The sequence below is a fragment of the Podarcis liolepis genome (genome assembly GCF_965112155.1).
Source record: "Podarcis liolepis genome assembly, chromosome: 4".
Classification (NCBI taxonomy): Eukaryota; Metazoa; Chordata; class Lepidosauria; order Squamata; family Lacertidae; genus Podarcis; species Podarcis liolepis.
Genome location: NC_139558.1, coordinates 91422993 through 91494930, shown reverse-complemented (window position 1 = coordinate 91494930; position 71938 = coordinate 91422993). Strand labels below are relative to the sequence as shown.

The window sequence follows — 71938 nt, the reverse complement described above, 5'->3', positions numbered from 1 at the left end:
TAGTAACCTTCTCTGAAGCCTATAGAAGATGGCTCTGATTTCAAATCAGCCTATAGTTTCAGATCCCTGGGTGGTTTCGTGAGATTATTTTGCAGGTCAGGCTGAACTGCAGGAAATGAGAACTTGCCAGAAAAAGGCTAGTGGTAGCTAAAACCCTGGTTGCATATACAGTGGTACCTCGGGTTACAGACGCTTCAGGTTACAGACTCTGCTAACCCAGAAATAGTACCTCAGGTTAAGAACTTTGCTTCAGGATGAGAACAGAAATCGTGCTCTGGTGGTGCGGCAGCAGCGGGAGGCCCCATTAGCTAAAGTGGTACCTCAGCTTAAGAACAGTTTCAGGTTAAGAACGGATCTCCAAAACGAATTAAGTATTTAACCCGAGGTACCACTGTACAGTCGTACCTTGTTTTGCGAGCAGCAAACCCTGAAGTAACCCGTTCCGGTACTTCCGGGTTTGCTGCGGACGTTCGACGAAATGGATGCTCAACAAGGTGGACTCAAAATGAGGTACCACTGTGTGTGTGTACACACACACACACACATACACACGGCACAACTCTTTAAAACAATGGTTTGCTAATGTCTGGAAGATGGCTTGCTCTCTCTGCAGGGATGTCAGGGCTGCCAATGTGTGCTCCGTTCAGTTGGGTGGGTCTCTGTCCTTCTGTAAATGTAGCACTAATAATAATAATAATAATAATAATAATAATAATAATAATAATAATAATTTATTTCTACTCTGCCCATCTGGCTAGGTTTCCCCAGCCCCTCTGGGCGGCTTTCAACAGAACATTAAAAACAGAATAAAACTTCAGACATTAAAAACCTCCCTAAACAGGGCTGCCTTCAGATGTCTTCTAAAAGTCGAGTAGTTGTTTATTTCCTTGACATCTGATGGGAGGGCATTCCACAGGGTGGGTGCCACTACTGAGAAGGCCCTCTGCCTGGTTCCCTGTAGCCTCACTTCTTGCAGGGAGGGAGCCACCAGAAGGCCCTGTTCAGTTGCTGTAGCCTCTTGTTGTGCCCCTTTCCGCAGTTGCCCACAGTCCTCCACAGCCTCCATCAAGGCTCTCCACTGTGCTGGAAGGTTGGAAGGTAGAGCCAGCATCCATAGCAGGTGAAGTGAAGACACCATGGAGAAATCTCCTGCCTCCAACCTCAGTTCCCACTGTTCAGCCCCCACCCACACCCCGTGTTTCTGTTTCTTCTTCTTCTTCTTCTTCTTCTTCCTCCTCCTCCTCCTCCCCCTCCCCCTCCCCCTCCTCCTCCTCCTCCTGTCAGGGTCTGCCATTCCAAACCCAATTCCAACCATGTGTCAAAACTCAGAAGTTGGGAATGAACAGCGTGTCCAGGTTTACTACAGAAAGAAAATAGAGGGAAGGGGCACCCACTTCATTTGCCAGGTGTGTGTGTCGGAGCCAGAAATCTGGACTCCTTTCCATGGAAAATAAAATAAAACCTGAACATTTGAGTACAAGTTGCATTTTATTTGCTCATTAACTCAATTTATAGGACCACTCCATAACATACATTTCCGGGGCAGCTCGCAAAACAAAGCACATGCAACAATTAAAATTTAACCCAGCCTTTATCTATATTGGATTTGAAATTGCTTTTGCGTCAGAAATGGGTTCTTTGGAATGTTATCATTTTCAATATATGAAATTGTGCAATTGTTTTTATGGCTTGTTTTTTTATAGTGAAATGGCTTCGGGATATTTCATGGGGAGCAATTCATAAATGGAAATAAATATATAATTGTTATAAAATTATTTTAAAAAGCAAACCAAACACAGATTTTTGAACTAAGAGGTGTAGCTCACTGCTGATACTGGTTATTTCAAAGGCCTGAGTGTACAAGCAGCTCTTCAACTGATGTAAAAAAAAAGAAAGGCTGCAAAGACTTCATTGGGAAGGCTGTTCCATAACTGGGGTGCCACCACTGAAAAGGTCCAGTGAGGACCTCCTGGGAAAGGCATGCTCAACAGGGCCTCTGAAGAAGATTGAGCTGTGTCACTCATAATGCTCAACAAGGCATCAAATAGTAAGCTCTGTCTACTTTTGAAGGTTACTCGAAACCAACAATTACTGGTAATCGACAATGCGGAAGGTGGACTGGTGACTGGCAGTGGCCGCCGAGACCACATAACACTGGTCCTGAAATATCTACATTGGCTCCCAGTACATTTCCGAGCACAATTCAAAGAGTTGGTGCTGATCTTGAAAGCCCTAAATGGCCTTGGTCCAGTATACCTGAAGGAGCGTCTCCACCCTCTTTGTTCAGCCTGGACATTTAGGTCCAGTTCTGAGGGCCTTCTGACAGTTCTCTCACTGAGAAAAGTGAGGTTACAGGGAACCAGGCAGGGGGCCTTCTTGGTAGTGGCACCTGCCCTGTGGAAACAACTATCTGACTTTTAGAGGAATGCAGGTGGCACTGTGGTCTAAATCACTGAGCCTAGGGTTTGCCGATTGGAGGGTTAGCAGTTCAAATCCCTGGGACAGGGTGAGCTCCCATTGTTCAGTCCCTGCTCCTGCCAACCTAGTAGTTCAAAAGCATGTCAAAGTGCAAGTAGATAAATAGGTACCACTCCAGCGGGAAAGTAAACGGTGTTTCCGTGTGCTGCTCTGCTTTCACCAGAAGTGGCTTAGTCATGCCACACATGACCCAGAAAAACTGTTGTGGACAAACACCGGCTCCCTCGGCCAGTAAAGCGAGATGAGCGCCGAACCCCAGAGACGTTCGCGACTGGACTTAACTGTCAGGGGTCCTTTACCTTTACCTTTACCTGACTTTTAGAAGACATCTGAAGGTAGCCCTGTTTAGGGAAGTTTTTAATGTTTGATGTTTTATCATGTTTTTAATTTTATTGTGTTAATATTCTGTTGGGAGCTGCCCAAAGTGGCTGGGGAAACCCAGCCAGATGGGCAGGGTATAAATAAATTATCATCATCATTTCTTCTAAGAAGCAACCTCAGCTCTGCTAAAAGACTAGCACCATCTGGAGCGAACTCCTACCCCTCCATCCCTCCACCCCCCAAAAAAACCCCTGGGTATGCTCAGTAGGCATGGCTTGCTAACTGAATTAATGGGGTCTGGAGATTGTATGGAATGGAGCACATAAAACTGCTAGCCCATTTGCAAAGCTAAGCAGGGTCCGGTGTGGTTTCCAATTGGATGGGAGACCATTTGTTGAGATTCCTACATTGCAGGGGGTTGGAATAGACAGGAGTTGGACGAGATGGCCATCGGGGTCCCTTCCAACTCTACAGTTCCATGATTCTGTAACTCTTAAGATTTACATCGTTGACCTTCAAAGTGTGTTTTGCGAGATGATGCAGAGTGGTCTGCCTGCGTGGCTGGAACACTGCTGCCCCCTGGCTGTGAGTCTGCAACTTTACAGCTATCAGCTCCTGCCGCCCCCGACCAAGTATATCACGACTGAGGTGATATATGTAGAGACTTCCCATTTCGGGATGTGAGTGCGTCAAAGTGTGCAAACAGTTCAATTGCCCAAAGGCAAATAGACCTAATATTGTGTTGTGGGAATTATTCCTCTTCCAGCAAATAATTACCTCTTAGAAACATGACAGAACATTATTATTTTTTTGTACTTTTAATACCAGTGCGTCGGTAAGGCCTGAGGCCTACCTTAAATGTAGACCTTTCTCTATTGCTGTTTGTTTATAGTGCTGGCTGCCACCCGAATCAATGGATTTCTTAGCACATTATTTCCTTGCGTCCTGGCTCCAGGTCTCTCTCATGTTGAAATAGGGAATAAATTTGACAGTCATACCCCTTGCCTCCTTCCCTCCCTTATAGTACCCCATAACCTAAGGAATTCTCATGCTAAGTGTTTCATACCCCTTCCCCTCCCCCAGATTTAACAAACTCTGCTTCCAGAAAAGAACAGAGATGAGTTAAAAGGGAGTCTATTTGTATGTAAGTGTTACATACTGAGTTGAATAGGATCCAAAATGCAGCAGTCTGATTGGTCCTAGAACAATAGGATTCAGAACGCAGCAGTCTGATTGGTCTTAGAACAATAGGATTCAGAATGCAGCAGTCTGATTGGTCCTAGAATAATGCAGCAGTCTGATTGGTCTGCAGGAGCCACCCAGTCCAGCTCCAGGTGGAAGTGAATCCACAACCTGATTGGCCTACAGGAGAATTCCGGAATTAGCCAATCACGTGGGGCCCATTGTGTAAATAATGTATATAAAGCAGACATTTCAGGGGAATTTTCATTCCTCCTCACCACTATGAGCTGAATAAAGAGCATGAAATCCACTCTCGACTCCGAGTATATTTCAGTAAGGTAGGGTACATCTGGGGAAAGAAATGAAAAAGCTCAAACAACTTTGCCAAAAAATAAAAAGTTCAACAACCAACAAAATGAACAAGGGGATGGAGCAATTCCCCTGTGAAGAAAAGTTGTTGGGACTTTTTAGTTTTGAGGAAAAGGTGATATGACAGAAGTTTATAGAATTATTTCACGGTATGGAGAAAGAGGGTCCAGACAAGCTTTTCTCTCTCTGTCGTAAGACCAGAACTCATGGATATTCAATGAAGCTGAATGCTGGAAGATCCAGGGCATATAAAAGAAAGCACCTCTTCATGCCATACATAGTTAAACTGTGGAACTCCCTCCCACATGAAGCAATGATGGCCACCAGCTTGGACGGTTTTAAAAGAGGACTAGACAAATTCACGGAGCTGAGGGCTGTCGATGGCTACCAGGTGTGCTTCACAGTCAGAGGCAGTCCTGCTTCTGAAAACTCAGGAGGGGCGAGTGTTCTTGTACTGAGGTCCCGCTTGCAGGTTTTCCACAGGCATCTGGTTGGCCACCATGAAAACAGGCCGGGCCATTGGTCTGATCCTGCAGGCTGGTCTTACATCCTTGTTCCTTGTGTTTCCACAAGGACATTTGCAAGGCTGCGTGTTATGGATGCAGCCTGCAGCCCATGGCCCTGCAGGTTAGCCAACCCCTCAATGGCTTAAACGGCAAAAAACAGATCTAGCCAGCTTAGTCTTCCAACCAGACATGGATGTGGTAGCTTCATGTGACCTGAGCTTACATCCTTTACTCAGGGCTTTTTTTCAGCTGGAACTCACAGGAACTCAGTCCTGGCATGGACAGAGGTCAGAGATGATGGGGCTCCAAGTCCAGCAACACCTGGAGGGCTATATACAAAAGCCCCGGATTTCTGAAAGGGAGTCTCCAATCCCTGCTGACCTTAGTGGGTATTAAGATCTGCAGCGGGGTGTGTGTGGAATGCTCTCTCCATAGTTCTTCCACCTTCAGAAGAGTAAATAATGGTGGCCTGGGAGAGGGATTTCTCCCCATAATTGCTGAGAAGGCCCTGCTCACAGTCTGGCTAAGTTGCCTCAGTAAAGACAGTGCTGTTTTTCTAGAGAAAGAGGTGCCAGGACTCACCATGAACACCTCATTCGTTCTTTCAGAATGGGGTCTTTGCATATGGAAAATAACCTTTTACAGTGGTACCTCAGGTTAAGAACTTAATTCGTTCTGGAGGTCTGTTCTTAACCTGAAACTGTTCTTAACCTGAGGTACCAGTTTAGCTAATGGGGCCTCCCGCTGCCACTGCGCCACTGCTGCATGATTTCTGTTTCCATTCTGAAGCAAAGTTCTTAACCTGAGGTAATATTTCTGTGTTAGCGGAGTCTGTAACCTGAAGCATCTGTAACCCGAAGTCTGTAACCCGAGGTACCACTGTATATGGTTTTCAGTCTTCTTTGTATGAAATGGTTTCCAGGCTTCTTTAAAAGATTCTAAATTTGTATCTTTTATCAGTGCCGTCCATTTTGCCATCTCTGCATCTTCTAAGATTCCTGTCAGCCATTCTCCCTTGGAGGGTGATCTCTTCTCCTTCCATTTCTGAGCATTGAGAATCCTTGCCGCTAGAGTCACACACATAAATACCATGGAGGCTTTCTTTGGATTTTGCTGTCTGGTATCCCAGAAGGAAGGATTCTGGCCTCTTGGGAAAAGTCACTTTAATTCTTTTTTTCTTAATTTCATTATATATCATGTCCCAAAAGGCCTTTGAAAAGAACCTTAGAGAAAGGGGCAGAAGTGCTAGCATTATATTTGGGGAAACTAACGCAATAATTCCAATGTCCAAATGCACCCTAAGAAAAATGGTCCTTTCTGTTTTGCTTATCATCGCGGTTAATCTCTCTACTCTGTATGTCTTCCACCACTTCCTTCTCTTCCAACAGAGCCCTATCAGGGTTTGCCGTTATTCTGTTTGAAAGGCAGCCGATGACGGATGGCTGATGTTTTTCCCAGCACCAGATGTTCTCTCCAACTGCTGCTGGATAAATGAGGACCCTCTGCAAATATGTCACCGGGTAATCATCCTGAGCTGGCAACATCTGGCCCATTTGCCGATGCCCCACGTCGCCCTAATGCTATCATCTTCAACGTCAACGATCTGCCATGAGTGACTAAAATAATGGATGTTACTGCCAGGCAACAATCCTTAAAGAGCGGGGAGGGAAGCAGGTGGAGGCTGAAGGAATCAGGGCAAACACCGAAAACTCCATCATACTAGCACTATGACCAGGAGTTATAGAAATGGGGGGGAAACTCCGCACGAGAGGGGCATTGCAGGGTGCAGCAAGCAAACTCTGCCCCGCTGTCCCCATTGCCCACTGCAAGATGAGGGGTGACTGTCTAAAGTGGGGAGCCTGCTTCTATTCGACACCCCAAACTATGGAGTCCCCACCACATACAGGTTCCTCACTTCAGACAGTCACTTTCCGGAAGCTTCTAGCAGTTGTTGGAAGGGGACTTTCTTGGGTCCTACAGGAATCTCATTGGCCAATGTGAAAACAGGATATTGGACTAGGTGGGCCACTGGCCTGATCCAGCAGATTCTTCTTATGTTAACCTCAGACAGGACACTCATGTGTGAACACTGTGGGCTGCATTTAATGTTGTTGGCATCTGTGTGTCTCAAGAGACAATGGAGTGCACCAGGGCCGGATTTAGGGTGGATGAGGCCCTAAGCTACTGCAGGTAATGGGGCTCTTTATATATCCTTTGTCAACAACAAATTGTCGCTGTTTTTTGTGTTGAATATATGCTATATGGTAATTTATGGACCTAATAGGGATCTAAAGCCATTTGCACATGTAGAATATAGGCACCTTATATATATAAATGATCAAACCAGTGATATTTTAGGGAGCAGGCCAGCAGGCGGGGCCCATTACTTACATCATAGGAGCCTGCACAGCACAAAACACTGCTGCTGTATCTAGTTTTTATTTTATTTGTTTTTTTAATCTTATATTTTGGAAATGTACATACATCCAGGTTTGTTTTTTACTTACAAATTTTTGAGGGCCCCCAAGAGAGTGGGGCCCTAAGTTATAGCTTTTTTAGCTTATACAGTGGTACCTTGGGTTACATACACTTCAGGTTACATACGCTTCAGGTTACAGACTCCGCTAACCCAGAAATAGTACCTCGGGTTAAGAACTTTGCTTCAGGATGAGAATAGAAATTGCATAGCGGCGGTGCGGCGGCAGCAGGAGGCCCCATTAGCTAAAGTGGTGCTTCAGGTTCAGAACAGTTTCAGGTTAAGAACGGTTATCCGGAACGAATTAAGTACTTAACCCGAGGTACCACAGTATATTTGTTCCTCCAGCAAAATATTTTGTGACAACAGAATTTCGTCGTGCAAGAGAATGTCTAAGCAGGTTGCTGGTAATGTTGTTGCACAATTGTTGTGCAACAACGTCCCACTAGTAGAGCTGTTGCACTGGATCCCTCCACTGCACAACATTAGAAGTCACCCCTCGTCTAGCGCATGAGACTTTGTGGTAGTGGACAGAGAACATTCCTGCTTCCTGATCTTTTCATGCATCTAATTACAAAGCCCAGTGGTGTCGCTGTTTTCATCTGCTCACCTGGAGCAACCCATACAAATTGAAGCACAACAAAGCTTTTGATGGTGATCGTTGGCTACAGACCAGCGTACTCATCGGTGCGCAGTGCAGTCCCATTGTTAGCTTTGAAAGTAGAGCTGTATGTCAGCAAAGTATTCTGCCTCCGAGAGTGGGACATCCCCAGCTGTAAGCGTTGTGCTCTGTCCCTGGCCCCTGGCCATGCATTTGAAATTAAAAGCAAGAAACAAAAGAAAGTATTCTGTTTGTCAAAGTGCTATATCAATAGATCTTTAAAAAGCATGCCACTGAAACTGTGTTTCTTCCCCCCCCCCCACAGCACTAATTTAAATTACCTAGTTTTTCAGTTAACTTTGCTTTAAAAGACACAGTTCCTTTTTGTTGACACAACCACTTCCCCCCTACTCCTTTTCCTATTCATTTTGATTTGGCTCATTTGATTTGGCTCGTTGTACAGATCACCCCGGGGACGTGGGTGGTGCTTTGGCTTAAACCACAGAGCCTAGGACTTGCCGATCAGATGATCAGCAGTTCGAATCCCGGCAATGGGGTGAGCTCCCATTGCTTGGTCCCTGCTCCTGCCAACCTAGCAGTTTGAAAGCACATCAAAGTGCAAGTAGATAAATAGGTACCGTTCCGGCGGGAAGGTAAACTATGTTTCCGTGCGCTGCTCTGGTTCGCCAGAAGCGGCTTAGTCATGCTGGCCACATGACCTGGAAGCTGTACACCAGCTCCCGCGGCCAATAAAACGAGATGAGCGCCGCAACCCCAGAGTTGGCCATGACTGGACCTAATGTTCAGGGGTCCCTTTACCTTTACCTTACAGATCACCCCACTTAAACGGATGTCTTAAGCGACGGGTGCCAAGTGACTGTGCTTTAACCCGGTTTTGATTTTTAAAGATTTGCTTATGTGTGGCAATGGTTGCAGAGGTTCAAGAGCAATTGTGCCCTTCTGAATTTAAGTTAGATCAGGCCTCCTCCCACAAAAAAAAGATCCCAGGTCACATCAAGGCATGTTGGGGGTCAAGGAGCAATGTCTACTGTCTCTTTGAAAACACAAAAAATGACAGTGATCCTGATCTGCCTCTCTTACTTTTCAGCATGCCAAGAGAACTTCCAAAGCACAGAGCAGCAGTAAAGAAAAATGTGACATAATAGCAAACCTGGGGAGATCTTTGAAGGCTGTGATCCAAGGGTTGAAGAACATGTCTCAGCCTGAAGGACACATCCCATTCTGGACAACTTTCCAGAGGCCACAATTGAGTGGTGGGTGGAGCCATGGGCAACTGTGGGTGGAGCTACCAATATAAATGTTAGCTTTGTAAAGGAGATAAGATGTTGCTGTTGCTGTTGTTTAGTCGTTTAGTCGTGTCCGACTCTTCATGACCCCATGGACCAGAGCACACCAGGCACTCCTGTCTTCCACTGCCTCCCACAGTTTGGTCAAACTCATGCTGGTAGCTTCAAGAACACTGTCCAACCATCTCGTCCTCTGTCGTCCCCTTCTCCTTGTATCCTCCATCTTTCCCAACATCAGGGTCTTTTCCAGGGAGTCTTCTCTTCTCATGAGGTGGCCAAAGTATTGGAGCCTCAGCTTCACGATCTATCCTTCCAGTGAGCACCCAGGGCTGATTTCCTTAAGGATGGATAGGTTTGATCTTCTTGCAGTCCATGGGACTCTCAAGAGTCTTCTCCAGCACCATAATTCAAAAGCATCAATTCTTCCGCGATCAGCCTTCTTTATGGTCCAGCTCTCACTTCCATACATCACTACTGGGAAAACCATAGCTTTAACTATACAGACCTTTGTTGGCAAGGTGATGTCTCTGCTTTTTAAGATGCTGTTTAGGTTTGTCATTGCTTTTCTCCCAAGAAGCAGGCATCTCAAGAAGCAGGAGATAAGATAGCCCTCTGCAAATAGCTAAAGGGTTGTCCAATGGAAGATGGAGCAAGCCTGTTTTCTCCTGCTCCAGAGGAGAGGACCTGAACAAATGGCTTCCATGACTCACAGCCAAGTAGGTAGCCATCATGTTAGCATAATGGAAATGGCAGTGATGTCAAATTGACAAGTTGTTCAATTGTCAATACTTCGGGATTCTCCTACTTCCACTCTTAAATCGTTGCCCGATATTATAAAACCAGATTTCAATATCTATTTGCTTTGCAGGATCTGAAGGTTGTTACGGCAGAAAATATTGCCATGGTGGTTATTGGAAATACGAAGGGCAAAACTGCCTGTAGACTTTCTTCACTCAGGTCCTGTTGAAATGAATGGGAGCCGTGTGGGAGCTCCTAATCATTTCAGGGGTGCTTTCCAGAATAACATCTCCATGGACCATGTCCTGAAGCAGGGGCAGGTAGGAGAACTGTCAGGATCTACTAGATGTGATTTGATCTCCATTCTGACTCCCATTTGCTTAGCCTCCGCAAAAGGACTTTTTCTTCTTTTGTCAATTATGTTGTTCAAATGAAGAAAGCTTGAGGTGGTGGCAGAAACCAAGAATGGATTTTTATGCAAAAGGATTGTGAGCTTAGGAAGTGGAAGGGGGCAAGCAGAATATAAAATGGAAGAATGGTATAAAGAGGTGTGGAATATAGCTATTAAAGATAGATTAACATGTACCATTAAGGTAAGATGGGGAATGTGCAGGAGAAATGATTTTGAGGAGAGAGGAGGCGTTTGTAGAATTTGTACTGTTGAAACCGAAAGGGGTCAAACCATCGCAAGTGGTGTTGAAATTTTGGGAGGTTGGATAGTTACAATGGAATGGTCTCGGTGGTGCAGTGCACATTTTTATTCCTATTTATTTATGATTATAGTCAAAATAATTTTCAAAAAAGAACTGAGGGAAAAAAGGATTGTGAGCCTAACTCTTTTTAAAATCATATTTTATTGAATTTTCAAAATAATAATAATAATAACATATACACTCTAATACATTGTGAATTTTCCTTTTGTTTATTGACCTCCCACCCCGTTTTCCACAGGATTTTTTATTGCTGCACCTTTGCTGAACCTTATCTTCTGCCCCTTATACCACAACACAGCGTTCTCCAATTCCTTCCATTGCTCACAGTTCAAATCCTGCTGGCGAGTTCGGCACACTAAAATATTTCTTTTAAGTAATCCGAAAAAGGCTTCCATTCTTGCATAAAACAATCAGCATCAGCTCTTGTCCTGAAAAGAGATTCCTGGGGAGAGAATGCGGGCCTTAATTCTAAGAGCAATTTGCCCTCCCATTATTTTGCTTCTGGTTCTTATTGGTGGATCTTGGGGTTCTTCTTAAAAACAACAACACCACAAACCCCCAAAAGTGGATCCCACATGCCAGAAGTCTTCCTTCCCCTGCCCTAGAGGATCCTTTGAAATTCAGCAGTGTAGTGTATTGCAAAAGAGGTGGGAAGCCTGGTGGGAGCTACTAGATCAATAAACATAAGAAGGAGTGTAGCGCAAGCTAATGAGATTATTGTTGCAGAGAAAGGAAGTTGCGCAGTGAGAGAGAGAGAGAGCATGTTCCTGCCAGCACCATAAATCTCAAGCAGATGCTAGGCATTTAATTTTTACTACAGGGTGCCTGCGCCGGATAGTTGAGAAACGACTATAAATATCTGCTTTTTTATTATGTCTCTGTGAAGGCAAGAAAACCCCACAAAGGGAAGGAAAGCTCACAGTGTGTCGTTTGACGGAGAGCCACCAGCTTTAGGAAGCACGAATCCACAATTTTATGAGCTGGACCCCCAGGCTAAGCTAAAAGGAAATGGCTCCCCAAGACAATTTAGACTCCTGTACATCCGATTCTCAGGTACCGGTCATTCCATAGGTTCGAGACAACTCTCTTTGTATGCTCTGTGCTCCATGACAGCAATGGTGGCTTCATTATTCAGCATCCTAAGGACCATGTTCTTAATGTGATAGATATTTGCCTTATGACACAAATGTGACAAGGTCAGTGTATGATTTAAAGAATACATTGTAATTTGGCGCGGGGGACGGGGGACGACTAAAGAAGCAAAACGAAGTTACCAGGGCCAGATCTAGGTTTGATGAGGCCCTAAGCTACTGAAGGTAATGGGGCCCTTTAGATGTCCAGCTGTCCTGTGTCAACAAATTTTCGCTGTTTTTTGTGTTGAATATATGCTATATGGTAATTCATGGACCTGATAGGCATCTAAAGCCATTTGCACATAACAATATATATATATTATCAAAGTAATTGTTGAACTGAAATACAACTGGAAATGTACATCCAGGATTTTTCGCTTATTTTTTTTTGGGTGGGCCCCAACAGAGTGGGGCCCTAAGTTATAGCTTTTTTAGCTTATACGTAAATCTGGCATTGGAAGTTACAGGGAACCAGGAAGAGGGCCTTCTTGGTAGTGGTGCCCACCCTGTGGAACGCCCTCACATCAGATGTCAAAGAAATAAACAACTATCTGACGTTTAAAAGACATCTGTTGGCAGCCCTGTTTAGGGAAGATTTAAATGAATGGTGTTTTAATGTATTTTTAATCTTTTGTTGGAAGCTGCCCAGAGTGGCTAGGAAAACTCAGCCAGATGGGGGGGGGGGTTAAATATTATTATTATTATTATTATTATTATTATTATTATTATTATGAATTTGTGGGGGAACTCATCACCCTGGCTGGTCTCCTCAGGCTGGAGCATGTGCTCACCCAGAGTTTTGCAAACCAATCTGATCTTTTGATGTTATTGCAGCTCTATAAACCAACAGACAAATAAAATTCAATTGGACAGTAAAAGGTTTTCATTGTCTAATCTATTTAAATGATAGCTATCTGCGTGCAACTGAATTAGCAGACAAAATATAAAGCTGTGCTTTGCTTTAAAACTGGCAAGGGCATTATTATTGTTGTTGTTATTAATTTATATACCACCTATACCCACAGGTCTCAGGGTGGTTCACAGGATAAAATCATAATATAGAAACACAAGATACACAATCAAAATATAAACAAGAACAACCCAGTAATACCCCTCTCAACTAATTAGAGAGGGAAAACAGAATTTAAAGCACACATTCACAATATTTCTAATAAAGCGCATAAATATAAGCATCCATCAGGCATTGTCAAGGAGTAGATTAAAAGATCGATTCAAATTAAGTATAGATTAGCAAAAGACAAAAAGTTAGGATTTGAAAAAGAAATATCAAAATTTGATAAATATTTAATACAAGAAAAATCAAAAAATATATCTAAATTGTATAATCTGATTTTAGAGTGGGAAACAAAGGATGAATTGGTTAAAGCATCAATGATTAAATGGGCGCAAGATATTGGGAAAAATATTATGTTTGAACAATGGGAAAAATTGTGGAAAGAAGATATGAAATTCACCATGTGTTATATACTGAAAGAAAATTGCCTTAAAATGCAACATAGATGGTATTTAACACCTGAAAGAATAGCAAAAATGAATAAAAACTGTAGCGATATCTGCTGGCGATGCAACACGGGAAAAGGTACTATGATACATATATGGTGGAATTGTTTAAACATCAAACAATTTTGGGAAATAATATATAATGAAATGAAAAAAATGTTTAGATACTCATTTAGGAAAACACCAGAAGGTTTTCTATTGGGAATAGTACCAGGAAGCCTAAAGGAAGAAGATAAGACCTTATATTTATACGCAACAGTAGCAGCAAGGCTATTGATTGCGAAAAACTGGAAAAGTGGTATAATACCGACAAAAACAGAGTGGCTTGCCAAATTATTGGAGTATTACAATATATCCAAAACAATGGAAGAAATTGGAAGGATTTCAAAAGAAAAGATAGATAGGGACTGGAAGGTGTTTAAAAGATACTTGCAAAATCATATCGAAAAATCAGAACTCCTATTAGAATAAACAAGTTCCGTTTCAAATACTGAAATATCAAATAAGATGGATAACAATGTGTAATAGAAAAAGAAGTATGAAATTAGGGTAAAGGTGTGTGAAAGAAAGTAATAGAAGTGGAAAGAAATTGTAATTGAGTAGATTGGAAGTCAAACACAAAGGTGGGGTGAAGGGTTGGTGGATGGTGATGGGGAAAGGAACTATTTGTGGGATTGAGTGTAAGTATGTTTGAACATTTTTAAGGATTGTATGAAATGTATGTTTGTATGCTTGTATATGTGTATTAATGATGAATTTAAATTAAATAAATAAATAAATTTTTTTAAAAAAATTAAAAAAAAAAAGATCGATTTGACTACCTTTCAAATAAAAACATTTTAGCCATTGGTCCCGTCCCTTCCCCAGTTGCAACCATTCATAGAAGCTCTTTGATCCAGAGGAGGCTTCTATGAAGGCCCGCTGGGAGGCAATCCTCTATCTTTGCTCCCATCCCCAAATCCCCAAAGGGCTGGTGAAACCTTTGGGGCAGAATTTGGTGGGAGCAGGGGAGATGGCCTTGAGGGCTGCAAGAGAAAGGTGGCATTTGCAAAAACTGCCTCCTACCTGTTAAGTTGTGGGTGAACATATCAGAAGACACAGTGATTCTTCAACCAGCTCTTGTTTATTCACAGGCCAGAACAGAACAGAACTGAAGGGTTCAGCCAGCCTGCTTATAGCGAGCTCAACTACAACGCAACAGTAACAACTTTCTGTAAATATCCAATCACTGAACATCACTTTCAATTCCTTATTTGCATATGTGGACCTGAGTGAAAACTATCTACAGTATCCCCCTGCTGGCCCAGGGTGAGAACTTCAGTACATAACACTACTGTCCATGAAATTGGGGTTTGGGGTGGGGGCTCGTATGGTCGAGTTCCACTGTGTATATTCCTCCACCCAGTGGCAACATGAGAAAAATAACAGGGGAGGGGGACACAGAAGGAGCAAAGCATATTTCTAGGTGAGCAAGGAAGAAAAATAACAGCACGTGCTAATGACAGAAGTTCAGAAATGGGGGGCAGGAAAATAAATGCAGAGTGATCTTCTTTAATTGGGGGGGGGGTCATTTGTCCCCCTCCTGTGTGCTGCCTGTCACAAAAACATTCAGCTTTCATTATTTTATTTCTTAAAGCGAAGTGTGGAGATATTTTGTTTGTTTGTTTCATAAAATTTATGCACTGCTTGATTCTAAAACAAAAGCAAAATCCAACTCAAAGCAGTTTACAAAAGACATACGCAAGTTAAAAGGTAAAGGGACCCCTGACGATTAGGTCCAGTCATGGCCGACTCTGGGGTTGCGGCGCTCATCTTGATTTACTGGCCGAGGGAGCCGATGTACAGCTTCCAGGTCATGTGGCCAGCATGACTAAGCTGCTTCTGGCGAACCAGAGCAGTGCATGGAAACGCCGTTTACCTTCCCACCGGAGCGGTACCTATTTATCTACTTGCACTGGTGTGCTTTCGAACTGCTACGTTGGCAGGAGCAGGGACCAAGCAACGGGCGCTCACCCCATCACGGGGATTCGAACCACCAACCTTCTGATCGGCAAGCCCTAGGCTCCACAGCGCCACCCAGATTTAAGTACTCATTGAGGGGCAGTATTTCAGTATGAGTAGGAAAATGAGAGTACCCCTAAACTTTGTTTTAGAAAAAAAAGCGCTGCGCTCCTACAGTTGTTAGCAGGCAAAACATCCAACACAGCTATAATCATATTGGTTCTAAGGTTGGGAGGAAAGGCAGGCAGCTGACAAATGTACCACAGAGGGAGGGGAAGCGGGAAAGGTGGGCTGCCCCATAGATCACCGTGTTACAAGCCTGAGCAGGGAAGGAAGCGGTTTTCTGTAACTGATAATTTCTTATTTAAAAGCCTAGAAAGCAGGGAATGATGGCAGCGATTGTTTGTGGTGTATTCCTGCCATCTAGTGGTAAATTTGAAACATTAGTGGAAATTGTAAGCTGCTTCCTTTGCTTGCTTGCTTCCTAGAATTAAATAAGGGATCATAGAATTGTGTAATTGTAAGGTTGGAAGGGGAAGGGACGTGGGTGGTGCTGTGGGTTAAACCACAGAGCCTAGGACTTGCCGATTAGAAGGTTGGCGGTTCAAATCCCCGTGACGGGGTGAGCTCCCGTTGCTCGGTCCCTGCTCCTGCCCACCTAGAAGTTCAAAAGCACGTCAGTGCAAGTAGATAAATAGGTACCACTCCAGCGGGAAGGTAAACGGCATTTCGGTGCACTGCTCTGGTTTGCCAGAAGTGGCTTAGTCATGCTGGCCACATGACCTGGAAGCTGTACGCCGGCTCCCTGGGCCAATAAAGCGAGATGAGTGCCGCAACCTCAGAGTCGGCCACGAGTTGGTCAGGGGTCCCTTTACCTACCTTTTTAAGGTTGGAAGGGACCACAAGGGTCATCTAGCCCAACCCACTTCAATGCAGGAATCTTTTGCCCAGTGTGGGGCTTGAATCCACCATGTTCTACCAACGGAACTATGGTTTTCTCTTTCACTCAAGAAAGGCTCGTAAAACAAACAGGCCTGCAGCCTCCTTGAACATACAAGGTTAATGGGAGCCATAGGAAGGCAGAATGCAAGACACTGTATTGTATTTGGTCTTTAAACATTGCATTTATAATCGACCTTTTTCTCCAAGGAACTGTAAGTGGTCGTCATGCATGTGGTTCTTCCCCAACGCCACAACAACCTTGTGATGTAGGCCAGGGTGAGAGGCAGTGATTGTGACCCAACGTCACCAAGTGAGCCTCATGACCAAGTGGGAATTTGAATCCTGTCTCTCAGGTCTTAGTCTGACACAAAACAGTACACAGTGCTGCCTATTTATTTATTTCTGACTTGGAAAATGGGCTCTGCAAAACACCTATTATTATAATTACTTTATACCACATAATGCCAAAATAGGATTCTAAATGGCTGAGGACCACAGTGCCTCAAGGGCTGCCGCTCCCCACGTGAACCGATCTGGACTCTGAGATCATCTTCTGAGGCCCTTCTCCGTGTGTCTCCTCCATGAGAGGTCCAGAGGGTGGCAACACAAGAATGGGGCCTTTTCTGCAGTGGCTTCCCATTTGTGCAATGCTTTCCCTAGGGACAGATCCTGAAGCTGAGGCTCCAATACTTTGGCCACCTCATGAGAAGAGAAGACTCCCTGGAAAAGACCCTGATGTTGGGAAGGATGGAGGGCACAAGGAGATGGTTATGACAGAGGACGAGATGGTTGGACAGTGTTCTCGAAGCTACTAACATGAGTTTGACCAAACTGCGGGAGGCAGTGGAAGATAGGAGTGCCTGGTGTGCTCTGGTCCAGGGGGTCATGAAGAGTTGGACATGACTAAAAACAACAACTCCCTAGGGAAAATACAAAACACAATAATAATAATAATTTATTATTTGTACCCCGCCTATCTGGCTGGGTTTCCCCAGCCACTCTGGGCGGCTTCCACAAAGACCAAAAATACACTAATATGTCATACATTAAAAACTTCCCATAATAATTGTATAGAAAAGAAAAAGAGCAAAAGTAATAAAAAAGAGTAACTTAAAAGACTCTCTGTCATATTTATATTGTATATATATCTTATAATTTATCCACACATAGAAAGGCAGACTCCCTTCCTGTCTATGTCCTCTTTAATCCATCATAAAGGAATACATCCCTCACTATTAGTCATAGGTAAAGGTAAAGGGACCCTGATCATTAGGTCCAGTTGTGGCCGACTCTGGGGTTGCGGTGCTCATCTCGCTTTATTGGCCAAGGGAGCCGGCGTACAGCTTCTGGGTCATGTGGCCAGCATGACTAAGCCACTTCTGGCGAACCAGAGCAGCGCATGGAAACGCCGTTTACCTTCCCGCCGGAGCGGCACCTATTTATCTATTTGCACTTTGATGTGCTTTCGAACTGCTAGGTTGGCAGGATCTGGGATAGAGCAACGGGAGCTCACCCCGTTGCGGGGATTCGAACCGCCGACCTTCTGATCGGCAAGTCCTAGGCTCTGTGGTTTAACCCACTGCACCACCCGCGTCCCTCACTATTAACCATACTGGCTGGTACAGATGAGAATTGGAGTCTGCCCACATCTGGGTTGCCACCGTTTCCCCATCCCTATATTTTGACGGCCAACACCTTTGCCTGTTTGTGCAATTCATTTATTCCTGAAGGGCGCCTCTCATTAATTGACAACGGATGCTGCCAAAACCGAGGCTGCCAAAGCAGCCCAGCCCTTCCAGAGCATCCCCGGTGGGACAGCGGTGGCCTCAGCCTGAGAAGACACCTGTACCTGGCTTTGCTCTCCTCCCGAGCGAAGGAATGGCAGTGCCAGGCCGCAGACCTTGGCAGCGGTACAGCACTTGGAGCCTGGTTTGCAGAGGATCCTTCTCGTCTCTGCCTGCCCTCTTCGTAGCCTGCAGGAGGAGTCGAGATCTGTGCGGAGGAAAAGTGTGAGGACTTTGCCCCCTTGTACAGAGTCTCTCTCTCTCTCTCTCTCTCTCTCTCTCTCTCTCTCTCTCTCTCTCTCTCTGTATATGTGGCAGGGGACTCGAAGAGGTCAGGCGGAATCCAGAGCCTGGGAAAGCTTTCTTTTGCAACAGGAAGGATGTGGAGCTCCCTGCATGCTGCCACCGAGCCCACCTACGCAAGGGGCAACAGGAGCCGTTCCTGGGTGCTGGCCGTGGGGGTGGCAGTTGGCGTGTTCCTCCTCGGATTCCTCATTGGTATGGTGCGGGCTGAGCCAAGAGCCTCGTTTTATCTGCAAAAGGGCTTGGAGAGGAGGCTGGAGGTCGAATTGCATGCGCTGCTGCTCTGTCACTCATTAGGGGAGGGAAATAATTGCCTTCGCATTCCAGGGAGCGAGTTCTCCTCCTGGAACTTGTTAGGAGGGGGAAGAAGAAAGTTTTTTTTTTAAAAAAAAAAAAGTTGTTTTAGTTTGCAAGTAAGAAGCTTTGTTTCTTTAAAGATTTGAACAGATGAGGGTTTTTAAAAAGGCATGGAAAGCTCTCGCCTTCCTCTCTTGCAGCTACTAAGAACAGACAAAGTGGATTTGCGGTATTCGCTCAGCAGCATAAGTCAGTGGCTTTTAAAAAACGGAAAGATTCACGGAGGGCAAAGTCAACAGTGACAAGTTGTGATCATTCAAGAGAACCTCTGCATACAGCAGCAAAATACCTTTGAGTGCTGGTTGCTAAGGACAGAGTGCTGTTTTTGTGGCTTGCTTGTGGGTTTGGCGGGGTTGGTTTGGTTGTGGTTGCACTTTACCTGCTGAGAGTATGCCCCCTTGGATGCTGAAGGGACTTACTTCTGAGTAAACATGCAGGTGGACTGGACTGCAGGTGGATCTTTGATCTGATGTGCCAAGGCATTGCTTGTCTGTCTGTTCTCCTGCCCGTTAAAGGCACATTTGCTTTGCTTTAAACAGAACAGAACAAAAGCAAAATTCAATTTCTGCGTGTTAAAATAATTTCAAACTACTCTACTTCCATCCCTTTGCGTCTTTAAGGGGAGACTCTCATTGTTTATGGAGCCTAATGGCCCCACATACATACACTCAGTATCGTCAGGCTTTGGGGACAAAAACACCCTGTGGGGCACCTCAAAAACAAACCCATGAGAACTGGACATGCTCAGTGGGTTCCTTGTGTTTTGGATTCCTGAATGGAAGCACTTCACACTGCAACATTTTGTTGCAGGGTCCCGCTTGCTATTTATTTACACTAGAACCAATGCACATAAATAAACCCTTTACAAAGGCTGTATGCACACAATTTAAATCTCATGTCTTATCCCCAAGAATCCTGGGTATTGTGGCTTGTTAAGGGTGCTGGGAAATGTAGCTTCATGAGGGGTGAACTACAGCCCCTAGGGTTTTTTTGTGGGGGGGGGATTGTGCTTTAACTGTGCTTCAAATGTCTGGTGGACATTAACCCTAGGTGAACAAACCAAAATGGTATGCCTTCTCCCCAAAGGAGCTTACAATTTATTTATTTTTTAAAAAATAAAGACTATAGAAGGAGAGGACAAAGAAACAAATTAGTAGGGGAAAATGTTTCTCTCCCCAGCCTTCCCAGTTTCTGAAATTTTAGCAATCAGTAAAAATGAATGGATTTCCTCTGGCATTTTTTCATATTCCATGAAGATGAATGCATGGTTAACATTATGAACCTCAACGGTTGTATGGATAAAACTCACTCTGTAACAAGCAAATGGCCTTTAAGCCATGTCTGTCTAGGATTTGGGTCTTCAGTCAATGAGTTGACACTGCCACCGCCATGTTGGATTCCATGTTTTTAAGCAGACGGGTGGACTAGAAGACCGAAGACCCTTTGGATCCCTTGCAAATGTACAATTCTGTGATTCTGTGATGGCAGTTGCAGTTGTTGCAGCTCTCTCTGGTCTATCTTGCAGGTTGGCTGAGTAAACCTGAAGGTCATTTGCCAGCAACAGGTTCTCACGAGAAGATGAAGAAGGCGTTTATGACAGAAATGAAAGCTGCAAATATCAAGCAATTTTTATAGTAAGCAAAGTGCACTGCGTTGATTTTTGTGTGTGTCTTTAAATTGACCCAGAAACCACTTTTTGTGACTCTTTTGGAACAAGGTGGTTTTAGCAAATGACAATAAACTCAGTCACCAGAGATCTATCAGTAATGGTAGATTTCTGATCTCTGATTCTAGTTGTACGGGATTATTTATTTGTTTTGAATCTTTACTTTTCCCATCCCAAGAAAAAAAACAAAAGACAGGGCAAAAGAGAATTAGATCAATGCCTAAATTCACCCCCAAGCTGGTGATTATAATAGCTTTTTTGAGAGTTAGAAGTGGCAAGATAAGGGGTTCATTGTCCGCGATGTGCACACTCATTTCTTTTGTCTGGCTATCATCCCTGATCAAACACTAGAAAAAAAGAAAAAGACTGATGCACAGTCCTGAACTTGTGGCACTGAACTGAAAAATAACAACCCTGTATTTGAATAACAGAAACAAGAAGGCAGATATGGGTAACTGCTCTAGCCATGCATCTCTATGGTGCAAATATTCCTGGTATATGCTGCCATTTTTAGAGACTGCCTTAAATTAGATACAGTGGTGCCTCGCAAGACGAAAAGAATCCGTTCTGTGATTCTCTTCGTCTAGCGGTTTTTTCGTCTTGCGAAGCAAGCCCATTGACGGATTAGCGGCTTAGCACTATTAGCGGCTTTCAGCGGCTTATCGGATCAGCTGATAAGTGGCTTAGCGGCTTAGAAAAGGGGGGGGGGAGGGAAAAAAAACCAGCAGGAACTCGCAAGACATTTTCGTCTTGCGAAGCAAGCCCATAGGAGATTCGTTTTGCGAAGCACCTCCAAAACGGAAAACTCTTTCGTCTAGCGAGTTTTCTGTCTTGCGGGGCACCACTGTACTTCAAGCACATTGCAGCAAGTAGCCCTTAAGTCAGAGGTATCTAACCTCCAGGAGGAAGAAAAGAAGAAAAATTAAAAGTAGACTGGGTGCCGAGACCATATAACACTGGTCTTGAAAGACCTACACTGGCTCCCAGTACATTTCTGAGCACAATTCAAAGTGTTGGTGCTGACCTTTAAATCCCTAAACGGCCTCGTTCCAGTATACCTGAAGGAGCATCTCCACCTCCATCGTTCTGTCCGGACATTGAGGTCCAGTGCCGAGGGCCTTCTGCCGGTTCCCTCACTGCGAGAAGCCAAGTTACAGGGAACCAGGCAGAGGGCCTTCTCGGTAGTGGCACCCACCCTGTGAAACGCCCCCCCCACCAGATGTCAAAGAGAAAAACAACTACCAAACTTTTAGAAGACATCTGAAGGTAGCCCTTTTAGGGAAGTTTTAATGTTTAATAATTATTGTATTTTAGTGTTCTGTTGGAAGCCACCCAGAGTGGCTGGGGAAACCCAGCCAGATGGGCGGGGTATAAATAATAAATTAGTAGTAGTAGTAGTAGTAGTAGTCGTAGTAGTAGTAGTAGTAGTAGTAGTGTTAGTATTAGCATTAGTATTAGAATTATAATCCAACCAGACCCATGTAGCTTTCCTATGTACAATAAGCTGGTGTAAATTTACATCAGATGTAAACCCTGATCAGCAGCAGGGCTGTCGCTCTTCCTATGCCTGGTAGAGGGAAAGCAAGCCTTTAAAATAGTGTTCTTTGCCAAGCGGGCAGGTGAAATGTTCTGGCCTTGCCTCAGCCAGATTCATCTCAGCTGGTTGAGCCGCAGGTGAGCCAGGATGAACAAGCTACACTGAAGTACCTTTGATGGTGCCAGGACTGCAGGCTAAAATATATTTTTCAGTTTGGTGGCATTTCCTGAGATTAACTTAGTGGCATACATTTGTAATTACAGCGTTTTTAGTCCATGACAAGCGTTTAGTAATCAAAAAGCTGGCACGCAGAGCACGTTTTCAAGTAGGAAAGAAAACTATCGCTCAGACTTATTTAGCAAATGAGTCAGTGTTCCAGTTATAAATGCTAATATGTTGACGTTTGTCCACCCAGCACCAGCTCAGTGTGTTTTGTGATTGTTAAGCAGTGTTAAAGACGAACATTTCCCTCCTTTATGCATACTTGTTCATGAGGGTGTGTTACACATTTTAGATGCCTGCAAAATGGATGCAGGGTGAATGAATGAATGAATGAATGAATGAATGAATGAATCTTTATTTGCGTCAGCCAGCGGCCATAGCAATAAACCAACAATACAATATACAATGCCACTTAAAGGCCAAAGGAATAAGCATGTAGGTTTGAATTGCTTAGTCAATCACAGCTTTTATTTAAGCACATAAGAACCTTAGACAACCCTGTTGGATCAGGCCAATGGTCCATCTAAGTCCAGCATCATGTTCTCAAAGTGGCCAGGCCAGATGTCTGTGAGAAACCCGCATTCAGGATCCAAACAAAAGAGCATTTTCCCTCCTGTGGTTTCCAGCAACTGGTGAATTCCTGCCCCCAACCGGAGCTTTACATCTCCAGAATTGCTTTTGGCCAAGTTGTAGATCTATCCTTAGAGATGCAGAGAGGTTCTCATTCACTTCTTGCCCATCGTGCACCAAATCCGAGTTAAACAGAAAGCATAGCTTGTATATAATAATAATTTATTATTCATACCCCACCCATCTGGCTGGGTTTCCCCAGCCACTCTGGGCGGCTTCCAGCAAAAAATTAAAATACAAGAATTCATCAAATACTAAAAGCTTCCCTTAACAGGGCTGCCTTCAGATGTCTTCTAAAAGTCAGATAGTTGTTTATTTCTTTGACATCTGGTGGGAGGGTGTTCCACAGGGCAGGAGCCACCACTGAGAAGGCCCTCTGCCTGGTTCCCTGCAACCTCACTTCTTTCAGGGAAGGAACCGCCAGAAGGCCCTCGGAGCTGGACCTCAGTGTCCGGGCTGAACAATGGGGGTGGAGACGCTCCTTCAGGTATACTGGGCCAAGGCCATTTAGAGCTTTAGCAAGCATGCCAACTGGCCAAACCAACCAACACACTTGGGGTACATTTCAGAGCGTTCTCAAGACGAGGTAACCCCATGCCATCAAAGGCCCATGGGCAACACATAAAAATGTTCAAGGTGGAGCCTGCAAGGTGGACATGGTGTTAGTGCTGAGCTGCTAATAGTCTGGGAGCGCATCCTGTGTGTTTTATCTTATCTTAAACTTATTGTATGCTGAGTTGGTAACTTTTTTGTGTGTGTTGTTGTTGTTGTTTTTGCTGCAAAGCAGTTGAGAAATCTGCGAGTGAAAAATAATTAATGATTTGATTAATCAAATCTGTCCTCCGCCCCAGCCGGCATGGTAGCAGGGCTGAGAGAGATGGGAAATGTGCAGTAGTTCAAATCAGCCAGAGGGCACCAGGTTGGGCAAGGCTGCCTTAAACAAAGAAACAGAAATAGTGCTGGTGCGAGCTGAGTGACTGAAGAGGTAGCAGGGCCTAGAGATTGAGGAGTGTCCAGAATCTGGGGCAGGTGAGGAGGGATGATGAGAAGCAGAGATGGGTCAGGGTTGTGAAGAAGCCTTGTGAAGAAGAACCAGGGAAGGCGGTGAAGGTCCTGTGTGAGTGCCTGGAGGCAGTTGGAGGATGGATGGCGGCTAACAGATTGAGGTTGAATCCTGACAAGACAGAAGTACTGTTCTTGAGGGACAGGGGGTGGGCTGGTGTGGAGGACTCCCTGATCCTGAATGGGGTAACTGTGCCCTTGAAGGACCAGGTGCGCAGCCTGGGAGTCATTCTGGACTCAAAGCTGTCCATGGAGGCACAGGTCAATTCTGTGTCCAGGGCGGCTGTCTACCAGTTCCATCTGGTACGCAGGCTGAGAGCCTCCCTGACCACAGACTGTCTTGCCAGAGTGGTGCATGCTCTAGTTATCTCCCACTTGGACTACTGCAATGCACTTTACATGGGGCTACCTTTGAAGGTGACTTGGAAACTGCAATTAATCCAGAACACAGCAGCTAGACTGGTGACTGGGAGTGGCCGCCGAGACCACATAACACCGGTCCTGAAAGATCTTCATTGGCTCCCAATATGTTTCCGAGCACAATTCAAAGTGTTGGTGCTGACCTTTAAAGCCCTAAATGGCCTTGGTCCTGTACACCTGAAGGAGCGTCTCCACCCCCATCATTCTGCCCGGACACTGAGATCCAGCACCGAGGGCCCTCTGGCGGTTCCCTCGCTGGGAGAAGTGAGGTTACAGGGAACCGGGCAGAGGGCCTTCTCAGTAGTGGCCCCTGCCCTGTGGAATGCCCTCCCAGCAGATGTCAAGGCAATAAACAACTATTTTACTTTTAAAAGACAACTGAAGGCGGCCCTGTTTAGGGAAGTTTTTAATGTCTGATGCTGTGTTGTTTTTAATATTCAATTGGAAGCCGCCCAGAGTGGCTGGGGAAACCCAGCCAGATGGGCGGGGTATAAATAATAAATTATTATTAATATTATTATGGTGTCTCCCCATCCTATGTGACAAGCTGTCTTCCTGTTTGTTCTCCCAGAACCAGTAGCGGGAGAAGCAAAGAGAGACACACAGGTGCAGTCTCTGATTGCTTGCGGGGGGGGGGGAGCTAGAGAGGAGAAGACATACCTGGCTGTGGGAAGTTGTGGATCTTTAGTCTCAGCAATTTGATTCATGGGGGCAAGACATGGGCATAGCCGGGGGGGGGGGGGCAAGGGGGCAACTCCCCCCCCCCAATCAAGTAAAACATTCTAAAGAAGAGTGGCAACTTAAACTGATGGAATAAGCGCAGCTTGCGGACCTAACATATAGAATAAGAGAACAAGGAGAACATACGTTTAAAGAAGATTGGAAAATGTTTATTGAATATATGGGGGGAGATTGTGTACACTTGAAAACGTTGGCAGCATTAAGATAAATTCAACAGTGTAAATAAGTTTTGATGGATGTAATAATGGAATAGTGAATGGTTTCGTTTATGTAAAATATGCAGGGATTTATGATATGCAAAGTGAAGCATAGAAAGAGAAGAAGGGAAATTATTGGTATCTTAAGGTTGTTTAATATTCTAAATTGCAAAACAGAATATGTATATGTATGTGTGTGTGTGTGTGTGTGTAAATACTTAACTAACTGACCAGTCACATCAGTTTTGCCCCCCTAACAAAGTCCTGCCCCCCCCAAAAAAAAATCCTGGCTACATCCATGGAGCAAGACCTCAGTTTCTGTGCTCATTAGGCCTGACACTCTTTTAGACATCCTGTTTTGCTATTAAAGAGTTAACTCCTGCTGGATTGGTGTGATTTGCTGCTGGCTCGCTCCTGCCAGTGACCCACCTTTGGTCAAGATGGTCACCTGGCTGCGATTCGTGAAAGTTGCACAGCGAGGACCGACGTCCAACAGCAGCAGCAAGCCCAATGAAAAAATAAATAAATGTGATTTCATTCATTATACCCTTCTCCTCTTTTGCAGTAATTTCACTCGTCTGCCTCACTTGGCAGGCACACCAGAGAACCTGCGCCTGGCCAAACAAATTCAGGCCCAGTGGAAGGAATTTGGCCTGGATTCGGTTCAACTGGCTGCCTACGACGTTCTGCTGTCCTACCCAAATGAAACCAATCCCAACTACATCTCTATTGTGGATGACCAAGGGCATGAGGTAAAGGGGAGAGGGAGAGAAAATGGATTTCCCCATCTGGCTTTAGCGTTTTTTTAAGTCCACCATCCCTGTCCCTTTCAGAACATTCAGATAACGATGCAGTTATGAGAGGTAACTTCTGCTGAGCTTTGAAAAGAGCAAAACACCTGGAAGAGATCTTTTCTCCAGGTGAACCTGCCCACACTTTGAGGTGACGATTCCTTAAATACCAGTGTGGTGTAGTGGTTAAGAGCGGCGGACTCATAATCTGGTGAACTGAGTTCGATTCCCCGCTCCTCCACATGCAGCTGTTGGGTAACCTTAAGCTAGTCACACTTCTCTGAAGTCTCTCAGCCTCACTCACCTTGCAGAGTGTTTGTTGTGAGGGAGGAAGGGAAAGGAGATGGTTAGTCGCTTTCAGACTCCTTAGGGTAGTGATAGAGCGGGAAATCAAATCCAAACTTTTCTTAAATGGCTTTCCCACCTTCCCCCAAAAGGAGTTCACACCAGCAGTGGAACAAAGCGAATAGAATAAAATGAAAACATATTTTATAGCTTTTAATTTCAGTCACATACCCTCACAGGTAATAATTTCAAGGATGCCAGGGTAGTGTCTTTCAGCCGTCAAATGCCTGGGTGAATAGTACTGTTTTTCCATTCCTTCTGAATGTTAATAATGAGGAAGACAGGCACATCTCTCCAGAGAGAGCCTTCTTTGTCACAGAATCCCAACCTTTCCTCAGAGATATATGCCCAGTGCCTACTTTCTATGTGCATTCTGGAGGGAGGGACTGACCACATTTTCTTTTCTCAAGCTTTTAGCAACATCTTCTCTCATTCTGCTAGGTTGTTTGCTTACAGTTGTGATACCCCAAGTTGATTTTGGTGCCTGGTCATAGATGCCACCTGCAGCCCTAACATGAATGCAATGCGGGACGTTAACTGCGATTCCTGCATTGCAGACAGTTGGACCTGAGGGAAACCCTTTGGATCCTTTCCAACTCCACAATTCTATGAAATTTAACAAATGGACTGACAACATGATAGCGCTCGCAACCTATGAACGGACTGCTTACAGACGTTGACTTGAATCAATATGGCAATATTTGGAATGAGCTTCTATGAAATGTAGTAGGCTATTAATATTTGCATATGTCTTAGGATAAGAATATCAATTTCATATAAGAATGTATGGGCTAGGATGTTTTCCATATATTGTATATATTCGTATACTGCTTCTTTCTACATGTTTTTGTTTTGTTTTTATATATACATTTTTATTGATTTTTTTAACATATCAGTTCCAACAGTCATACACATCTTATACAAACTTCCATCAACACGTCTGATGATTTTCCATTCCTTATCACTTACTTTCTACGTGTTTTTGAGCCTTTTTATTTTTTCTTTTCTTTCCCCACATGCATCACTTTATTTCTTTATATTCGAAACCTTTGCAATTAAAATATTAATATGGGGGGGGGGGGGGAATTACATGAAATTAGTCTAAACCTGACCTTAATATTCTGCCTTCTCCTCTGCTCCTTGTTAACTGCCCAGATTTTCAACACCTCATTATTTGAGCCTCTCCCTCCGGGGTATACACACATTGAAGATGTTGTTCCACCCTACAGTGCTTTCTCTGCTCAGGGCATGCCAGAGGTAAGGACTGATGTGGGGTAACGGGTTGTGTGAATGTGCCCTTTGGTTACGCGAATGACCCTCTCTCTCTGGATCAGGAGTGGTGATCACTTTTCAGATCCAGTGTCTCTTTCCCTTGTGTGCAACCTTCTGGGGACCACCTACCAGAGGTGGGCGGGGCCAGAGGCAAGAGTAGGCGGAGCATCCGATGCAAATTTTTTACTTTAGTGCAGCAGTAAGCTAGTTTCCACACATACACACACTGTGCCCTCCACCCAGACAAGCAGGAGGCATGGTCAGATCTTAAGGACATATTCCAAGTAGGCAGATACTCTTAAGGGCTGTGTGCATCCAAGGCAGCAAGGGGTGTGGTCTGGGGAAGATTCAGGGGCCAGATAGAGAGACCTCGGGAGCCACATGTGGTCCTCCTAACCTGAGTGTCAGGGGCTGGTCTGAATCGGAAGATTGGGGAATGGAGTCACAGGGAGATCAGCTCCTAACAGAAGAGGAGGAAGACTATTTGCCTCCCCTGCTTCCAGCGTTTCCAGAAACAGAGAGACAGGTAGACACAGCAGCTGCTCAGTTGAGAGGAGCTACCCAGCTATGAGATAGTAGCTAAGCAGCCAGAAGGGAGGGAGCAGCTGGGTGATACATCAATAGAGAGTGGGGGAACCCCCTCCCCCCCTGAACTCAGAGGTCCAAGCGTGGCAAAGAACAAAGGAGATGCAGAGGGGGAGGAACTTCCCGTTGGCACGCTTCTTGCTGTGGAAGTGGGGAGGAGTCAGAGTAAGGCAGTATGGTGTAGTGGTTAAGAGCGGCAGACTTGTAATCTGGTGAACCGGGTTCACTTCCCCGCTCCTCCACCTGCAGCTGCTGGGTGATCTTGGGCTAGTCATACTTCTCTGAGGTTTCTCAGCCGCACTCACCTCACAGAGTGTTTGTTGTGGGGGAGGAAGGGAAAGGAGATTGTTAGCCGCTTTGAGACTCCTTAGGGTAGTGATATAGCAGGATATCAAATCCCAACTCTTCTTCTATCCTTGCGGAGGATTGCCTGCTTGTGCTTGCAACATAATGCTGTAATAAAAGGCCTATAAATCTACCAAATGCTCGTTAATTCTTATCATTGAGCTCCCAGAAGAGAGAGGGGAACTTGCGTACCTGACACTGAGGTTCTCCACCCCTGCTCTAGGTTTTTATATCTCCCAAGTTTGTTGCTATACAAGAGGATTGTGACTAAACTTGATGGCCAGCAAGAATTTCAAGCTACTAGGTTTCTGCCTCACCTCTCCTGCCTAGGTGGGAGCTAAAATATTTTTTTTTAATGATATTTATTACTTTTTCAACATTTCCAACACAACACTACAAACAAAAAGAAAAAAGAAAAAACAATACAAATACAATACAAAAACGCTACATAGACTAACAAAACAAAGGAAAAACAAACAAAAACAATTTAAAAAACACCTCAAACATTTTCAATATCTTATGTTTCATTCACCTATTTCCAGCGACCTCCTCACACCTCCCTTTTTGCATTCCACTTCTATTAATTGTTTCAGCAGTTCCTTTCCATCTTACTCTGTTTTCTATCCTATAATTATCTTAACACATTCTTGCCTTATTTTTCCTTTAATTTTCTATTAATCTATTTATACTTAATTCCTTATGACATTTCTACTAAAGCCATATAACTTCATTCCAACATTTTTCTAACATTCCTTAATTTTACAATATTTCTATAAATAGTCTTTAAACTTTTTCCAATCTTCTTCCACCGACTCTTCTCCCTGGTCTCGGGTCTTGCCAGTCATTTCCGCCAATTCCATATAGTCCATCAACTTCGTCTGCCATTGTCCAACACTTCAGTGCTTTCAAGAAGCAACCATTCTCTCAACCAGCAAAAAGCAGATGGTTCACAACGAAATTTAAAGTTCTGGCAGGGCAGGTCCACCTCCTTTTTTGGCATCCATCAATATCTTAAGTTTTACTTGAGGCTTCCTGCCCTGCCAAACAACTCTAGAAACATCCCTCTGCCACCTCCTGAAACACTCCATCCCATCCAAAGCTTGCAATGTTTGAAACAAAAGCAACATCCCCAGCAACACAGCAGCCCTCATCCCCACCACAGTAACTCGGCCCAACAGTAACAACTTCTGATTTGTCCATATTTCCAAATCCCCCTTCTCTTCAATCCAACATCCTTCACAGTTATCCTTAAACAGATTTACATTTTTGGCGGTCATACTAACCCCCAAATACCTCTCTTTCTCAACCAATGTTAGTCCTGTCGCCTCCTGAAACTCTGTCAAGCTTTCCTTTTCCAGTTCAGATAGGGCTCTGGTCCTCAAATTCATCTGTTCTTCTTTAAGTTCAATCATAATGAATGCCAGCTTATGTTCATCAGGTTGTCTTTGTATGGATGGGACTCTCCTCTCCAGTTGTATTGCATTAGATTCAGCAGCAAGGGTTTTTTCCCTGGCTTCATCTGCAGTTTGCCGTATCAGGGTAGATTCCTGTGTCAGTTTCTGGGTGGTTTCTGAATTGGTATTCACCTTTTGTCCCAAATTATTTAAACTTTCTACAATTAAGTCAATTTCAATATTTGCAGCATCCATTTTCACATTTATCACATCTGTTTTCTTGTGAAGTTGTTCCAGCGGATCGTTTATTTTCAATAATGCAGCCACTAAGGCCTCTTCTGTCAACATCCCGTCTGTTTTTTCCTTTCCACTTGCCATAACACTTAAGAGATTCAAGGTCAATTCCAAAGTCTCACACTTTTTTATCTTGCAGCTGTAGATTCCCCTAGCCCAGCTCCTGTAAAGTAACCAATTTCAAAAGCTTCCACTAGGGGAAAACAGTTTCTAGTTGTATCGGTCAGTATGTCCTCTTTTAAACACAGTTTCAATAATCCAAAGTTAGTTTCAATTTTCAGTTACTTTCCTCCTTTTTTTTGAAAACAACCGGAGACAGTAGAAACAATGTATTCTCTTGTTTAGCTACCTGTCAATGAGCGTTCTAAACGCTGTCAATGGACATTCCAAAAAACATCAATCCTGCTAGCAGCCCGTTTCCAGGGTCAGAGCGGTGGTATTTTAACTCTCTTAATTCTCTCCTACAGGCATATTCAGTCCACCACTCCCCCCCCCCTCCTGTCTCCAAAAAGGGGGGGTTTAGTTCTTTACCGATGGAAATTTAGTCTTTTACAAAAGGCTTTCCAAGACTTTAGCTTGCAGGCTCCTTGCTTTAGTTTATCTACAAAAAGGGGAGGCAGACTTCCTGAATTGAACCTCCCCGTTTCGATGCCAGATTAAACATTTAAAAATCCAATTCTTCCCAATTCAGCTCTACTCACGGGTAATTACTTTAGAGTCAAATTGTCCACAGGAAAAAGTCATTGCTCTCCGACAACAGCTATGTGGCTTTGCTCCGTGGAAGAAGCAGACGATTCGAAGCACCGCGCCACTCACCCCACATCGCTCCGGATCTCCGAAACTGGGTTTCCCCGCGAGTAGGGGAGGCGCAAAAGGTGCCCGCCGAATCCCACGTTCACAGGCTTCTCCCGCCAGTGATTTTTACGGGTCTCCGCCTTTGCCGTGGCGGTACAGACCCAAATTCCCATGGGGCAAATTCCTCCCGATCAGAGGAATTCCGCCATTGCAGGAGGCACCAACCCGGAAGTCAGGTGGGAGCTAAAATAAGCCAGTTCCTAAATTTGGGTATCTGGGCTGGATCTACACTGACCTGTTTAACATTATTTCCCCCCATTAGACTAATAATAGATATATCATTCTGAAACATCACGGGCTATACTTGTTGATTAAAAGGTTTACTACCTTGGTTTGTTGGTTTGGCAAATGAAAGTTATACCCGGCCACACTGTTTTCCAAAACACTGTTTCTTTCCCTGCTGATGATTTCTGGTTGCTCTGCTCTGCCCTCCAGTATCACATTTTAATTCTCCCTCCCTCCATTTTTAAATAAAATTTATTTAATCATTTTTTCAATACAAACAACAACCGCAAAAGACACATACAACAAAAACCATAATAACACTAATAACACAATTTGACAATTCAGATTTGAATACACTGATATACCTATGACTACATCTTTTTAACAATATTTTCCCACCTCTCTCTCCTCCCCCTACTTCCCACCACTATCAGCCTTATCGCTTAAATATTCCTTCCAGATTTCTTCATATTTATCCATTCTTAATTTGCGTCAACATGCAATTCGTTCATATGTAGCTAATCTGTCCATATTATAAATCCATGTGCTCAATGGAATCTTTTTGCCACAAAATTCTCGCTCCCTCTGTGTCCTTTGTTATCTGCACATGCCACCACCCCTCAAATTCCACTGGAGAGCGGTCAGCGTTTGAATGCAGTGGAACATTACATATAGGGACATATATAGAAGCATAAGACACAGGGACCAATATAGCAGCATAAAACTATTAAAAACTAAGTGATAAAAAAGGCAAGGTGATAAAGCATTATGAACATAAAAAGTAGGGTGGGATGTGCCCATCTACATTATCAAAACCCTGCCTTAAACCTTCCTTAACGTTAAAAACCATGAGTGTAGATCTGTCCCTCATCAGAGAAAGATATATTTGAAAAAGATATGAGGGTTCTTTTGGCGCTCCCTAGGAAGAAGCAGCCCCCCAGAACTGCAAAGGCATACAGCTGATATTGGGGGAACTGCTGTTGGCTGAAAGACTCTGGGCACCACAAACTGATATTTTAGCTACAGATAGGTAGCCGTGTTGGTCTGCCATAGTCAAAATAAAAAAATTCCTTCCAGTAGCACCTTAAAGACCAACTAAGTTAGTTCTTGGTATGAGCTTTCGTGTGCATGCACACTTCTTCAGATACACTGAAACAGAAGTTGCCAGATCCTTCTATATAGTGAGAAGGTGGGGAGGGGTATTACTCAGAAGGGTGGTGGGAATGGGAGATTGGCAGATAGCTGAGATGAGCCTGTTGACGACTCTTAACGACTGCAATAGGACTTACAGGAAAAGGCAAGGGGTGAGAAGGTGAAAAATGGCTTAGTCATGTATAATGAGATAAGAATCCAATGTCTTTGTTCAGACCAGATCTCTCCATGGTTTTAAGTTTGGTAATGAGTTGCAATTCAGCAGCTTCTCTTTCCAGTCTATTTCTGAAATTCTGAAATTCCTTTGTAGTAAAACAACTACTTTGAGATCTTGTATAGAATGTCCTGGGAGATTGAAGTGTTCTCCTACTGGTTTCTCTGTTTTGTGATTCTTGATGTCAGATTTATGTCCGTTTATTTTTTGGCGTAAGGTTTATGTGACTATGGGGCTGTCGCTTTTCAGGCTGAGCAAGCCGGCGTTTGTCCACAGACCGCTTTCCGGGTCATGTGGCCAGCAGGACTAAACCACTTCTGGCACAATGGGACACTGTGCCGAGTGCCAGAGCACACAGAAACGCTGTTTACCTTTCTGCCACAGTGGTACCTATTTATCTACTTGCACCGGTGTGCTTTCGAACTGCTAAGTGGGCAGAAGCTGGGACAGAGCAACAGGAGCTCACTCCATTGCGGGGATTTGAACCACTGTCCTTCTGATCTGTGCAAGTAATACAGAATTCAGCACTAAACTTCTTCTAGCGAGCAGGCTCTTCTTACATTCTGGTGTTCTTATACCCCAGGGAGATCTGGTTTACGTGAACTATGGAAGCATAGAAGATTTCCAAAGGTTAGAACGAGAGCTCGGAATTAATTGCTCTGGGAAAATTGTCATTGTCAGATATGGGAAAATCTTCAGAGGAAACAAGGTAATAATGATTATATCCCATCTCAGTGTGTAGGGGATGCTTTGACACACAGACGGAATTTGCCCAAATGTGAGAGCTGCTTTTATATTGTTAAAACAACAACTACGAAGGCAGAAACTTACGGAGAGTAACTTAATACTGATGTGTGATATTTGGATATTTTTTCAGGTGAACATAACAACAGTGAAGGAGGGATCTCAGCATAGAGGAGGGCCTGGGGGCACTTTGATCATGCCCTCCCCCAACATACCCATTTCACAGAAGGAAAATGGGCAATTCTCAAAATGCACACACTTCAAAACCAGTAGAACAAGTACAGTGGTACCTTGCTTCTCAAACCCAATCCATTCTGGGAGTCTGTTTGACTTCTGAAACCATTTGAAAACCAAGGCACAGCTTCCGATTGGCTGCAGGAGCTTCCTGCACTCAAGCGGAAGCCGTGTCAGACATTTGGCTTCTGAAAAACATTCAAATACTGGAGCAGCTACTTCCGGGTGTTTGGGAGCTGATTTGTTCTGCAGCTGAGCGTTTGGGAACCAAGGTACAACAAAAACCTTGCACCCCTTTGAACAGAAACAGAACCCACAAAGCATTCCCACAACAAGCAAACAAAAAACACCTCCCAAACATTAATGTTTAAGATAAAAAATGAGACGGCCAGGGAACCTTTGGAGGCAGCAAGGATGCTATGGTGCCCACCAGTACCACATTGGGGACTCCAGGTTTAGGGGGCAATCCTATGTCCTGATTCCCCATGATAAATAGTTTAGGATGCAGCCGATTTCCAGCTCAGGCAGCTGATTCCTGGCTCTGCCAGCCTTAAGTCTCCAACCTCAGTTCAAGCAATGACACGCCGGTGTAGCTTGCTGATCCCGGCTCAGCCAGGGCTCAGACAGCTAAGCCAAAGCTCGCTGAACAAAGGCCAGTGTCAGTCCCCAAAAAGAGGTGTTCTGGCGGAGCTATGTGGATGGGACCAGTGAGGGCAGGGGCTGAGGCTGTATCCTGGCAACTCAGCACAGAATACTGATTTAAAAGGCTTGTTTTCTGACTGCCAGGCTTTGGCAGAGCAGCAACCTGCTGCTGAACAGGGTATGGACGTGCTGTAATTTTACACCAGCCTAACTTACGCCGGCATGTCACACATAGAATTGCTTCTTTAGTGTTGGAGCTCATGATTCCCTTACGCCTTCGGTCCTGGTTGGCAGAAGTTCTGGAGAGCTGGTCCAATACATTTTGTTGCCCAGACCAACAGAAGAGATCGTAAAGGAAAAAGAGAAATTATATGAATAAGATATGATGTGGAAACACCAAGATAAGACTGGATAGAATTATGAACTTTGTTTGGACTGATTGGGACTGATTTGGACATTAACGCAGTAATAAGAAGTTGATCTGAATCCCCCTTTGGATCTTGAAGTATGGGTTCCCCCAACAAAATTTAAAAATTTGACTTTGTAATTTGGAATTTATACAATGTGATTTAATTTGATGTGATTGGCCAGTTAATAAAAATTATTTTTAAAAAAACAAACATTTTGTTGCCCGAAGCGAACAGCAAGAATCCAACTCTCCACCTGCCTCTCCACCAGTGGCCAGGGCTGGATTGAGGTTTGATGGGGCCCTAAGCTACTGAAGGTAATGCGGCCCTTGATATGTCCAGCTGTCCTTTGTCAACCACAAATTGTCGCTATTTTTTGTGTTGAATGTGTGCTATATGGTAATTTATGGACCTAATAGGTATCTAAAGCCATTTGCACATAACAAAATATGTATTTTATCAAAGTAATTGTTGAACTGAAATTAATCTGGAACGGATTAATCTGTTTTGCATTACTTTCTATGGGAAAGTGCGGCTTGGTTTTGGAACGCTTTGGGTTTGGAACAGACTTCCAAAATGGATTAAGTCTGAGAAGCAAGGTACCAGTGTATATAGAAATGAGCAAACCAGTGATATTTTAGGGAGCAGGCTAGCAGGCGGGGCCCATTACTTACATCATGGGAGTCTACACAACACAAAACACTGTTGCTGTATGTAGGTTTTATTTTATTTGTTTTTTTATCTTATATTTTGGAAATGTACATCCAGGTTCTTTTCCTTTCAATTTTTTTGTGGCTCCCAAGAGAGTGCAGCCTTAAGCTATAGCTTGTTTAGGTTATGCATAAATCTGGCACTGGAAGTGGTTCAGCAGTGGAATCTTATTTGAGCACTTGGATCTGGTGGGGATGGGATAGAAATCCCATTAGGTTAGGATTTCAATGCAAACCTATCTGCTTTGCACTGCCTAAAACTGTATGCAAAAATGAAACGCAGTGGTCTGAATTTTGTGATGCAGTTCTCCACGCAAATAATGTGTACAAAAATGTTATATTGGGGAGGGGGGATGTGTGCATAAAACATATGAAAATATATTTTAAAAATAGCATGAACTGCATTGTTTTAGGGTAAATAGCTTGCAACAAAAAAAAGCCCTAACATGTTGATGAATTTTCATGACCTTTTTTTTAAAAAAAGAAACAAACTGATCCAGAACAGTGAAGAACTAACATAAGACTGGAAACTGGGATAAATTGGAAGCAATAGATTCATCCATCCCTAGAAACTGCTGACACGATCAAACTTTGAAGGCAGCATATTAGGGAATGTCATATGCAAACGGGGGGGGGGGTATCCCCATTGGCTGCTATGGTGTCTGGCTGTGTCCGCAGATACAGACTTGGCCATCTCTGGCAACTACCAGGCTTTGCCATATGGAGGCAACCTCTCACCTTTGCACGAAGGAACAAACTAACTGCAGCATCAGTGTGATTCCCGCCCCCACCAGGTGAAGAATGCTGCTGCTGCTGGAGCCAAAGGAGTCATTTTATACTCCGACCCAGCTGACTCTTGTGCTCCTGGAGTAGACCCTTACCCAGCAGGGTGGAATCTTCCCGAAGGTGGAGCTCAGCGTGGGAATGTCCTGATTCTGGATGGAGCTGGGGACCCCCTCACGCCAGGGTATCCTGCCAAAGGTGAATGAGACTGAAAATTGCACTGCTTTATTTTGCATTCCCCCATTGCGTTAGAGGGATACATTCTGAAATGTGGTTAACTGGACGTTGGGGGAAACGGCAAGACAATGCCATAAGGTGATATATGTTTGAAAGGATAGTGGAGATTGCGGATTATAATCGCACTTCTGTATCCCAGATTTAAACTGGATTAGCAGTGTTTCCTCTGCTCAGGAAAATTTGGGAATATTGTTTTTTCCCCCATTCCTCAGAAAAGTTTATTTATGTATGCCACTACTGAAGCCTGTGTTTTGTTAGCCCCAAAATGGAAAACGAGCGAGGTCCCAACTAAAGAAGAATGGCTACTTAAGAATGAACGTTTAGAGAAGATTGGAAAATGTTTATTGAATATATGGAGGGAAATTGTGTACACTTGGAAATGTTGGCAGCATTAAGATGAATTCAGCAGTGTAAATAAGATTTGATAGATGTAATAATGGAATGCTGAATGGTTTAGTTTATGCAAAATATGCAGGGGTTTTATGATTTGCAAAATGAACCATGGAAAGAGAAGAAGGGAAGTCGTTGATATTTTAACGATGTTTAAATGGGCATTCTAAATTGTAAAACAGAAAATTTAATAAAAATTAGGGCGGAGGGAATTCAGGGTTAGGGGAAGCCAGGGCTCTTTAGAAGAAGGATGGGGGAAGAGCTGGCCCACCAGATGCACCAGCAGTTGCCCCTCCTTTTCCTTTCCCATCATGCACCAGCTTCAGTGCGGAGATCCTTGCTTATGGGGCTTTTTCTGCAGATCAGGAAGCGCAAGGAACAGGCTAGACTGCAGAATGCTGGAGAAATATTTATAGTGGGAACAAAAACGCATGCGCTCCCCATGACCACCTCACTTTGATAAGATAAGCCCAAGCCTGCACCCACCGAAACTCTAAAGGATGTCACATAGAGGAGGGAGAAAGGTTGTTTTCTGCTGCTCCAGAGAAGCGGACACAGAGCAATGGATCCAAACTACAAGAAAGAAGATTCCACCTAAACATTAGGAAGAACTTCCTGACAGTAAGAGCTGTTCGACAGTGGAATTTGCTGCCAAGGAGTGTGGTGGAGTCTCCTACTTTGGAGGTCTTTAAGCAGAGGCTTGACAACCATATGTCAGGAGTGCTCTGATGGTGTTTCCTGCTTGGCAGGGGGTTGGACTCGATGGCCCTTGTGGTCTATTCCAACTCTATGATTCTATGATTCTATGACTCCGAGAAAGAGGCAGAAAAAGTGCAAATGTCTTTCACAGGGGGAAAGGGGGTTTGAGAAATTATGGGACAGGGTTTGGCACAGCAGTTTTTAGAAACCTGTCTCTGGCACCAAGGCCAATTTTGGGAATGCATCGCATGAAGTTGGAGCACAGTAAACAAATGATATTGACAGTACCAAACCATCTGCCAATGAGCGGTTCCTTTTATATGACAAACCTGCAGGCAAGGTTTCTTGCTTTTAACTTGGCTGGCAAGGAGTTTGAAGCCCTTCGTAATTAAGCAATATTGTAATTAAATACCTGGGGTGATACTCCAAAACATTTCTCTTCAAAGGAACTGCTAATGGTTTCTGGTAGCTGCCAGACTTTCTACTGCGCACACAAAAAAATGGAAGAACTTAAATGATGTGCCCCTTGATCATTGTGGCATAAGAACTTATGAAACCTCGGAATTGCTGAAAAGATAACTCACGGGATTCATGGGATGGAAGGCAAAGAACCAGCAGAACAATTTTATGCAACTTTGTGGGACTTTTTCATCCTTACCTGCCCCTAAAAAAAGAAATACGGTCCTCCAAAATTTTGCTTTTGTTTAATGTATCTGTACTTACCATTATTGCATAAGCATCTTTCTGGTGACTTTCTGCATACTTGTGTTGGAAACTTAATTAATTTATTAATAAGCGAGCAATGTTGTAATTATTATTTTCAATATTTCCCCACCCCACCCCTTGACCCAGAGTACACCTACCGCTACGATGAAGCCCAGGCGACAGCCCAGTTGAACATTCCTGTCCACCCTATCGGTTACCATGATGCTGAGATGTTGCTGAGGTAAGCACACCTGGTGGTTAACATTTACAGGTTTAGTCGATTCCACAATCAGCTTGTGGGCCGGCATGGCGGGTTTCATTCACCTTGCTCTCACCAGTCCGGGACCAACAGATGCGCAACACCACTGGTGTTTACTCCCAAAGCCTATATAAAAAATGGCAAAGGACTGTACAGTCTATTTACAATTGTTTCTCTCCCCCCCGCCGCCCTAATATTGCTTTCAGGTAGGCAAAGTTCTTGCCCTTCCACAGTGGTGAAACATATCTGATGCATAAACCACTGAGCCTCTTGGGCTTGCCGATCGGAATCCCTGCAATGGGGTGAGCTCCCATTGCTCTGTCCCAGCTCCTGCCAACCTAGCAGTTCGAAAGCACACCAGTGCAAGTAGATAAATAGGTACTGCTGTGGTGGGAAGGTAAATGGTGTTTCCATGCGCTCTGGTTTCCGTCACAGTGTTCCGTTGTGCCAGAGCAGTTTAGTCATGCTGGCCACATGACCTGGAAAGCTGTCTGTGGACAAACGCCAGCTCCCTCAGCCTGAAAGCAAAATGAGCGCCGCAACACCATAGTCACCTTTGACTGGACTTAACCGTCCAGGGGTCCTTTACCTTTACCTACATATCAAACTCCTTTCCTATGTGATGTTTGCCCTAATGTACCACTGTGTTTTGTCTTGACTCAGTCAACTGTGATTTCTGTACTTGCCTTGCCAATTACGGGATTGTTCGTCTGCTTGCAGAGCCTGATTTCTGTGTAAGAGTAAGATCTGCAGTGCTGTGAAAGCATAAATATGCAGGCTAGCAAAGCTTTCCATTTCTCAACAGGCTGTCATTTCCCCCCAGCGCTACAAAAAGGGTCAGGCTAGTCGGTTAAACAAACACCACACCCTTGATTCACTGAGAAGCCCTGCATTCGTCACTGAACAAGGTAGAACCCACATATACCCAAGTGACTTGTTTATTTTTGAAAGGGCTCAGAACAGAGCCATTGAGATTCCAGAACATGGCTTGGCTCCAAGACGTCAATCTCCAGTAAGCTAATGCCAGCTAAAATCCTAAATGTCCAGTTTTGAGCAAAAGGTTACCTTGTGCGTCTACCCACAGTGACTGACAAAGCCAGCCGGGGTTACAGTTCCCAGGCCGAGACTTGTTCCTTGACGCTGGAGGAGTCCATCTAAGGATATGGGGGCAACAAATAATGACAAATTATAGGAAAATTAATAGGGAGGGAGGGAGGAGGATGGACGGAAAACAGGGGAACGGCTTTCAAAAAAGCTATTTCACTTCAAGCATCAAGGAAGCTGATGGGAAAGAGACTTATCTGCACTATACTTAAAGAGTCCTTGTGTTAGAACAATTAGTTATAAGAGAGATCATTCTTTTTTAAAAAAAAAAAAACATTAAGAGAACACTCTGTGCTGGTACATGTTTTTCAGCCTTTCCCCACTTTTCCTTGTCTTACAAAGGCAGAAACCTTGAGCCAAAAAGAGAGAAAGTCAAGGGGTGGGAGAGGAAACCAGGGCTTAATATAGCAAACAAAAAGGTAATAGAATCATAGAATTGTAAACCCCAAGAGTCATGATTTTAAGATGAAGAGTCTCATGCTTTACCGACTGAGCTGTCCTAGCAGCTTGGGAGATGAAGTTCTCAAACATATTTCAAAGAACACATTCCCCTCTTTTCCTAAACGGATTGTGAACTTTATTCTCACTGTGGCAAGTCTTGAAGTATGTGGTTCATTGTGTAACTCACAGCCCCTTTTCTGCAACTCCATCCTAGGCGCTGCCCCCTGCCCCAGTTTAAGCTATAATGCTAAACCTGCTTCTTAGGAAGCAAACTATTGACCACTGTGGGATTTCTTTCTCACTTAGACATGCATTGGGTTATGTTATTATAATAATAATAATTTTTTATTTATACCCCGCCCTTCCCGGTTCAAAAACCGGGCTCAGGGCAGCTAACAAAAAATTTAAAACACTTAATTATAAAAGCAGCATAAAATACAGTATAAAAACATGAATAACAATAAAATTCAAAAATCAGTTTAGGGGAAATAAGCATTAGATAGTCACCAGGGCTAGCTGGCTGAATTGGTCCTACTTGGGCCAGGGAAGAGGCCAGGGGGAAATTAGCTGTGGGGTCTCAGAGCGGGTGATCTTCATAAAAGGGGAGGGAAGAGAAGGGAAATAAATGATCAGGCTGAATTCAATTCTGTCTTAGAGGCCTGACGGAAGGAGGTTAAATCCTGCAGGGCCCTAGTCTCATGGGACAGAGCATTCCACCAGGTCGGAGCCATCACTGAAAAGGCCCTGGCCCTGGATAGTCTAACTTCCTTAGGGCCCGGGACCTCTAAACTATGGTTATTCATGGACTTTAAGGTCCTCTGCAGGGCATACCAGGAGAGGCGGCCCCATAGATACGTTATGTTGCCATAGAATGCTAGTTGGAAGGAAGCTGAAGATCATCTAGTTCAACCCCCTGGGATTCAGCAATCTTTCACCAAATGTGGGGCTTGAATCCACAACCCCCTACGTTAAGAGTCCCATGCTCTACCAACTGAGCCATGAGTGATCTTGCCCATGTATGTCTACATGGTTCTCAGCCACATTATTGCACTAGGAAGATTTTTGCTTGCAGTCTTCCCACAGAGATTTGGTTGGCTGCTAGTGGGAAGTAAAAGACGAGCTTGTCAAAGCCTCAATGACACACTGGGCAATAGATATAGGTCATGATATAGATTTTAACCTCTGGAAGGGGGGACTCTGGAAAAGCGATTTGAAGTTCACAGCATGTTACTCTTTGGAGGAGGCCTACTTGAAAATGATTTACAGATGGTGTTGAACTCCGAGTAGGCTTGCTAATACGTATAAGGCTGAATCAGATAAGTGCTGTAGATGTAATGAGTTTGAGGGAATGAGAGCCAGTGTGGTGTAGTGGTTAAGAGCAGTAGACTCGTAATCTGGGGAACCGGGTTCGATTCCCTGCTCCTCCACATGCAGCTGCTGGGTGACCTTGGGCTACTCACACTTCTCTGAAGTCTCTCAGCCCCACTCACCTCACAGAGTGTTTGTTGTGGGGGAGGAAGGGAAAGGAGAATGTTAGCCACTTTGAGACTCCTTCAGGTAGTGATAAAGCGGGATATCAAATCCAAACTCTTCTTCTTCTTCTTCTTCTTTCACATGTGGTAGACTTGTAAAAGGGTAAAAGAGTACAGTGGATGCTCGGGTTGCGAACGTGATCTAAACGGGATGCCCGTTCACAACCCGCAGTGTTCACAACCCACATCTGTGCGTCTGCGCACGCGCGGGTTGCAATTTGCCGCTTCTGCGCATGCGCAACCATCGAAATCTGGAAGTAACCCAAAAAAACGCAAATTGAAGCGTCTGTAATCCAAGGTGTGACTGTACTGGGGAATGATCCATAATGAATTGAAAACATGTTTAAAAGTACTTCCCCTCCCCCCCCTCCAAAAAAACAGAGTCCTTTCTTTTGGGGATAATTCAGACTGAAATCCCCAGGTGTCAAAAAAGGTTATTTATGTATGCCACTACTGCAGCCCGTGTTTTGTTAGCCCCAAAATGGAAAATGAGCAAGGTCCCAATCAAAGAAGAATGGCAACTTAAGTTGACAGAATATGCGCAGCTTGCAGACTTAACGTATAGAATAAGAGAACAAGAAGAACATACGTTTAGAGAAGATTGGAAAAAAAATTATTGAATATATGGGAAATAACTGTATAACTTAATGCTGACAGCATTAAGATAAGATCAACAGTGTAAATAAGGTATGATGGATGTAATAATGGAATGCTGAATGGTATAGTTTCTGTAAAATAGGCAATGATTTATGATATGTAAAATGAACCATGGAAAGAGAAGAAGGGGAGTCATTGATATTTTAAGGATGTAAAAATGAGTGCTTTAAATTGTAAAAAAGAATTTTTTAAAAAATATTATATACAAACATTTGGTTGGTTGCTGTGAAAACAGGATATTGGACTAGATGGGCAAAATACCTTATCCAGAAGGCTCTTTTTTATGTTCTGATGTTGCTTATGGCACAGAAGGGCATAAACAGGGAGGGCAATTTATCCCTTTTAGGGAGAACTCGACATCTGAGTGGCACCACAGCAGTAAAGGCCCTACTCTGTGCCTTAGCAGTTCTGACATTGGAACACTACTAAATTTGTATCAAGACCTTATTTGATGGTGTGAGGATATAGGGAGGTGAAAGAGAGAAGTTTTTCCCCTTAGATATGAAGATCCCGAGCCATTAAAGAGAGGGGGAAGTTGCTTGAGTCTGGGTGTTAATAGGGAAGGAGTGCAAATATTTTAAAACTGGTGAGACATGTTCTTTGTGAAGCCAACTCCATTCTGTGATGCGCCATTCTGTGCTAGCAGAATTTTCTTAAGGAAATGTATAAAATTATGGCATAATCAGAAGTATACACACAGCCCTTAATAAAATAAATGGAAGTGGGATTTTGGAGGGAGGATTTCTGATGAGACATGGAAATGAGTTTGGTGGCTGGTCCCTTCCAAAATTCCACGTCTTTATCATGAAAAAAGCTTCTACAAGGCTCTTGTTGAGTTGCTATCTTAAAGAATGAGCTACCTATTTCCAGAAGTTGAAGATAAATATTGGGTATATTGAGGCGTAAGAGCTGACTTTGTACTTATTTTGAGGAAGTGTGCTGGTATTTTTATTTTTTATATTTTTAAAAAAGAAGCAATGTCAAGAAAATGAAAGGATATTGATTAACTCCTGTTGTGATAGTTATCTTGTTTGGCAATCTTAAAAGTGAAGTATTGGATGGAGATGGAGAAATGATTGCTGCGCTGGCCAAATGCTGTACATAGATAAGCAATCAGCCATAAGTGCAGACAAAAAGTACCCTCTATTAATCAGAGATCCATTGAGCAGAATATAGGCCGTGAAAGCAAGATTTATGTTGAAAATGACTGACAGTATTAAATATAGAGAAGGCAGGCAAAGGAAGTAAAAGTTTCATTGGGAAAATGGCCAGTGGTTATTATTGTACTGCAACAGATGATGTGCAACCATATAGCTTATTTTGGTGTGCTGTAATCCTATGTTATTTTCTTCGTTTTCTCCTCCTCCTGTATATGGAAACTGTATATATACAGGAATCGTAAAGTTACTTTTTCATTTCAGGTTTTTTTCTTTCTTTTTCTTTTGCCTTGCTTGTTTCTGCATTACAGACTTTTGCATTCCAGATTTTCCTTCAAAAAGTAATAAGCGGAAAACGATGCACTGTTCTGCATTGGTATTCTATGGCTTGGGAACTATCTTCAAGGGGAGATCCACAAGGAGTACATTGTAGTAATCTGTGTTGGAGGTTCCTAAGGTCTTGTTTCTCGGGTCACAACACAGAGGGCCTTCTCGGTAGTGGCGCCTGCCCTGTGGAACGCCCTCCCTTCAGATGTGAAGGAAATAAGCAGCTATCTTATCTTTAAAAGGCAGCTGAAGGCAGCCCTGTTTAGGGAAGTTTTTAATATTTAACGCTGTATTTTTAAACACTTGATTGGAAGCAGCCCAGAGTGGCTGGGTAAACTCAGCCAGATGGGTGGGGTATAAATAATAAATTATTATTATTGTATGGTGTCCCTGTGACAAAAGCAATAGTGTCCAGTGGAACCATCCCATGCCTCCAAAACTGCCTCCTTTCACTCCTCCAAAAAGTACTGATGGCCACCAACTTAGGTGGTTTTGTAAGAGGGTTAGACAATTTCCTGTGGCTACTTGCCATGCTGACTGTGTTTCACATCCTCTGTTGGAAGCAGTAGGTCTCTGAATACCAGTTGCTGGAAACAGTGGCGGAGGAAAGATGAACCGCCCGGTGACGCATGCGCGGCAGCCTGTACGCAAGCGGCAGCCCATACGGACACTATGTGGACACGCCCTGAATGGCACCCACACTGACTGCATGCGCATCCTTCGCCGCTCTACAGCTGGGGGGAGGCAGTGGGCCATCTTCTCACCCCTCCCCAGCACAGTGCCGGGGTGAACCACCCCCTCCACCCCCCACTTCGTACACCCCTGGCTGGAGATCACAAATAGGGTGAATTCAGGTCCTGCTTGCAGACTCCCCATAGACATTTGGTCAGTCGCTGTGAGAACATGATTCTGGACTGGATAGGGATTTGTATTGATCCAGGAAGTCTCCTCTTAAGTTCTTGTGTTCCTTATGGTCGCTGGTAAGTTTGGGTTTTCCTCTTCTCTCTTGATCCTTCTGCAGCAGATGGGTCTTCCTAGTGCAGGGGTCTGCAACCCGCCGCTCCGGAGCCGCATGTGGCTCTTTTACACCTTTGCTGCGGCTCCGGGGCGGATACTAGTGAGGGGAGGAGGCACATTGTGTGCCCCAACACTCCCCACTGTGGCGGGCGCTGTACTGGCTGTGACGTCGCATGGGGGCGGTGCGTGCGTTAGTCATGCACCGTCCCGACGTCACGTTCCCGCCCGCCCGCCCGTTACATTGTAAGGGGCATGTACGCTGGTCACTGCATTGAAAGGGGGCATGTACGCTGGTCACTGTTTTGAAGGGGAGTGAAGAACACACACACACAAAAAGGTAACTTGTTAATTTAATGTTTATTTCTATGAGGAGGAATAATTCTGAGGGGTCAAACAAAGAAATAATAAAAAGTGACAAAAAAGTTATTTTTATAATGACGAGTTTTGCGGCTCCCAGTTTTTTTTTCTTCGGAAACGGGTCCAAGTGGCGCTTTTCGTCTTAAAGGTTGCAGACCCCTGCCCTAGTGGATCACCCATCTCTAGCCGAAGGCATTCTAGGAAACAAGGTCTTCCACCCTGTGGCACTCAGCTGGCAAGTGATCTTCCAGACAAAACAACCCACGACCAAGTTGGTTATGCCTGAAGTCTTTTCGCCTTCCAATTTTTATTTGCCAATCATTACCCTTTGGGGTTTCGCAGTTACAAAATGGAAGTGCCAAAAGAGGGACTTGGGGGGGGGGGGATATTCTGGAAGCCTACATGCCAGAAGTTACTTCAGTTTTGGAATTTTTGTAAGGAGGATCAAACAATTGCTCCTACTTCTTTCTCGGATGGATGCCAACTGTAATGTTATCTTTTTCCAACAGGGACATGGGAGGGCCACCCCCGCCAGATGACAGCTGGAAGGGAAACCTCTCTGTGCCTTACAACGTTGGGCCAGGCTTCATAGGAAGTTCTTCAAAAAGGTGGGAGGAGAATATAATCTTGTGATGTTGAGTAAATGGTCAATAGGAAAATGGAGCCACAGAACCTGCACTGAATAAGAAAGGTTTAGTTGGTTAGGGTAATGAAGGCTGTCTGTCAATCCTCTTTGTTTGGGACCAAACGAAGATCCCTCCTTAAGACCACCTTATTGTACTTGTATGAGCCTACCTGAACTTTATTTATTTACTTATACGCCACCTTTTTCCTGACGGGACTCAAGGCAGCTTACATATAAACTCAATTACCACTAAAAACATGGAAAAAAATCAATCATTAAAATACAATTACATATTGATGGAATTAAAATGATGTGCGTATATAAAACTTGTTCAAAACATACCAATAATTACAATTAAAAAAACAGCACGGCAGCAGCCCTTTAATGGAAAGCAGTCAGTTCCCAAAATCCTGTTGGAACAAAAAAATATTCACTTGCTGGAAGAAGAACAATAAGGAGGGAGCAAATCAATAACTTCTGTAGGGAGGGAGTTTCTAAGTCTGGGAGCAGCCACTGAGAAGATCAGTGTTTGTACTCCTGCTTTCTGGTTGACTGGTAGAAAGTTAAAGGTAAAGGACCCCTGGATGGTTAAGTCCAGTCAAAGGCAACTGCGAGGTTGCAGTGCTCATCTCGCTTTCAGGCCGAGGGAGCCAGTGTCATGTGGGTCATATGGCCAGCAGGACTAAACTGCTTCTGGTGCAATGGAACACCGTGATGGAAGCCAGAGCGCACAGAAACGCCATTTACCTTCCCACCACAGTGGTACCTATTTATCTACTTGCACTGACGTGCTTTTGAACTGCTAGGTTGGCAGGAGCTGGGATAGAGCAACGGGAGCTCACTCCATTGCGAGGATTCGAACCACTGACCTTCTGATCGGCAAGCCCAGGAGGCTCAGTGGTTTAGACCACAGGGGCACCCTTTACCTTTTTGACCCATAGAAGATGCTAGAGTAGCAGATACATAAACAGGGTTTTCTCGGTGGTGGCCCCTCAACTTTGGAATTCCCTCACTAGGGAAATATATATGACCTCATTGTTGCTGGTTTTGCGTATGACCTCATCATTGCTGGGACTTCCGCTTTCTTTCTTCCCTCTGCAGCCCACAGCACCCCCTTCCCCTCAGATCTGCTTCAAATGGTCACCTCAAACCCTTCAAAGCACTTTGGGTGGGGCGGGATGGGGGGACTGCAGAGGGAAGGGGAATCCATCCTGCCAACAATTTCTGTTTCGCTGATGGATGCTTACATGTTGGACTCCATCTAGAAAGATGAGCACACAGGTTCAAAAAAAAAAGTGGCTCTCATCTGGTGTTAAAACTAAGTCCACCTTCTGAAAATGATATTTTGTAATTTATACAGGACTATAACTGTGCAGAATTTTAGCCTTAATCCGTTCTGACCTTAAAGTCTAAAACATGCATTTATTTCTTAACCTGACACTTGATTTTTTTTATATATATTGCACTTGCATTAGCAAAGTCAAAATGCATGTCCACAGCATCAAAGAAGTAAGAAGAATTTACAACGTGATCGGTACTCTTCAAGGTGCAACAGAGCCAGGTAAAGCCATTCCCTTGCTCATGCTCTCTGTGGGATCAAGCCAGCGGCAGGGTTGTAGTTCAGAGGTAGAATGCATGGTTTGTATGATAAATGCCCCTGGCATTCCTGTGTAGAGATAAGAAAGGCTTTCACCTGAAATCCAGGAAGTCCTTCAAATTTAGCCAGCCCTCCAGACTAGATGGACCAATGATCCGACTCCTGTTTTAATAATAATGCTATTTTTTCCTTGGTTCTCGAATGGAATCTGTTCCAGAAGCCCATTAGACTTCCGAAAACATTCAGAAACCAAGGCACGGCTTCCGATTGGCTGCAGGAGCTTCCTGCACTCAATCGGAAGCCGTGTCAGCCGCTCGGCTTCTAAAAAAGGTTTACGAACCGGAACACTCAAGCCGAAATGCTCAACCCACAAGGCGTTCGTGTAAAAAGCCTTAAAGTAACTTTAAGAGCATAGAGAAACTGGGGGAAAATAACAAATGCCATAGAGTAACCTATAAAATAAATCCAGCGAAACAACAGTAAATGCTTCAGTGGCAAAAAAGTACTATCATAGACACCATAATTGTCATAATCCATCAGATGCTGGCTAGAAGATGCTGAAGGAAATTAATGATGGTACCTCGTTGGTGCCTTTTTGGGGACAGCATTAGACATGCAGGGAGCCACAACTGAAAAGGCCCCCTCGCTTTAAACTTCCCTCAGAGTCGGAAGAGGGACCTCAGATTGAAGGGTCTGGGTAGGTATGTTCTGAAGATATGTTCTGAAAGATATCGAGGTCTTGAGCCATGCAAGGCTGTCTAGTCAAAACCACGTCTATTTATTTGTTTTTATCCTGCTATTCCTCCTTTCATCACGGAACCAAAGTCCAGCCATCCTTCAGAATTCACACGTCTCCAAATTGAAGCACACTTCTCCAGCTACAGAAAAATGTGCTACAGAAAAAAGGCACATACTGGGGTGAAGTGTGCATTTAAATGCATTTATTACTGAACATAGCCTATAAAAATGCAATTTGTTAGGGGGAATGTCTCTGCAGATATGTATATCACACAAAACGACATATAAAAACGTACATTAGGGGAAAGTGACGCTAAAATGCTGGTGAATTTTCATGAGGACTTTTTAAATCAAATTGCAAACTGATGTGGGAACGGAACGAAAGATTGGAAGGATGAGAAAGGGAGACCAAAATGGTCAGAACCTCTCATCTCTAGCTCCAGGTTATCTTCAGAGGGGCCCTTAAGTAGAACACTCGCCATGATTTATTGCGCCCATTAAAAAATTAATCCTCAATTCCATTGATCCAGACAGGTATGTTATCCTAGGCGGCCACCGAGACTCTTGGGTTTTTGGTGGGATTGACCCACAGAGCGGAGCGGCTGTCGTTCATGAGATTGTCCGAAGCTTTGGAAAGCTGAAGCAGCAAGGTGAGACAAGAAGAATGCAGAACCTAAAAATCTGTCGGTTCAAGGATCCATCCATCCACCCAACATCTCGTCTTCCTGTGAGCTGTTCTGCGGGTTCTTCCACCCCCTATCCTGAGGCATTTTTGAGGGGTGCATAGGGAGGAGGAGATGGAGAGGAAAGCCTAGGCTTCTGCTAGCAGAACTTGCTACTTGAGTCCAGCCCAGCCATAGGTGCCAACTCCCTGGGGCCCTGGATGCCCAAGCACCCACAAAATTCCCCAAGAAGGGGCTGAGTTGTTGTGCATGAAGGGGGAGCAGGAAAAAACTTAAACATGTAGCAGAGTTTCCAAAAAAATAGACCAGAGGCAACTGTACTTCATCCAGCAGAGCTTTACTTGCTACTGAAGGTGAGTAGCTGTGCCAAAATGCCGGAGGAGCCTGGGCCCATAACCTGTCGTCTATGAAGGGGAAGCAGAAAAAAACTTAAACACATAGCATTTTCTGTACGTCCCCTGTACAGACGACACTGTGACACACATCCAGTGGAGTTGTGTGCACGCTTTAGCAGAGTTCTGCAAGTAGCCAGACGGTGAAGGAATGTGTCATCACGATTTTATTCTTTATAGCAAATTAAAACAACAAAACATGGCTGGTGTGAATAGCATCTCTCACACACGTCTTCTCTGTCGGAGAGCAGAGAACAAAAAGGACAAAGAACAGAAGTTCTCTAGTCTGAGTTCCATTCCCACACTTGAAGCAGTATGGAATGTAAACATGGAATCATGTGGCCCAGCAATGGAAGAACGAATTACTGACATTCATGGGCACCCATGGTTGTGGGACCTCCTGGATCCAGGTGCAAAATACTGGTATGGGTGGGATGCAAGACATTCAGCCATGCAGCCAATCACCTTTTGGACCCTATAATCCGTACACTGGGATGTTTTGCATATATGATTCTTCATTTGGGATAGTAAAGATTGGGCGTCTAATGTAAGGTTGGGGGAAGGGTTCCTCATTTTTATCCTTGTATGATCTACATCTTCCCTGCCACCCCCTGGTGTAAACACTGTTACAAAATAGTTTTTTTTTCCTGTTTATTAGTTTGTCACTTTGTAAAATGAGTTCTGTAGGACAGCAGTTCAAATTCTGCGCTCGGGGAGGGGGACGACCTGAATTCTGCAACCTGAATAACTGATAACAATAGAACGCATTAGAGCGATTTCCCCTATTTAGACATAATTTATTCTGGTTTGGGCTATCTTGGGGATGTGATTTTGGGTACAGATTTTTTTTTAATTTTTATTACTATATTGTGTGTGTCTTTTGATCTATCTAATATGCAATGTTATGTAGCAACATGCAGAACCTTTGCAAGGGAAGGCCACTGCTCAGCAGCAGAGCAGAAGGTCCTGGGTTCAAATCCCAGCATCTCTAGGTAGGGCTGGGAGATACTCCTGCCTAAAATCCCGCAGAGCTGCTGCCAGTCAGTGCAGACAATGCTGGGGTAGATGGAACAATGGTCTGCTTTGGTATAAGGAAGCTTCCTAAAATCCAAAACGAAACAAAAATTGAAGCAAAAATCCTTGCAATTTAGAGGGTTTCAGTCTTTTTTCATTATTTCCTGTAACAGCGGCAATCCTGCATGCACTGAGATTGCTCAGGTCTGACTGAAATCAATGGGATTTAAGCAGCCACAAGGACTGACAAGCAGAAAAGAACAGGGCATGCAAATGTCTTGCCTTTGAATTGTTTTATTGATGATGGAGAGGCTTTAAGGAACAATGGCTTGTTGTTGTTAAACGACCAAGTCAGAACTGCAAAGGACTTGCTCGATTTGGTGTGAATAACATTTTGCAGAAGAATACGGCATCTTAATGGGTAAAGAAGCATGATACAAATCACTCCAGTTGATAGCAAGCTCAGGTTGTGAGTGCTGATAGGAATGTAGCCAAAATGGGACACTGACAACATGGCCTTTTTATAATGGTTTGGGGGGAGGTTATTGGGTTGTTGTTGTTGTTGTTATTTTGATTATGTATTTTGTGGTTTTATATTCTGATTTTATCCTGTGAACTGCCCTGAAACCTGCGGTTATATGACAGTATAATAAAAATAATAACAACAACAACAACAATAATAATAATAACAACAACAACAACAACAACAACAACAACAACAACAACAACAACAATAATAGGAGGAGGAATCAACATGCCTGAGGGACCCTGAGATTGGCAGTAGTACAAAAAATCTGCAAAAGGCACTTCAGAAGGGCAAAACTTCCCCTCCCAAAAAAATATGCCTTAGTCCGCTGAAACTGAGCCCATTCAGTAGCCACAGAACGCTGACTGTCAGTTGGAGAGGAATACAAACAAACCCAAAACGGGATGTGATGGTGGAAAGCTCTGCTTGAAGTCCTTGCAGCTTGTAGTATCCTGGATGAAGGCACGGTTGGTAGACACGCAACCCTGAATGGAATTCCCTCTTACAACAAATCAAGGAGCATACATTGAAACATACTCTTGCAGGTCCCTCTTGTTAAATTCTGGTCCTGATCCCACTCAGAAAAAGGCCTACCTCAAGGTTATTTTCACCACTAGCTTCATCCTCTGATGAGCTGTGTGTGTGTGTGTGTGTGTGTGTGAGAGAGAGAGAGAGAGAGAGAGAGTGTGCTGGCGCAGAATGCAGTGGCCAGACTGTTGTCTAAAACACCTAGACCATGGGTAGGCAAACTAAGGCCTGGGGGCCGGATCTGGCCCAATCGCCTTCTAAATCTGGCCCGTGGACGGCCCGGGAATCAGCGTGTTTTTACACGAGTAGAATGTGCCCTTTTATTTAAAATGTGTCTCTGGGTTATTTGTGGGGCATAGGGATTCATTCATCCCCCCCAAAATATATATATATATAGTCCAGCCCCCCACAAGGTCAGAGGGACAGTGAACCAGCCCCCTGCTGAAAAAGTTTGCTGACCCCTGACATAGACACACACATATTGCACCTGAAGAATTTGGAGCAAATGATTCAGCAAAGGAAACACAGCCCAGAATAACTAAGGAGATAGTACAAGAATACTTGGCTAGTTTAGATGTATTCAAGTCTCCAGGGCCAGATGAACTGCATCCAAGAGTATTAAAAGAACTGGCAGATGTGATCTCAGAACCACTGGCAGTCATCTTTGAGAATTCCTGGAGAACAGGTGAAGTCCCGGCAGACTGGAGGAGGGCAAATGTTGTCCCTATTTTCAAAAAGGGGGAAAGAGAGGACCCAAATAATTATCGCCCTGTCAGTCTGACAACCATATGTCAGGAGTGCTCTGATGGTGTTTCCTGCTTGGCAGGGGGTTGGACTCAATGGCCCTTGTGGTCTCTTCCAACTCTATGATTCTATGATTCTATGACCTGTGCCAAGTTTTTCCTGGCTTTTGATCAGCTGCCAAGGTCTTCTACTTAACATATAATTTTCTTAAGAACTCAGGACCAGGTGACTTGAAAGACCACTTGCCCCTGTATAGACCTGGCATAGCTGTCAACCTTTTCCTTTTTTTAAGGGAAATTCCCTTATTTCGAATAGGATTCCTTGCAAGAAAAGGGAAAAGTTGACAGCTATGGTGTGAGATCATTTCCGGGGAAATTATATTCATGGCATCGCACCCTACAGAATCTCACACCGCAGTGAACCCCAAGAATGGCCATTTTTTTTGCTGCTGCCCCTATACTGTGGAATGCCCTTTCAGAATGTCTTCCCTCTGCCATACATGACACAGCAACCGTTCATTGCTTCAAATGTCTTGTAAAGCCTTCTCCTTTTGCCTAGGGCACCCCTGACCCACAAGACAGGACCCTGTGTTTCATGTATGAATCCCCTGAATTTCTGTTTTAGGTGCTTTTATTTTAGTTTTATTTTATTTGCCTTTGTTTTATGGTTTCCATTTGTATTTTTGTTTTAAATCAAGAGTGGTTTTTATATCTCGCGTGTCATGCGCTGCTGAAGAGGTTTTTGAAATGCTAAGTGGTTTAGAAATGGTTTTTAATAAACAAATATATTGTGTTTGTAATGATGCTCTCAATATCTCAACTGCAGGATGGAGGCCTAGGAGAACGGTGATATTTGCCAGCTGGGATGCTGAGGAGTTTGGCTTGATAGGATCTACAGAGTGGGCTGAGGTAAATCAATAGGAACGACACTTCCAGGTGGTCGCTGTCTCTGAGTAGGATCCATTCACATACAGTGGTACCTTGCTTCTCAAATGCCTTGGTACTCAAACAACTTGGAACTCAAACACTGCAAACCTGGAAGTAAGTGTTGCGGTTTGCGAACTTTTTCCGGAAGCCAAATATGTTCCGTTTGGAGTGTTATGCTTCTGTTTTGAGTGCCACACTTCTGTATTGAGTGTTACGCTGAGGTCTGTCTGTTTTTGCTATTTATTTTGCTTTTTTGCGGCTTTTTTTGTTTTGTTTTTCTGACTGTGTGGAACCCAGTTCAGCTACTGATTGATTGATTGATTGGTTGGTTGGTTGGTTGGTTGATTGTGTGGCTGCAGTGTTTATTGCTTTCATTTTATGGATCAATGGTCTCGTTAGATAGAAAAATTCATGTTAAATCGCTGTTTTAGGGGTCGTTTTTAAAAGTCTGGAACGGATCAATCTGTTTTGCATTACTTTCTATGGGAAAGCGCGCCTTGGTTTTGGAACGCTTTGGTTTTGGAACAGACTTCTGGAATGGATTAAGTTTGAGAAGCAAGGTACCACTGTAGTGCCCAGTTCAGACTGCATAGTTACAGCCGATTTGGAACTCTTGTACAATAAACGCACGTCCTAAAAAGATCAGATTTTTTTGTGATAAGGAAAATGCTGAGGAAATTGGGCTAATACTATTCTTGCTGCAGCTGTCACATATATAAACAATTTTTAATCATGCTTGTGAATCTCTGTACCTACTATACCTAGTAAAAGAGCTTCTTGTTTTTTTACAAATGTATATTTCAACATTTTAAAAATCTCATTATAAATCATTTCCCAGAAGTCTTTTACTTTCTTACATTCCCACCACATATGGTAAAAAGTACCTTCTTTTCTCTTACATTTCCAGCATTTATTATTTGTTTTGTACATTTTAGCTAATTTCATCTGTCCATCATTTTCACAATGGAGAAATATTTTAGGCATGAACATGAACAAACATTTTCTTCATTTCCATTGTAGGAAAATGTCAAAATACTGCAGGAGCGTGGCGTGGCCTATATCAATGCTGATTCCTCCATAGAAGGTAAAATATATGCAAGTTTTAATAGAGAATGAGAAGGCTGTGGTCACTGAGTTGTCTTTTGGGGTTAAACTTCATAAACATGTAATCCTTGGGTTGGGGAACTGTGGATTTTTAAAAAAATCAATATACCACCACATCATGCTAAATTTCATTCGCACCAGTGGGTGTAATGTGATGCAACAGCGACCTCATTTGCACTTCTGTTCCTCTACTAAAATGAATATTTGGTCCATTAAGTTCATTGGGGGTGGATCTAGACACAGGGGGGAAACCGCGGTAAATAAGTCAAAGATTAGATTGTTATGACAAAAGGAAGAAATCTCTATGGAAAGTCGCGTTTTAAAATCTCCTGCTCTCTGGCGCCATCAGGTGTTACATGTTTATAGTGCATTCAAATCGCTGTATCTTTGCTAATGTAGCTGATTCCCGGGTTTGATCTGAATAAAACTTAGTTGAATACCACCCAATAAAGCATTCAGGCCAGCATGCATCAGAAAATACAACATCATGCAGTGAAACTCAAAAGAGAAGAAGATAGTGAATTGAAGGAGTTAATTTTATTAGAAATATGATCTTGGAGAACTGCTACAATGTGATACAATGAAATTCAGTTAGGGAGGATTTGAGGAAGTCAGTAAACAATGAAAGTTAAATTAGGTCTTTGAAGTAATAAGTGTTTTTCTTGTTTTTCTTTAGTATTGTACTGTGTTTCTCTTTTTTATGTGTTTTGTATGTACGGTAATTTCTGTTATAAATGTGGAAAATTAATTTAAAAAAATTGAAGAAGAAAAAAGAAACTCAAACTAGAAATTTAAAAAGATGGGTTGTATCCTCTGCTCTTTGGAGGCTAGTGGAAGCTTCTGGGACTGGGGGGGGGGGGGAAGGTATTAAATTTCTGTTGCCTCCCACAGTTCCAAATGGCCCCCATTCCCTGGGGGTGCAGGGATTGCAGATACATAGCTGTCAACGTCTTCCTTTTTTGAAGGGAAATTCCCTTATTCCGAATAGAATTCCTCGCAAGAAAAGGGAAAAGTTGACAGCTAGAATCCCCTCCTTTCCCTTCTGTTTATGGAAGCTGACCCTTGGATTAAAGAGCCTTCCATTAGTGGAGTTTGGAGCATTCTCTGCCACTGGTTGCACAAATGCGCATGTTGTTGTTTAGTTGTTTAGTCGTGTCCAACTCTTCGTGACCCCATGGACCAGAGCACGCCAGGCACTCCTGTCTTCCACTGCCTCCCGCAGTTTGGGCAAACTCATGCTGGTAGCTTCGAGACCACTGTCCAACCATCTCGTCCTCTGTCCTCCCCTTCTCCTTGTGCCCTCCATCTTTCCCAACATCAGGGTCTTTTCCAGGGAGTCTTCTCTTCTCATGAGGTGGCCAAAGTATTGGAGCCTCAGCTTCAGGATCTGTCCTTCCAGTGAGCACTCAGGGCTGATTTCCTTCAGAATGGATCGGTTTGATCTTCTTCCAGTCCATGGGACTCTCAAGAGTCTCCTCCAGCACCATAATTCAAAAGCATCAATTCTTCGGCGATCAGCCTTCTTTATGGTCCAGCTCTCACTTCCATACATCACTACTGGACAAATGTGCATATGAATCTTCCACCTCTATGATTCTATTCCATGACTATTAAATGGGGCCTGAATATGAAAATCATGAAGTTGTTTTAAAGGTCTATATACCGTAAATTTCACTCCAAAACACGCACTTTTTTGCTCCGAGAAAGTAAGGGAAAATGCCTGTGCGTGTTAAGGAGCGAATGCACGGATCAGAGCCATGGCTGCCGTCAGTCAGGCAAAGCGGGAGCCACTTACACGCTCTACGAGGCTCTCACTTTGCTTTCTTTAAAGCGACCTGGAGCCAGGAAGGAGGGAGGGAAGGAGAGCCATGGCAGCAAAGCCGGCAGCAGCCGCTTACACGGGAGGAGGGACAGACGCTAGCAAAGGTCTGCGCGCTCTCTAAACAGAGCAATGAGGCTGCAGAGAGACGGCAGGAAAGATAAAATTTAAGCAACCAGCAGCAAAATAAAACCAACCTCTAGCTCTGAGCCACGCAGTGAAAACCAGGAAGTAAAAAAAAAAAGGCTGGGGAGGGCATGAGGGAGAGGGGAAAACTTCGCAAATCCCCCGCGTCTCAGCTGATCGGCTGGGATGGAGCAGCTTGTTTTCAGGCAGGATAGATTTGAGCATTGTCTGGGTCCTAGTGCCCCTACCGCTTTTTTGTGCTCCATTCTATTGCTGCTGGTGGCTGCTTACCATTCAGGCTGCAAGGAGGAGCACTTTTACACAGCTAATGGCAAATCCCCTGCAATCCCAAGTCCTCCTCACTTGCTCAAATCTATTCCGCCTCAAAACAAGGAGCGGAAGGAAAAGGCTGCAAACTGTTAAATGGAAAAAAAAAAACCCAGGCACAGGGCAAATACCTTAAGTATACCTTTAAAGCAACAGTGCTCTTTCCCTCCCTCCTCCCCGTGGAAAAGCTCCTTGTCCCTTGAGTTCTTTTCCTTCCCTCCCCACTTAAAACGTGGTTACAAAGCACGGATCCACATGGATCCTCAGGATTTTTGCATTGGGCTACCCCAAACTCACTGTCAGATCACATGTCTGTGGCCACAGCATGAACCATAAAAATCATACATCCACTGTTTCATTTAGAATATTTTTTCCTCGTTTTCCTCCTCTAAAAACTACATGCGTGTTATGGTCAGATGCGTGTTATAGAGCGAAAAATACGGTACAAATGCGCATATAGACCTTTAAAACAACTTCATGATTTTCATATTCCGGCCCCATTTAATAGTCATGGAATAGAATCATAGAGGTGGAAGATTCTTCCAGTCCAACCTTCTGCAGTGCAGGACCCCCTTGCCCAACGTGGGGCTCAAGCCCACGTCCCTAAGATCCAGAGTCTTGTGCTCTACCAACTGAGCTATCTAAAAGACAGTAGAGTGGCAACTACCTGTGTGGCATAGTGGTTAGGGTGACGGGCTATGATCCAGGAGACCAGGGTTCTAATCCCCACCCAGCTGTGAAGATCGCTGGGCAACTTTGATTGAGTCACTGCCTCTCCCCCCAACCTACCTCACAGGGTTGTTGTGAGGATAAAACAGGGAGGAGAGCTTGACCTCCCCGGAGGAAAGGCATGATACAACTGCAATTAATTGATATTACTTCTCTTTCAGGCAACTACACCCTTCGAGTTGACTGCACCCCACTGATGTATAGCCTGGTATATAATCTGACTAAAGAGGTAAAATAAAAGACTAGGAAGGGGGGAAATGAACTCTAAGAAGAAACATAATAGATTTATAATATTAATAATAATTTATTATCTATTACCACTGTACTTACAATCAAGCGGTGTATAAATTTTAGGACATGAATGAACGGACACATTTATGGAACTCCCAGCTGGGCAAAAAACCCCACCTGCCTCTAACAGTGCAATCTGAAAACTTTTTATTTGCTTTGAGATACAGCCATTGTTGTCTCCAACTTTGTTGCTGTTCTGTCTTTGATTGGCAGGTGCTAATAATAATAATAATAATAATAATAATAATAATAATAATAAATTTTATTTATATCCCGCCCTCCCCAGCCGAAGCCAGGCTCAGGGCGGCTAACAACAATAAAACAGTATAAAAGTATAACATAAACAACACTCTAAAATCATTCATTGTAAAATTAATTAATTCAGGCCACTGGCAACCATTGGGCCAGAGCTCCGCGAAGATTGCCGAGGGAGGGAGTCAGGCTGCACCCTGACCAAAGGCCTGGTGGAAGAGTTCTGTCTTGCAGGCCCTGCGGAAAGATGTCAAGTCCCGCAGGGCCCTGGTCTCTTGTGACAGAGTGTTCCACCAGATCGGAGCCACAGCCAATAAAGCCCTGGCTCTAGTTGAGGCCAGCCTAACTTCTCTGTGGCCTGGGACCTTCAAGATGTTTTTATTTGAAGACCGTAGGTTTCTCTGTGGGGCATACCAGGAGAGGCGGTCCCGTAGGTACGAGGGTCCTAGGCCATATAGGGCTTTAAAGGTTAAAGCCAGCACCTTAAACCTGATCCTGTACTCCACCGGGAGCCAGTGCAGCTGGTGTAGCACCGGGTGAATGTGATCCCGCAGCGAAGACCCCGTAAGGAGTCTCGCTGCAGCATTCTGCACCCGCTGGAGTTTCTGGGTCAGTCTCAAGGGCAGCCCCACGTAGAGTGAGTTACAATAATCAAGCCTGGAGGTGACCGTCGCGTGGATCACAGTGGCTAGGTCAGGGCGAGAGAGGTAAGGAGCCAACTGCTTAGCTTGGCGGAGATGGAAAAATGCCGCCTTTGTTATAGCTGCAATCTGCGCCTCCATGGAAAGGGAGGCGTCGAAGATTACACCCAAACTCTTAACAGACGGTGCTGGCACTAATTGCGCCCCCGCAAGAGATGGGAGTTGTTTTTCAAATTACTGTTTTGTGATTGCACTCCTGTTCTTTTATATCACTACCTGCTCTGTGGTGCTTTGGGAATGGGGTGGGAGAAGGAAAGCAATAAAACTGATGGGGGGGAGGAAGTTCTTTCTGCTTCCTGTCTCTTGTTTCCCATGGAATAGGAAGAGGGCAGCTTGTTTGTTGCCCATCGCTTTCGTTTTCACGTTTGCAAAACTTACTATGTTTTAATAGATACCAAGCCCCGATGAAGGCTTTGAAGGCAGATCTCTTTATGAAAGCTGGCATGAGAAAAACCCCTCAACGGAGCAGGAAGGTGTGCCCAGGTAAATTCCAGGGGGGGTGGGATGGAGAGGGGATGGCAGAGGAAACAACTGTGGTTCCTTCCAGAAGTGGGGTCCCACCCAGGAACTTAAACAGGAGTGCGCCATGATAGAACAGTTGAGAGAAGAGGATGTTGCTGAATCTTGGGAGCCAGAAAGGGAGGAACTTTTGGCCCTGCAGGAAAATGAGCCTTTGGATTTGACAAATGAACTTGGAAAAAACCAGATTTGGAAAGATAAAGTATGAATTGAATTGGAAATGGGGGGTTGGACTGACCCCCCTATGCAGAGATGTTTGGACTTTCCGAGTCTGGCAATGGGCCGTCAGATGTTTGGAGCTGTGGGGGCTCCCAATTTTGGAGGGAATTGGAAACATGTCTTAAAATACCACATGGAGTCTAGTCTGGACTATGGGAAAGGGGCTGATTTGTTGAAAAGGGTCAAAAACACTACCAAGCTGGAGTTCCCACGAGTGAAAGGAAAATATGAAGAAGAGCTGTGGAAGGGACATGGAAGAGACTTGAAGGCCTCGGATATAAGATCACCAGGTTAATGTGCCAGACTAATGGGATAAAAAGGACTGACAAACCCGGGACCAGGAGGAAGGGACGCTGGAAGAAGATTGGATTTTTCTTACTTTTTTTTTCTATCATTAGGAATGTTTTATAAAATTGATGAATGTTAGAAAAATGTTGAAATGAAATTACTTGGCTCTTGTAAAAATGTTTAAAGAATTAGGTAAAAAGGTAATGGTTATGAGAAGTTGGTAAAAATAAGATTTAAGTTTTAAGCTTTAAGGTTTTTTATAAGATAAGATGAAATTAGAGTAAGGTAATGTAATGACAGAATACTATGAATTATGGAAAGGATTTGCTGTGACAACTATTAATCAAGATACAAGAAAAGGGAGGAGGAGGTCGTAGAAAAAAGGTAATGAAAGTGGAGAATTTGAAAATGATGGTTTTATTTTTTTTTCTGTTTTGTCTTTTTTCTTTGTAATTAAAAAAAAATCTTTTTTCAATAAATATCATTTTAAAAAAAACAGAAGTGGGGTTTCTTCATTTACCTGTTGTGTCACAAGGACCGAAGTGCAAAACAAGCAGGGCAGAAGTGGGACAGCTGTGCCCCGTTGGCCTTCACTGGATCTCCCTAGTCAAAATAAAAAAATTCCTTCCAGTAGCACCTTAAAGACCAACTAAGTTAGTTCTTGGTATGAGCTTTCGTGTGCATGCACACTTCTTCAGATACACTGAAACAGAAGTTGCCAGATCCTTCTATATAGTGAGAAGGTGGGGAGGGGTATTACTCAGAAGGGTGGTGGGAATGGGTGATTGGCAGATAGCTGAGATGAGCCTGTTGACGACTCTTAACGACTGTAATAGGTCTTACAGGAAAAGGCAAGGGGTGAGAAGGTGAAAAATGGCTTAGTCATGTATAATGAGATAAGAATCCAATGTCTTTGTTCAGACCAGGTCTCGTGAGACCCCTCCCCACCTTCTCACTATATAGAAGGATCTGGCAACTTCTGTTTCAGTGTATCTGAAGAAGTGTGCATGCACACGAAAGCTCATACCAAGAACTAACTTAGTTGGTCTTTAAGGTGCTACTGGAAGGAATTTTTTTATTTTGACTATGGCAGACCAACACGGCTACCTATCTGTAACTGGATCTCCCTAGAGAGACAGTGTGGTGTAGTGATTAGAGTATAGGACTAGGAGCTGGGACACTAGGGTTCAAATCCCTGCCTGGCCATGTAACCTCACTAGTGTTGTTGGACCAGTCAGCCAACCTCACTGGGTTGTTGTGAGGATGAAATGAGAACAGAGAGAGCCAAGTACACCACTGTGAGCTGTTTGGAGGAAAGAAGGGTTATGCATTTGTTACTATGCTTTCAATTTATTAGTCACTTACTATGTAAAACAAATTGGGACGCAGGTGGCACTGTGGGTTAAACCACAGAGCCTAGGACTTTTCGATCAGAAGGTCGGCGGTTCGAATCCCCACGACGGGGTGAGCTCCCATTGCTCGGTCCCTGCTCCTGCCAACTTAGCAGTTCAAAAGCACGTCAAAATTGCAAGTAGATAAATAGGTACCACTCTGGCGGGAAGGTGAACAGCGTTTCTGTGCAGTGCTGTGGTTCTCTGGTTCGGCCAATTAAAGCGAGATGAGCGCCGCAACCCCAGAGTCGGCCACAACCGGACCTAATGGTCAGGGGTCCCTTTACCTTTATGTAAAACAAAATAAAAAAATTCCTTCCAGTAGCACCTTCGAGACCAACTAAGTTAGTTATTGGTGTGAGCTTTTGTGTGCATGCACACTTCTTCAGATACTTTTAACTCTTTACTATGTAAAGAGTCTCTAAGTGGCAACCCAGCCAGATGGACGGAGTATTATTATTGTTGTTGTTGTTGTTATTATTATTATTATTATTATTATTATTATTATTATTATTATTATTATTATTATTTGCAGTAGTATTTATTACCACTACTAAGTCACCCTCCCTTGTGGAGTGTTCCCTCAGCCTCCTCTCTTCTCCCCTCTCCTTGGGAGTCCTCTGGGCAGCTGCAGCTGCCGCCTCTGGTCTCTGAGCTGCCCTCCCACCTGCCCCAAAGAGAGGTGCCTCCTCACGCTGCCCCACAGGGGCCTGGGAAGCACCCCCTGGCCAGCCCCAGAGGCACCATTCACCTGGGGAGCTTGTAACCAGGGCTGCTGCTGCAACAGACAGCCATGCAAGCCTTTGGGAGGCAGAGACAATAGCAGAATTTTAAAAGCATAACATAAAATTAGAAAAAAAGAGCAATGTGTTACCATGAAAGCTAGATAATAACCCATAAAAAAGATCAGTGTTGCTTTGAAAACAATAATTTTACGGCAATGTTTACCCAGTTTGCCCTCTCTCCTGTCTCTTTTTTTCATTTCACAAAAGGATTAACAAGCTGGGCTCCGGCAATGATTTTGAAGTCTTTTTCCAGAGGTTGGGCATCGCTTCCGGAAGAGCTCGATACACGAAAAACTGGGTAAGCCTGTTCTGTTACTTCCACAGCATCTTGAAATAAGCGTCCTGGGGATTTGGATATAAATCCCTTTAAAAGCTCAGTGATTTGTTGTTGCTGGCATATGTCTATCTGGGAAGACAATGGAGGAGTGCGCCTTTTGGGGGTGAAGTCAAACAGTTGGAAGGTTGCAGTGCCTGCTGTGGCTGCAGAGACCGGTATGGGAGAGACATGTTTTGTTGCAGCTGGGGAAGATGAAGGCGTCTGGTTGTGCTGCTGCAGCTGCACCATGACATTTCATCTCTCTATACTCCTCCCAGCCGTCATTCCTTCTCTGGTCAGCACTGTGGATTCACAACCTGACTGTCTGTCTCCAGCATAGGAGCCAGTTCCTAGGGGCTGAGGTCCCTTCAGCCCCCCTAGTAAAATATTTGTTGTTGTTTTCTTTTCAATTTTTTTAATTAAATTTTCCACAATTATAACAAAAGCACATAACAGAACAACAAACAAAAAGAAAAACAAGAACAGAGAAGTACGTCAAAGAAGAAAACAATATGAAAAGCACCCTCCTTCCCACCACAATAAAAAAATAAAAACGAACTTAATCCTTTGAAAACCCAACCTTATTTACATGTGGATTGACTTCCTGTAATCTCTCCCTTCTGAATTTCTGCATGTAACAGCTTTCCAATATCATTCTTAAACAAAAATATTTCCAACTGTTATCTATCTTATTCACTTTTCTTACCAATCTAAATCACGTTTATATAATTAAATCTTAATTTAGTCCTAGGCCTATTTGGTACTTTCAAGTAACTTCTAATTATTTATATTCCCCCAGTAAAATATTTGAGGGGCTGGTGAGCACTGCCATTCGAATAGTGTGCGTCTTGTGAGTGATTACCTGCCCCCTCCCTCAATATTTTATTCAAGCTGGCACCCCTGGTCTCCAGGCACTGTGAATTTATTGTAGATGCCAAGTTATTATTATTTTTTAAAAAATATTTTTTTATTAACTGGCCAATCACATCAAATTAAATCACATCACATAAAATTCCAAATTACAAAGCCAAATTTTTAAATTTTGTTGGGGGAACCCATACTTCAAGATCCAAAGGGGGATTCAAATCATCTTCTTATTACTGCATTAATGCCCAAATCAGTCCCAATCAGTCCAAACAGAGTTCATAGTTCTATCCAATCTTATCTTGGTGTTTCCACATCATATCTTATTCATATAATTTCTCTTTTTCCTTTACGATCTCTTCTGTTATTCTCCTTAAACCGATAAGCAAATATAATAATCCTGTGTGAATTTCCCGTTCTTCCAATCTAAGTCCAGATGGTTTCCATATATCATCTCCTTCATAGATAACATCGTTCTTTCCATCATAAATCTCCAGGCGCTGTGAATTTATTGTAGATGCCAAGTTAACCTGGCAAAATTCACTGGAAGCGAAAGGGGTTTGGCTGTGGAGTTCTGTAAGACTAAAACCGACTCCAAAGATTATTTAAGACCAATGGAGGCTGGCACTCATTCAGATTGACAGGGCGGAAGCTACTGACAGGTAGAGGAAAGCAATTTTGCTTTTGCCTTCATCCTCCTCCCAAATCTATAAAGGCCACGCTAAGGAGGAGATCCTATGACAAGATGCACCAGGATGAGCAGTTTAGTATTCATTGCAATACTCAATCAGCCAATCCCTGCCTCAGCTTGGCTCAGCCAGAGAGTTAAACTAGCTGCTGCAAAGGACAGTGTGGAAACAGGACGCTGGACTAGATGGGCCATTGACCTGACCCAGCAGGGATGTTCTTACATTCTTAAGAATGTAACCAACCCCAGCTCAGCATAATTTCCTCACTGCGGCTCAGATGGGGCTCAGCCACCTGAGCTGAGGCCAGTGAGGTTCCCCCCAAAGGGGTGTTCTGTTGTTGTTTTTAAAGTAATATTTATTAAAGTTTTACAGACATTAGAAAATTTCAAAGTTTAAACTCAAAAAATAAAGACAGAGAATAACCCTAATATGATAAAAAAGAGAATTACAAAAAACAAAAGCAAAACACATGAAAAATACAAAATAGAAAACAGTTAACATGAAAAAAAGAAAATAAAAGAAATCAATAATTTCATATCTTATACTTCATTTACTAGTTTCCTGACCTCCTCACACCTCCCTTTTTGTATTCCAGTTCAGATATTTAATTCAGCAAATCCTTACCCTCTATCATTTATCCTTACTCAGCATCTTAACCTATAATAGGGGTGTTCTGGAGGCACTGCACGGCAAGACCAAGCCTGGATCCTAACTATGTCCAGTTGGGTCATGCAACTTGGAAACCCTGAATTCCAAGCCTGAATATGCAGGCAGGCAGAAAGTCTGTATTGTATTTAACACTCGATTGGGAGCCGCCAAGAGTGGCTGGGGAAACTCAGCCAGATGGGCGGGGTATAAATAAATTGTTGTTGTTGTTGTTGTTGTTGTTGTTGTTGTTGTTGTTGTTGTTGTTGTTGTTGTTGTTGTTATGTTGACCAGCAGAATATTTACCAGCAGAGCCCAACAGAAAGCCCTTAAAGCATGACATTCTAAGAGTGAGTGTCAGGCTTCAGGGAATCTGACACCCCTCCCTCAAGGTAGGCTGCCAGTCATGGATAAACAAGAAGCTCTTACCAAAGTCTTTATTCAGTATTTGCCTCTTGGGGTAATGGCATTGCTCCAGGTAATCTCCTTCCCCCTTCGCTTCTCAGTCGTCAACAGTGCTATGGTGCTACGGTGGCTGCTTAAGGCCAATTGCCTCTTAGCCCTTTGTTCTCCTACTTTCACTGCTCACCGTGTTCTGGAGAAGGCGGGTCTGGAATGCTCTCTAGTGACCGGTGTTGGTCTGACGCGGTCGAAATATATAAAAAATTGTCCAGTAGCACCTTAGAGACCAACCAAGTTTGTTCTTGGTATAAGCTTTCGTGTGCGAAAGCTTATACCAAGGACAAACTTCGTTGGTCTCTAAGGTGCTACTGGACAATATTTTATTTTTTATATATACAGTGGATGCTCAGGTTGTGAAAGTGATCCATGCTGGAGGCATGTTCGCAACCCGCAGTGCTGCGTCTGTGCACGCGCTGGTCATGATTCGGCGCTTCTGCGCATGCGCAAAGTGCAATTTAGTGCTTCTGCACATGTGTGAGTGCCGAAACTTGGAAGTAACCTGTTCCGGTACTTCTGGGCTTGGCATGGTGCGCAACCCGAAAACATGCAACCTGAAGTGTCTGTAACCAGAGGTATGACTGTGTCATACCATAATGTGTCATCCAGCTGTTCCTGCTCTGCTTCTCCCATTATTTCCCAGCTCTGCGCCTATTCTATCTCTGAGCTGTGACCCTCCTCATACCACTGTTCTAAATCTATACTGTCTTCCTCTTCTTGGGAAGGTTCAGGAAGAGGGGGAGGCGGTCTCCAACTTTCCTCCTCCGATGTCCAGTCCCTGACAGTGAGGCAAGGCTGAGCTGACCCATATCCACCGGATGCTGAGCTGATCTCACAGCCAGTGCTGGCCAGAATGGGGCCCAATCCCACCACAGCACCTCCTGATCCTGCCATGAGTGACCAGGCAGCTGATGTGGCAGTGGCTGCCAAGAGTTTGCAAAGTTTGGGTTTCACCCAACCCAGCTCATAGGGCAGGCTTCCTCAATCTCGGCCCTCCAGATGTTTTTTGACCTACAACTCCCATGATCCCTAGCTAGCAGGACCAGTGGTCAGGGATGATGGGAATTGTAGTCTCAAAACATCTGGAAGGCCGAGGTCGAGGAAGCCTGTTGTAGGGGTTTTTTTGGCTGCGCGTAAAAACTGATGAGATGTGAAAATGCACTCTGAGTGTGCCCACTTCTTACTTTTCTTTTCTTTTTTTATAATAATTTTTATTAAATTTTCCATTATACAAATATCACCATATCAAACATTTTCACAAATTTCAACTTTTGGACTTCCGTTAGCTTCTCTGCCAATAATCTGTCACTTCTTACTTTTCAGAGGGTGGACAAATACAGTAGCTACCCTGTTTATCACAGTGTCTACGAGACCTACGAGATCGTGGAGCAGTTTTATGACCCCACTTTTAAGAACCACCTTGCTGTGGCTCAGGTGCGTGGAGGGATGGTGTTTGAACTGGCTGATTCCGTCGTCCTTCCTTTCGACTGCCGGGATTACGCCAAGGCACTCAGCGGTTACGCGAACGTCATTCACAACATGACCCTGAAACACCAGGAAGCCCTGGTGACGTACAATGTGTCGTTAGGTATGTGCTATCGGGCATAAGACAAGAATCAGAGAACAGCAGAGTTGGAAGCAATCTTGGAGGTCATTTGTTCCAGGGATAGCTAACAACTAGATGTTTAGGACTACATATCTCATCAGTTCCGGCCAGCATGGACCAATGGATGGTCAGGGATGATGGAAGGTGGAGACCAACAAAACCCGTAGCAAACCACATTATTATCATGCTAGCTATCCGTACTTTCCTCCTACCAGAACCCCAAGAGGCTAAAGACATTCCGTTAGAATTTTATTTTATTTTCTCATTTAACAACATTTGTATACTAACTTGATTGTAATAAGACCTCTAACAGTGGCGGGGGAAACCCAGCCAGATGGGCGGGGTATAAATAATAACAGTAATAATAATAATAATAATAATAATAACAACAACAACAACAACAACAACAACAACAACAATAATAAAATTATCATTATCATTATCATTATCATCTAAGCAGATTGGGGGGGACGACCCACAAACAATTAAAATTATAAATACAGTGGTGCCCCGCAAGACGAATGCCTCGCAAGACGGAAAACTCACTAGACGAAAGAGTTTTCCGTTTTGGAGGTGCTTCAAAACGAATTTCCTATGGGCTTGCTTCGCAAGACAAAAATGTCTTGCGAGTTCCTGCTGGTTTTTTCCCTCCCCCCCCCCTTTTCCTAAGCCGCTAAGCCGCTTATCAGCTGATCCGATCAGCAGATAAGCCGCTAAATGGCGCTAATAGCGCTAATAGCACTAATCCTCTAATCCGTCAATGGGCTTGCTTTGCAAGACGAAAAAACCGCTAGACGAAGAGAATCACAGAACGGATTCTTTTCGTCTTGCGAGGCACCACTGTAAAAGACATTTTAAAAAGGCATTTTAATGAAGCCATTTTAAAACATCCAGAAATAATTAAAATCAACACTGAGCAAAAAGGTTAAATCACCTGTCAGTAGTCTGCATGACTGGGTAAAGGTAAAGGTAAAGGGACCCCTGACCATTAGGTCCAGTCGTGACCGACTCTGGGGTTGCGGTGCTCATCTCGCTTTACTGGCCGAGGGAGCTGGCATACAGCTTCCGGGTCATGTGGCCAGCATGAATAAGCCACTTCTGGCGAACCAGAGCAGCGCATGGAAACGCTGTTTACCTTCCCACTGGAGCTGTACCTATTTATCTACTTGCACTTTGACATGCTTTCGAACTGCTAGGCTGGCAGGAGCAGGGACCGAGCAATGGGAGCTCACCCCGTCGCAGGGATTCGAACCGCCGACCTTCTGATCGGCAAGCCCTAGGCTCTGTGGTTTAGCCCACAGTGCCACAGGCTTGCCTAAATAAAACCTTTTTAAACAGGCACCCAAAAGTGTACAAGGAAACCCCCCTCATATATCAATAGGCAGGGAGTTCCAAAGTGTTGCCACAGAGGGGTTTCTTTCAAGTGCAGAACAGTGCGTGGTGTGCATCTGTAACTGTGCCAGTTCCACAGATCAAAGGGGTTCAGAGAACATGGATGGGATAAGGACATCCTGCCGTCCAAATGGTCCCAAGTTGTTATGGTCCTTACATGCTAATAGTAACATTTTGTACTTGTCCCGGAAACAAATCAGCACCCAGTGCTGATCTCTGAGCAGAATTAATGAACCAGGTGGCACTGAGCACACTCTGAGCCCAGGGATTTGTTTTCATTACCCTAACTGAACCGAACTTGCAGTCCTTTCACATGCCCTGGTTACCTTTCTTTATTTCAGCAGCCTGATTTAGATGGGGGAAAGTAATTTTGTCTATTGCCGTGGTCAAAATCCATTGCTGACCACTGCAAAATCACCCAAGGATCTAGCAGGTAAACCTTCTGCCCACCTTTGCCTTGCTGCAATGCAGGAATCTTGCAGCAAAGACTCATAGAGGTTCCTTGGAAAGTCTCAAGAGGAAGGTTGCAAAGTGGGACTCCTAAAAAAAAACAAAAAACAGTTCCCCAGTGACTCTGTTAATCCAGCTGCTTTGCATATCCCACTGGTGTTGGATCAGTACCCCACCTGCGCATGAGTGCATCACGATTCCCTTTGTGGGCTCTTTCCCTTGCTAAGCTGGCTGTGTCCAGGTCTTATGAACAAGCCCTGGTTTTTCCCTGGTCAGCAACTAGGCTTCCCATTGCTTAGGGCAGAGCACTTCTTTCACGTGCAGAAGGTCTCTCTTTAGTTTTTTTAATTCATTTTCACTTTTACCATTTAACATCATATATAAATCATAATCCTTTTACAAATAGGATTTTCAGAATCCCCAAACTTCCTTCCACCCCTCCGCGGTTTCCCCAGATGTTCTTTTCAAACTGCATTGTAGCATATTCTCCATATTTTCATAAAGCTCTATTTGTAATTCTCACTTCATTGCAAGTGGGTTTTTTTTAAATCCTGCCAATGTTTTCAGTTGTTTACGATGTTCTTTCAAGTAACTTATTAAAAATTCCCCATTCTTTGTTAAATTTATTGTCCTCTTGATCTCTGGTTTCCCCAGCTATTTTCGCCAATTTGGCATAGTCCATCATCTTTATCAACCATTCTTCTTTCGTAGGTAGATTATCCTCCTTCCATCTTTGGGCAAGTAGCATCCACGCAGCTGTTGTAGCATACATAGATAGTCTCTTCTGATCACATGCAGAAGGTTTCAGTTTGCCCCGATGTTTCCAGATAAAGCACTTTAGCTGGTGCGGTTGAAAATTAGTTCCCCTTGACATCTTGCAGAACCACTGCCCATCAGAGCAGTCAGTGTGGAGCTAGATGAGACCTTGGGGCTGTAGTGGATTTTTCAATGAAGTTGCTGACCCAGTTTGCAGAAGTTGTGAAAAAGGCACATTCAGTTATAGGGATCATTAGGAAGTGAATTCTTTGGGAAACTTAAAACCAAATCACCAGCATGATAGGCATATACAATGTCTGTTTGTCTGCGTTGTTATATGTAAATTGTTTTGCAATAAAGTTAAAATTATAATAATAATAAAAATAAATAAATAAATTTTCTTTATACCCCGCCCTCCCCAGCCATGACCAGGCTCAGGGCGGCTAACACCCGATATAAAAACAAATTGATTGAAATACAACTTAAAAACAAGATTAAAATGCAACATTAAAACATTAAAATACAGCCTCATTTCAATGGAAACTCAAATCAAAAACTTTTTTGGGGATGGAAACGTCAAGTCTTCACCAAGGCTAACTATCCAGGCTGGTCCTACATGGGCCAGAAAAAAGCCAGAGAAGTCCCCAAATAGGAGTTCCATCACAGGAGGAGAAAGGAAAAAGATGAGGGGGATGGAATCAAATTGATTAATAAACATTTAATATTTCCATGGATGGAGCAGACAAGATTCATGAAATCCAATGATGAGCTTTCCCCCCTCTTTGCTGTCCCAGGTTCTCTCCTGGATGCAGTGGGGAAGTTTTCAGAATCTGCCAGTGACTTTCACAAGAGATCGCAACTACTGGACACCAATAAGTAAGTCGCCTAGAATTATTGGACACCTGGCCTGTTCTGCCCAGGGGCAGAATTCTTCAGGCTGAGGTCTGTTGATAAATGCATGCTAAAGACGTCCCCTCAGTGGACTGGGAGGGTCTAGCTAGGAAACTCCAGCTCTCAACTTCCAAGAAGCTGTTGAATAGACCTGTGTGCATTTGAGAATATCGGCTTTTGTGTTGGCTCCCAAAGGGAGCAGCTCTGTTGGAGCAGCTTTGATGCTTTTTTTGTTTGTTTGTTTTTTGTTCCTGTGGTCTAATTTGCAGCCCTATTGCAGTGAGATCTTGGAATGATCAGCTGATGTTTCTGGAAAGAGCATTTATCGATCCCCTTGGATTACCTGGCAGGCCGTTCTATAGGTAAGAAAACATATGCTCTTTGTAGCTCGGTTGGTAGAGCATGAGAGTCTAAATCTCCGGGTTCTAGGATCCACTTTCAGCAAAAGATTACTGCATTGCAGGACGTTGGACTAGATGACCCTTGGGATCCTTTCCAAGTCTACAATTCTATGATTTATCACCTCTACATTCCCTTCCCTTCCTTAAAAATCTTTAGATTCTCCACCCCTTTCATTACCAAAAAACAACCACCAAAAAAACAACCTCTGAGTTGGATCTCACATACAGAGACATTTATCTCGTGGTTTTAAAGTGTTTAACAAGTGATGGGGAGTCTCAAACACCAACCTATGTTACAATGGAATGTAAATAACCCAAATGCCAAAAACAAATCATAATTGGGAAACGGCTCATTTGATTTCCAAGCATTTCTAAATGTGACCTGAGCTTCTGCCCCCAAACACCTCAACTCCCTTCCTCCTACCTATCCTAATCCGTCCCCTTTTCCCTTCAAAACTCACTTACTGGGGCCAGCAATGATGGCAGGAATGATGGTTCTCCAACCACCTTGAGAAGAAAAAGCAAGTGGTCTTTCCACCCTTCCTTCTTCGGCTGATGTTGGAGTCAGACCTAATATCTATCACCTTCCTGTCTTCCTAAGTGTGATGTGCATCTATCAGAGACAAGAAAAACGCTTTTGCCTCTGGTCCATGGCAGAAAGAAATTCCCCGCTTCTGACAAAGAGGAGCAAAGGGATGGATGTTGAAAGATAGGACTTGAGTCCCTGAAAAATTTCAGTAGGGTTGGTTAAGGTTCCTCCCCAGTCACAACCTCCCCAGATTTTATCATGAGCTCTGCTTTTTAAATATGGTTGCTTGTGTTTCCAGACACATCATCTTTGCTCCGAACAGCCACAACAAGTATGCTGGAGTATCCTTTCCTGGTATCTACGATGCCCTGTTTGACATTGCCAACGCAGAGGACCAGCAGAAGGCCTGGGAGGAAGTCAAGAGACAGATCTCCATTGCAGCCTTCACAGTCACTGCCGCAGCTGGGACTCTGAAAGAAACAGTGTGAATCCCTAGCGGGTCCAAGGAGCTGCCTCTACTTGCCAAAGTCCTGCTGAGTTTGGAACTTGGTGGCCTTAGAGACTTTCCTTGTTCACATGTTGCACTGAACACAGCTACAAGCTGCCTTTACCCATGTACAAGTGATTGTGTGAAAGAGTGCGCCCTTGTTAATTTGTTCACCTCAACCATTGTGTACACAGACAACACAGGCATTGAACATTACTGTGCACATAGGTACATAGGTACCTATCCCAGGGATTTCAGTGGGCACTTAATCATGGATAACCATATAGGTTTTCAGCTCAGAGGACTTAACACCAAAAGAGAAATCCAAGCTATTCACACCATCACAACCCAATCTTGACAGGCATCTCTTTCATTGCCTTCCCTGCCTTGAGGTTTTGAGGGCCATCAAAGCCAATTTCTTGATGGAAAAACAAACAAGTAGTTCAATTGGTGCAGACCTTGATGCAGAAGAATGCCCACCTTCCAGATCCCCAAAGATGTGATCTGATGGCACACCAATGTGTTGATGGATCTCAGTTCCCTTGAAGGCATGAGGGGTGTTCACACATTACATTCAATATGAGTCACTTTGCAAAGGATTTAAATTTGGGCTTTATTTTAAAACTTACTTTTAAATTCCATGGCTTTATTATCTAATTGCACCCCAAAGTTTTGGGTGCATCTTTACAAACTTGTACACAACCAAGAACAAAAACAAACGAAAGTTCTATGGAAAGGAGGGTGAATGAGCAACTGAAGTTTTGGGTATCTACGTTTAGAACTTTGAAGCTTGAAAGTCCCATCATGGTTGGTATTCTCACTGGTGCTGAGCACATGTTAGATACCATTTTAAATTTCCCACAATGCCACAGAAGAAGTCTACATTGGCTATTCTGGGGCACTGTGTGAAACTTAAATGCTGGAAATTTAAATAAAATTAAGTTCTGGTGCTACCTGGAGTGCCATCATCATGGAAGTCCATGTGGGGAGGGGAGCATTGGGCATAGGAGTGGCCCCACAGACAGATGTGGCCCTGGGGGTCCCTATT

General features: G+C 43.9%; 1 protein-coding gene across 3 annotated transcripts; it reads left to right on the top strand.

The window, feature by feature from the left end:
- Positions 1-18366: 18366 nt before the first annotated feature.
- LOC310705111 (glutamate carboxypeptidase 2-like) lies at positions 18367-71609 on the top strand. Of its 3 annotated transcripts, none has more exons than XM_083499555.1 (19): positions 18367-18570; positions 20258-20366; positions 25773-25959; positions 27499-27600; positions 33263-33388; positions 36211-36397; positions 38378-38471; positions 45591-45689; positions 47182-47267; positions 48572-48691; positions 52754-52836; positions 53875-53938; positions 57121-57188; positions 58595-58686; positions 61613-61703; positions 65702-65966; positions 69377-69458; positions 69743-69835; positions 70702-71609. In XM_083499555.1, exons 1-19 carry the CDS (start codon positions 18453-18455, stop codon positions 70889-70891), a joined length of 2256 nt encoding a protein of 751 aa, XP_083355681.1. In that variant the 5' UTR covers positions 18367-18452; the 3' UTR covers positions 70892-71609. The 3 variants fall into 3 exon arrangements, with proteins under 3 accessions (XP_083355681.1, XP_083355683.1, XP_083355682.1); XM_083499557.1 differs by having other exon boundaries at positions 18455-18575; XM_083499556.1 differs by lacking the exon at positions 18367-18570 and adding an exon at positions 18688-18921.
- Positions 71610-71938: the final 329 nt, after the last annotated feature.

Bases quoted from the DNA above. Each gene is read 5' to 3' on its own strand.
- LOC310705111 (XM_083499555.1), top strand. From the start codon at position 18,453: ATGTGGAGCTCCCTGCATGCTGCCACCGAGCCCACCTACGCAAGGGGC. The intron at 36,398-38,377 runs GTGAATGAGACT...CCCTTGACCCAG, and splicing joins GCCAGGGTATCCTGCCAAAG to AGTACACCTACCGCTACGAT. The intron at 61,704-65,701 runs GTAAGCCTGTTC...CTTACTTTTCAG, and splicing joins CTCGATACACGAAAAACTGG to AGGGTGGACAAATACAGTAG.